The 57,312-nt window shown below is 34.8% G+C and overlaps 3 protein-coding genes across 3 annotated transcripts; 2 read left to right on the top strand and 1 right to left on the bottom strand.

The window, feature by feature from the left end:
• The first annotated feature begins 4,453 nt into the window (after positions 1-4,453).
• On the top strand, positions 4,454-8,995 carry LOC128200638 (SH2 domain-containing protein 4A-like). Its single transcript, XM_052894710.1, has 2 exons — positions 4,454-5,242; positions 8,745-8,995. Exons 1-2 carry the CDS (start codon positions 5,042-5,044, stop codon positions 8,931-8,933), a joined length of 390 nt encoding a protein of 129 aa, XP_052750670.1. The 5' UTR covers positions 4,454-5,041; the 3' UTR covers positions 8,934-8,995.
• Positions 8,996-16,947: 7,952 nt separating this feature from the next.
• Positions 16,948-30,854, top strand: LOC128200639 (uncharacterized). The gene is made up of 4 exons (XM_052894711.1): positions 16,948-16,984; positions 21,993-22,066; positions 23,081-23,312; positions 27,094-30,854. Exons 1-4 carry the CDS (start codon positions 16,948-16,950, stop codon positions 27,315-27,317), a joined length of 567 nt encoding a protein of 188 aa, XP_052750671.1. The 3' UTR covers positions 27,318-30,854.
• A 7,816-nt stretch (positions 30,855-38,670) lies between these two features.
• On the bottom strand, positions 38,671-45,925 carry LOC113509257 (arrestin homolog). The gene is given in 9 exon segments (XM_026892574.3): positions 38,671-38,968; positions 40,263-40,378; positions 40,381-40,391; positions 41,346-41,489; positions 42,468-42,625; positions 42,978-43,113; positions 43,531-43,709; positions 44,161-44,351; positions 45,744-45,925. Coding segments are annotated over 9 exon segments (1,143 nt in total). The 5' UTR covers positions 45,853-45,925; the 3' UTR covers positions 38,671-38,869.
• Positions 45,926-57,312: the final 11,387 nt, after the last annotated feature.

The raw sequence follows: 57,312 nt of genomic DNA, 5'->3' as shown, positions 1-57,312 counted from the left end.
GATAATAAATGGTAACCCCGCTTGCGCTAAAGGTATACGCTGGCGTGGCACCAGTGAGGGATGATAGGTGACAATGAAAAGGCAGGTCAGTTAACCTATCGTCGTGAATTCACTTGGAATAGAACACGACAGTTTCCAGGGGGAACCGCGAGGAGGTCGACCTGGTTGGGTATATTGCTAGTAATGGGATTCTGCACATACACGAGCATACATCCTTGTATTGCTAACAATGAGGCTACTAATCCCCATTTTTAACAATTCATCATGCCCCCCCCCTCCCTATAAGCTCATGAAAACCAGAAAAGAGTTTGAAATCGATTACATATGAAATACTGATTAGATTACGTAAAAACTTACTGTTTTATAATACTACTTTTGTTAAATAGAAATAAGTATGTATCGTGTAATGAATTTATCAGTAATAATATAATGGACAATAAGTGAAAGGTTCATAATCAATACATAGCTATTGCATCCGCTTCTGTTATAATTAAGAATATACCGTAGTACATAATGCTTATCGAACTGTTGGCATTCAACGAATGCTATCACTAGAATGTTGTCATTACATCAATAGATTTTCTATTCTTTTTATAAACAGTTTACATTAAGTAAGTTATTTACTTATTAGTAGGAAAGAATTAAAATCTTAGATCATATAAATAAGTAATGTTCTGATGTTTTAAAATATTGACAATGACACCAATACCATAGATATTTTTGATTGAAAAATATTCAGATTGGGCAAGAATATTGTATAAAGATCGTATCTTATTAATATAATAATAACGAATGTTTGTAACGATGGATGTATGTTGATTACTCTATCACACAAAAACTACTAAATGGATTTAAATGAAATTTGGTATACAAGTAGGTTAGATCCTAACTTAGTACATAGAATATTTTATGTATTGATTTACACGGGTCGAGCCGCTGGATACAGCTAATCTTAAATATATATCATGAATAAAAATAAATCTATTTCATAAATATATAGTAATATCTAGTAGCAGCTGTGTTTGCATGGCTGTGTTTCTGTTTGAAGGGTAGGATATGGCATGAATTTACATGGTACAGAGGAATAACACCTGAGTCCTCAGGAATGGCAACCTATGGGGGGTATCATGAGGAAACAGTATACTCTGTTATGACGGTTACCACTTTCTGTTAGGTGGGTCGTCAGCTTGTTTGCCATTCTAAGTTGTATAAAAAAATCTAGATAATGTGTCTATCTCTAAAAAACTGTAGCAAACAGTTCAACTATTTCATTAATCTGTGAAGTTCAGGGAGTGCATTTCGTTGATTTTAAAAAATTAATCTATGATTAAACTGGAACTAGAATGTGGATTTCTTACTGTATTTACTACGTTTGAATTGTTATATATTTTTTTATTGTAATTATCATTGTATTTTAATATAATATATATTGGTATTATAGTAAATATAAAGAATTAAGTTAAAAAGATTTAATAAAGTTATTTAGAGCAATTAGAAAATCATGCTGTAAGACAAACAATATAATAAATCCATAAGAATAAATACATTGGGCTTTATGGTGAATCTTTGTCTATTGTTGTGGATTTTTCTTTAGAAAAAATATCACTCCATTACTTTACTAAATTAATAATTTCTAAATAAAAAATGACCGCGTACGAAAGAAGTTAATTATGTTTACGGAACTAGGTATCCACTCAAGTGTGTCGGAACTTCTCAATGTGCTTACCACAGTGTTGCCACATAGCGAAGATTTTACGGTACTTTTTGTTTATTTAAGAATAAGTCTATCTAATTTGCCTTTCGATTACAGATGAAATGAGGCATGACTGTAAACATTGTATCATCTGTATATATATGATGTTCTTTTAGTGAGTTTAAAAAGTGTTATTGAAATTTTTTCAAAGTTCTCCCAAACATTTTTTTTGTTTTTTTTTTTATTTTATTTTATACGACTGAGAATGGCAAACAAGCGCGGCTCAACTGATGTAAAGAGGTAATCGTCGCCGGTAGACACGAACAGTACCATGGATATAACACAGTATACTATATTGTCCATGATATGTTATCTCGTATTATTTTCATTGGTTTTCAGTTTAGAATAATAGCTTCAATATCCCTTACATTCTGTATACATTTACTATGTGTTTTGTAAATATTAATTAATTAATCCATTCGTTTCGTGGTCGTGTGGTCCCGGCATAGAATAGGCCACCCCTTCCTTTCCCGTGAGAGGTGACTAAGGAAGAACGAGGGGAGGGCAGCAGCGTCCCTCTTAAAACAGCAGTGGACAGTTAAAGGTTGATGTGATGATACATTCCTTTATCATTATCATTCATTATTGTACCGTTTCCAGTATCCACAGTGTTGTACCTCACTGGTACTGTAATAAAACTGTAATAAAAAGTTGTTGTTAAATTAGACGAGATTTGCCTTGACAGACAGCAAGCGGAAACATATCCTGTTGACTAAACATATAATTGCGTGTTGGGGCAAAATATGGGTTATTCTGTACTCTGTAATACTGTTGATAACCGGTTAATAATATAAAGGAATTTTGTCCGGATCATATACAATACAATGTGAGGTCCCGTCATAGAATGGGCCACCCCTTCCTTTCCTGTGGGTGTCATTAGTGGCGACTAAGGGGAGGCGAGGGATGGGCAGCAGCGACCCTCTTAAAACATCTCCAAGACCTAATTGTGGTTGCCAATCCGCCTGCAAACCGTAGCAAATCCCCCAAGGGGAGGCTTTTGTTTAACTGCCCAACAGTTAAAGGCTGATATAATGATACAATGCAATATAAAATTATACGAGAGATAAACATTAACATTAACTGCTTCAAAATATTCCAAATTTAAATTTAATCCTATGGCCGTTATTAATCTTGCTAAAGAGAATCAAGTCACGACAAATGTAATATCATTAATTATTTTGACATCATAACAAGAATAATCCGTGCAGATCTTGTAACTGATTCATTGCGACGCAGTTTTAATGTGGGGTTGGTACTAAAATATTATCCAGTGACAAAACTGAAATATGTAATAGATATTTTTAAAATTCACTAAATTTATCCCCAAGGAATAAGATGTGCAAATTGGAAATAAAATGTTGACTTTCTTGAAACTCAACATTTTATTTCGTCCTAAATTGTTAATAGAACGCATTATGTCAGTATGGGAGGCTCAAAACGACTTGTGGTAAATGCTAATAATTTAGATTTATTACATTTCACTTATATAACCCCGTCTGAGACTTTTCGTGGGCAAACGTGGTTTTGATGACTTAGTAAATGAAACTGAAAACTGAATTCACTTTCTGATTTATTTCTTGTAAACACATTGACAACTATTTGATTTATTAATATCAAAATGCATTATATCTTTATAATTTACTAAATAACTGAAATATAATCGCAAAGACACGCTTGTGTGATCAAGCTCCAAAAGGGAAAGAGATAATCATAGACAATCTTAGTGACATTTTTTACTAGACCATAGACTACAAGAAATTAAGATCCTGTCCTTTAGGAATAAATTAGGATTAATAAATCTGATAATAAAAATGAGATTTAGACATGTGAAAGCATATAATATTGCATAAACAAATCCTATATTTTTATCACAATAAAATAATAATAATAACTTTATTTTATTTGCATAATCATGATTGTAACAAATTCAACACTGGAAATTACAGTAAAAGTAGATACGAATTCATTTGTACATTTGGATCAGTTTAAACATCTGTACCTGAACTAGGTTATAAAACCTGTATCTCAGACAACAGTGCTCAACCCTCATTTAATACTTTTTTTTTATACAACTTAGAATGGCAAACAAGCTGACAGCCCACCTGATGGAAAGTGGTAACCATCGCCTATAGACATGAGCAGTACCATGGACATAACAAAGTATATTGTTTCGCCCATGATACCCCCCATGCATTGCCATTCCTGAGGACTCAGATGTTATTCTTCTGTACCCAGTAAACTCACGCCATATCCCACCCTTTAAACTGAAACACAGCCATGCAAACACAACTGCTTCACGGTTGAAACACGAATGGGACAGAGGTACCCAAGCAATCGATTTTTATACAGAGTCTCTCTCTGGTATATAATATATAGGTCCCTATAATATTAGCTCAGTAAAATTTTTAGCGCCACATATAGAATGTTGACAATAAAATAACTAGACAGGCCGGCAGCACACCTGCAATGCCGTTGGTGTTGTGGGTGACAATGGGCGGCGGTAGTCACTTACCATCAGGTTAGCCGCATGCTCGTTTCCCCTCTGTATTGTAAAAAAATATTTACTTTATCAATTGAAACACAATGCGTATGTATATTGTTGCTTCAGAGCAGAAATAATTGAGCTAGTTGGTGAATCACACATAACTCTGTCATGCAGAGAATTAATGGGTACCCAAACTGCGTTTCATGTATACAATGTTTACGAGTTACCAATTACTTCCATTAGCCAATCCCACCCTGACGCATGCCTAGTGTACCAGTAAAAATTAGCATAGCACTGCATTCTTATTTTTCTATCATGTCACCTATAAAAATTTGTGACATTTTATGAATTGTTATGTGATCAATATGATCGCTAACCTGCAAACGATGTTCACTCTATCAAGAGTGTACGACTGAAGAAAGAGTGAGAGAGAGATATCCCTACAGTCATACTGACATCTAGTTGACGTTCCTGGAATAATGGAAATATAAACTCATGACTCACAACCGGTATAATGTCGCTTACAAGTAAAGGAAGCCAGGATTATAAAATGTAACACTGGCCAGTAATTTACATTGTTTTGTTACGTAAAAAAATTATTACAAAAGTAGCCGTACTTCATGAATTCCTATATAAAATATCGTATGTTCTAAGTTAGGATATAACCTATCATCATCATATCAGCCATTACCTGTGGCAGTCTATGGGGAGGCCTATCCCCATTGACTGCCACAAGAAACGGTCCTGAGCCACTATTTTGATATGGTATTTGTTTGTATGTATATTAGTACGTATGTACTCGTATGTTAGTCTATAAGGTATTTATATATGAGCCTATGTCTATATACTTGTTGCTAGAAATAAAGAAAATAAAAAATAATTTGCAGGTCCGCCGCTGGCAAGTGTGGGACCAGAAGGTGAGCAAAGACGACGAGCGGCCCAAATTCCAGAAGAACTCCAAGAAACAAGTGCAGTTTCTCAAGGGCGAAGATGGCGAGCCCTGGGTGAGTTAATTTTCCCTTACCGCTAAGATTTCCCTACGAGATTACAACATAGGATTCTTTAAAAAATTTAAGAGGTTTTAACAGAGATTCCAAATGTATGGGGCTCTAACAAACGTCATTTCAAGTAAATCTAGTTAATACAGCATAGATGTATTATTTTGGTATTAGGAGGAACTCGGGTTCCTGGGAAACTACAAAAATCGTTTCCTTGGCTACCTCTGTTCCATTCGTGTTTCAACCGCAAAAGCAGTTGTCTTTGCATGGCTGTGTTTTCGTTTGAAGGATGGGATATGGCAGTGAATTTACAAGGTACAGAAGCATAACACCTTAGTCCTCAGGAATGGCAACGCATGGGGGGTATCATAAGCGAAACAGTGCACTGCTCATGTCTATAGGCGATGGTTATCACTTTCCATCAGGTGGGCCGTCAGCTTATTTGTCATTATTATTATTTGCTTATTTATTTATCATTTATTTTGCTTATTCTAATTTGCATAAAAAAGGTTTATAACTTTGCAAGTTAATCTACACTTTAATTATTATTTAATTGATAGTTAAAGTATTTTTTGTCATATATCAGCCTTGTATTATTAACAAAGTCCCATATGACCTTTACGATCGGCATTCAGACAATCATCTTGTTGCAAAATAATGGTCGAAGCTTTCAATGTCAGTTGATGAACATCTCTTAACATTGTCTTGTTTGAATTTTCACATTAAATACTTTCACCATTACAATAAGGATAAGCCTTGCCCATAAGGGGAGTTTTGCCAGTACTTGGCAGAAAGGTTGGCAACAGCAGTAAAACATTAGATGTGTTTTAAGAGAGACTCTATCCATTCTACGCAAGAAAGAAAGGGGCGTATCCTATGCCGTGATCACACGGTTCCTTGTAAACAAAACTTGTAAATCTTCAAAAATCATAAAATTAAAATGGAAATAACACAGAACTATCTAAAAGAACTATGAAAATAGGTTTAATATTGGTAAGATAATCACGTAACATAAAAACCTAATGAGTTTCTTTTTTTATGGGTAAAAATGGAATTCATCAGTTTTGGAGAATTCAACGAGAATCAACCACAAAGGTTTTCAGGGGAACCACGTCAAATTCGACCTGTTGGGGTATATTGCATAGGGTCTGTTAGACCTCTTTCCTAACAACTTCTTTCGCCCCCTCAACAGAATTGCATCTGTCGTGAACTCTGAAAGTTTTCAACGTACCTCTTAATAATGTAATAATAAAACACCTCTTTTTTTCATTTAAAAGTTTCCTCTTGTCGGTGCAACTAATTCATGCATCTTCTTCCAGCCAACTCTATCCCAGGCCATATCCTTGACCTCCCTATACGACATGACACCTAGTGTTTCTTTTGTCTGTCCCATGTAATTATTCCTTGACCTTCCTCTTCTTCTTTTGCCCTATAAAACACGTAAGTCTACATATATTGATGGTCATCAAATCAAAAGTAGAACATACCGACTCAGCTGATTTAAAAGAGCATTGACAATGGAGCGAAGGTTTTGTTCTTTATATGGTCCATAACAACTTACATGGTAGGGTGACCATGTTTATTGGAATTATTAAATAGCCTCCGCAATTGGAACACATATGAATTGTTAAATTTATTATATGGGAATGTGAAATTTAATACTGACATAACGTAATTCTCTGAAAATCAGTGGTATTTAAACTAGTTCATATTATTTATTTTTGTTAGATAATCAATACGCGGCCTGTAAGATTGTACAATAAAATTCATATTTTATTGATCATAATATTGAATATTTATTATTATTTATTATAGCCCTCTTATCTGTTTTTATGTCAGTACTCTTAGCAATTAATTGTTGTTACAGTCGAAAGTTTAAAGATATTTAAAGACTTTTGTATTAAAATGTAGTTGAAATAATGAATAATAAAATTAATAGTAAAAATACTTTGGTGATTTCTAATTAACAACTATCTATCATTTTAGTATTAATTTATAAATGTTGACTTGTTACTTAGTAAGTAAATAGGGCCAATTTTGTGACGTAATTCCTCTAAACGTATGTCTTAACCTAATATTTTAATTTGATAATTTCGCTAAATTACTGTTTTAGGGGCCAAAGTATATAACAAATATTTAATTTTAGAGATAGGTTTAGAGAAATGGCGTTTTAAAATTGACTCCATTGTCGTGACAGTGTACAGAAAGTCTACCATAAAATGTTTTCCGAAATTTCGGGACCGAACGAAAAACAAAAATATTAAAAATACTTGATATATACCGTTTAACAATATTAAAATATCGTGCCTTTGGATTTTTATAGAAGGACTTATCCCTTTAATAGGGAAATGTTGGTAGGGGCAAGTGGAACTGACCGCATTTATTACGAACGAAATGGTAAGCTCCATTTACTGGACCAGTTTCAGTATGAACAAAAACACGAAATTGAGTCCGAAAGTTCGGAATGGTGTTCATTAATATGGAATTTCATGGTAGGCCCCTAGATTACATACAATTTAAATCGTCAAGAAAGTATTTTGTTTGGTCTTAAAGTTTGGCAACCCTACACAAGGGACCTTTGTGTCAGCACTCAGAATAGGTATTATCTGTTCTGGCGAGTTCAATGCCACGTCCGTAGTGCCGGTAATTAATAAAAGTCATTACAATTGTGAATGCCTCCTTTATTTAGTAGGTTTAAAACGGGATTGATAGCTGTCTTTTGTACTATTAGGGACAGCAAATAATGATTCACTTGGCAAATCATTCACAATGTAGTAATTTCAAATGATAATAGAATGGTAGCCACGACTGCACTGTCAATCTATTTTTTAATGGGTGAAAATGGAATGGTGGACACCGCCTGGGCTATCAGTATACGTATGCTGGCAGGGCACCATTGAGAGATTATAGGTTAGTATAAAAGCAGGTCAATTAGCCCACAAGAATTAACCATGATGGTTTCCAGCGGGATCCGCGTGGAGGTCGACCTGATAGTGTATATTGTTAACAATGGGCTTGCTAGTCTACATTACACACAATCTCTTTTCCCTGCCAGGGTACCAATGAGTAATGATAGGAAAGAATGAAAGGTCAATTGGCCCATCATGACTTATTCCAGCTGGAAGCGGATGTGAGTTCCATTTAACAGGCTATATTGCTAGCAAGGTGCTGCTAGTCCCCTTACTAATAATCTTTTTCCTCATGTCACCACAATTCTTCATTCTTATGAGGAAAGGAGAGGAAACGCGTGAACTATAATAATCAACATCAAAACTTGAAATAAAACATTATGTTAAACCCTATGGTTATGATATTAGGTCAATATTCCTCTCTTACGGAGATAAATTGGTGATATGACGAATCTTCCTCAATGAGGCATCAATATTTTTCTAATCACGAGTATACTTGTTTAAGAGAGAAAGTAAGAGAGAAAGTATATGCTTTATTGGCACCACATTTTTGATGGTAAGAGATAAAGTAGTCATAGATTTTTTATGTTTAATTCCAGGTGTGGGTGATGGGCGAACATCCTGACGACAAGTCGATAGACACCATACTGGCGGAAGAGGCGCGGCAGCGGGTGTTTGCGCAGGCGCGTGAGGAGGCGCACCAGCTCAGGAAGTCGGTGGAGAAGGAGCTCACCCAGCTTATAGACTACAAGCCGCTCGATAGCTTAGAACAGGTAAACAATATTTGATTTGTCATATGTCTATAGAACCTCACGTTAGCAGGTTTTTTAATTTGTGAAAACGAAATGGATTTCCCACCTGTGCTATGGTATATGGCTAGTGGGGCACCAGTGAAAAATTGTAGGCGAAGATGAAAGCAAGCCCAATAAGAATTAACCAGGATAATTTCCAGGGGAATCTGCATGTAGGTCGACTTGATAGGGTATATTGCTAGCAATGGAGTTCTTAGACTCCCATTACCAATAATCTCTTTTTAAATCACGTCAGGAGAATCGAGAAATTTAAGCCTCAATCGTGCGCTCTCTCTAAAATATTATATTTGATTCCTGATGAATACGTCACGATGGTCCGTCAACTGACCTGCTTCATCCTCATCTATCATTATTCACTGGTACCTTACCATCATGTGCCTATAAAGCAGGCGGTGTTACCATTACATCTTCATGTCATTATAAGAATCTCTTGTCAATGCGTACAATGTTCCTTTGATCTTCTGACATATCATCATCATATCAGCTTTTAATTGTCCACTGCCGAACTTATAATAATAACCCTCCTAAAAACTAACCTACACATGGAAACCTACAAAGCCTAAGAAAAGCCTACGAAGGCTTTACCTAATGAAATCCCATGAAAATCTAATGAAAACCTACCCTAAAGAATGACCTAACATCCTCAATATAATCCCATACCTATATTGCCTTATACACCCCAAACATCCTATGAATCATATAAACCCTTACAATAAACACTTAATATTGAACAGATCTTATAGTAGAACACTTGATCATCTGGCCAGATAAATAAATGTGTGATCGTCTAGTAATGTAGGACCCGTTGTGTGTGTAATAACCAAAAGGTTCTTTAATTGGTATATGATAGGAGTTAAATAATAAAGATGATTGATAAATCTTTAAGGATTAAGAATAATTAATGAATTATACTCATAATTCATGTAACTAGGAAGTTATGTTAATTTAATAGTAAATTACAGAATAACTGTAATAATAAAAAAATGGGGGAGCGGTCGGGCCCCTCACACGCCCGGACCAGTGGAAGACTTTCCAACTATCTATAACTCTTCCTCCAAAAAGGTAGGGAAGGGTATTACTATTTATTAATGCACTCTGATGGTAATAAGGGAATGAGTATTCTCAGTTCCAAACCAAACATAAGTACATTTACTTCAACATTACAGTGGCTCCACCAGCCCCACGATGCTTCCAGTATAAATTAGTGCTTGCCAGAGGCAAACGGATCGGAACTGAAATCCCAGGATCACTCCGACACGAGAGCTTACTCATGGGCGATGACCCTTTCAGTCCTATATGGCGACATAGAGATCACCCACTAACAGTACGAAACTGTTTCCCAGCGTCACCCTGTTACGAGCTTACTCAATGGGGGTTTCCCTTCGGCTCCACAAGAGATCAGACCAAGAAGCGAGATCACCCAGACACCAGAACTTACTTTGTTGGGACATAACCCTTCGGCCCTATAATGTGACATTAGAGATCACCTGTGAAGACAGTCCGATAGAGATGAAGATTTGTGTGATAGGGGATACCTTCCACACCCTGGAATTGGCCAAGCCATATAATGTTGATAATTGCTATATCATAACATAGCATTGTCAATTTAATATTATTTACTTAATACCAAGAATACTCAAGGTTCAAGTTAAATCTGTTGATTAGGCCGGAGCCTAAGAACGAGTAGTCCAACACATAGGTCGAGAGCTACTAAAAGTAATGAGTGCTATTGAATGAACTATAAGTCCAGTTAATTATATATAATATTATTGTTGATTAACCACATTGTGAATTAACCAATTATTTATTCAGAGAGATATATCTAAAGGAACTATAAGTCCTTTAAAAGACACTGATTAATCACAAGTTAACAACGTCTCGTGAAATAACCAGTTGGGTTTTCTATAAGTTTGAGGACACTAAGTCCAACAAGCTATTATTGTGTTGAGAGTAATAGAGATTTTTTTGTAATATTTGTAGAGGTTTGATTAATCACATTGTGAAATAATCAGATTAAATAATTATGTAGCTTTATAGAGAGGACTATAAGTCCTAATTGGTTGTTGTCATAAATACTGATAAATTACACATTAAAGTGCCAGGTCAATTATTATATATAGGTATATAGGAAGGACAATAAGTCCTATTTGTGTATGTTGTAGTAGTAGAGGCAATATATTGCATAATTATAATGTGAAAGATATAGATTAAATATATATTTGTATAGAAAGGACAGTAAGTCCCATACAATTATTGTAGCTGTACTATAGTTATACTATATCTACTTCCATTTAGTGTCTTAGTAAACCTATTTACTAAGAGGATTTCTCAGATAAACAAGTGTTTTAGTGTTTAAATCATCATGATTAAATCCCTAAGAAATTAGGTCTTTAAATAATTATCATATCATTTTAAGTGAAATTTCTCATATAAATAATTCCAATATTTCCCCTACAGGTATTATAAAATAACAGAAAATTATATAAATTTTCTATAGACTTAGATATAGAATCATAACGTGTATAATCTCCTTTTGTTTGACATCTGTCACATTAATGACGTATTGAATGACGTATTGATGTATTGAATTGAATTTTGATTATCTATCACAACTGTCAACGTAACAAATACTAGCAAGTTTGTTTATTTGTATTTGTTTAATATAACTAAATATAAAATCATCATATATCAACCGTAATATACAACTAAATTATCAGTGACATAAATAATCATGGTTTACACCAGAAATAATTAATAGTATCCAGTAATGCTACAGTTTTATATTCATATCAGTAGCCAAGCTTACTTTCAAATTCAAGAATGAACAGAAGATTAGAAGTTTAACATTCTTATTGCAATTGTACTTGCAATAATATATACATACAGTACTAATTATCAAGAACATTCCTCAAATACATGTGTGGTGAAGATTTTCCCAATATGCTATCTATTTGATTCCTAACCTCTAATGTAAATTTATTAAAGAAGTGAATAATCAGTGTTAGTGTTTGCTTTATTAATATTTAAAGTAATTGTCCTAACTTGATATCAATAGGATAATATCTCCTTGGATACAGTCCGACATAAACATATAACTCAATAATTAAATTTATAAAATACTAATATTATATTTTACTACTTGTATATCTCCATACTATTCCCATAAAATATTCCAAACATGTATATTAAATATAAATCCAGTAAATATTCACTAATATTAACCCTGTCTGAACTTGTCTAGTCTATATAACATGAACAAACAACACACATACAAACCTTATCGCCGGGACAACTTCCTTTCTAAATATGAGTAAAATACATAGCTTCACAAGTATCATACAGTACCAATTTTATACTGAACCTCATACCTAGTTAAGAGTAACTATAGTCAGAGAATCTTTTAGTACTTTTATTACCATTAGGAAATAAATCCACACCTATAATATCAGCATAATTAAATATTATTAGTAATCAGTAATACACACAGAATTGTTATTATCAGCTTGTTTACTACAACAAAATCAATATTAAAGTTTATAATAAATCAAGACAAAATATCTATTTAAACAATACAGGCTTGTTTACCATAAACATCCCACCGTTACATGAATTTATCTACTAACACATTAATGTATTAAAAGTAATACATTCACATAAAATCACCTGCAACAGCTAAGCTGTTTCTCTGTACATCTGGTGTAAAACAAATTCCCACATGTAATCATGGGTAATTAAAAGTATACAAAAGAATCATTAGTACAGTTGACCGAGCAATGGTATGAAAACACTTTACCATGAGACGTTAAGCATGAGCAGGTGTTCCAAATCAACACTGTAATAGTGTAATAAATACAACTATTCCATCATCATCATCGTCTCAACCATCACCAATCCACGACTGAACACAGGCAATTCCCCATAGACTGCCAATAGGAACGGCCCCAAACTCCTGCACCCACCGAGTCCCCATAATACACATAAAACAGTCACTCCAACCAATGGAGGCAGCCCTCACCACACTTGCATATACAGAGTCGCCACTCAATAACCCCTCTGTCTCATCAATGGTTGTTTCCCCAGCAATGAGACCAGACCACAGCCACCTCAGTCTATTTATCCTCAATAAATAAATAATTTATAGTAACTAGATATGAATTTAGTTAGTATTATAATAGTTTTATAGTTGATTCAATAAGTATTTGCCAAAACTGGACAATTAGAATATTGAGTCAAATCGATGAATTTCTATCAAACAGCCATATAATTGAATTTTGTATATGAGTAGAATAACGTAAGTATGTATTATTATTACGTAAATTATATTGATGTAGATCTTTGTTCAAATGTGATTGCATTTAACTATATACGCATTACCTAAAGGTATATGGACTCGATTAAATACGTATTTTAATAGTTGTTGGGAAAAATATTAAGTATAAACTTTGCCTGTGATCACAGTCAAAAATCTAACTACGTAGTAATAAATGGAACAAGCTCACCGGATTCTCCAGTCTTCCATTGACTCTTTTCACACACTTAATCGATAGTGATACACTAAGATCTTAAACCCCTTCATAGATCCAGTCACTCCTAGCTCTATCCCAGTTATCTTTTTTATTTTATTGCGCAGTTCCTAAAACACGACTCCCGCGCCATTTTCCCTTTTTTTTTTTTTTTTTTTTTTTTACTGCGCAATTCCTAAAAAGCGACTCCCGCGCGCCCGCCGATCTGCCGGCCCTTTTTTTTGTTTTTTTTTTTCTATCCTAGTAACGTCATAGATTATGTCACCGAAGGGTAGATATTTCAATAATCGGATTTAGCCTATTATTCGAACTGAACTTTTCTTTAAATTCAATTTAATTATATGTTAACGTATTTTGGTATTTTCTATTAAATTGATTATCGAATTTATAAAACTTTAAAGGCTCTCATAAACCTTATTAAACTGTGTTATATACATCCTTTTTACACCTGATGAGAAAAAGGTAAACTATAATTTGGTTAATATAAAATATAATATATTTTTGTTTAATTTATTTAATTTTCTTGTGACGTCCACTACACTCTGGAAACACATCAAAGGAGTTTCCCTTCTGTGTCAATATTTCATATATGGTAACGTCTTCTCTGTATACTACTGTGAACCTTGACTTTAAAGTTTGTTTATATTAAATAGCTCAGCTTTCGCAGCGGTCACCCATAGGAACCCCTGTTTCTTTTCTATGTACTTATGGTATTAAACCTATTGTACTATAGGCGAACCGTCACATCCGGCCCCCTAATTATCAAGGAGTTTACTGGATTGATAATTACAACAAGATAAGTTTATTGTTACAATTTTTTTTTCCAACCCTAAAAATGTACTTCACATATGTATATATAATTTAACTTTACAGAGCTTAAGATCATCATTTAAATTTTTCATTGATTCATCGATACTAGCCTAACACTCTTGACATTCTTAAAACTCAAAACAATAAAAGTATTAAAAGATCTTTAAACCCGAAGTTATGTGTTGTTGAATGTTATGTGTATGAATAGCCTTAAAATTTCTACTCAATATATTAATAATTAAGCATAATATTTATTTATGAATAGATTTGTAAATAATTATTTATAATTAATTTGCATACGCTGTAATGATAGAGTGAATCCATTAAATTTTATAATTAAAATTTTTATACTCGTTTATTTATATATAATAAATTCAATGCATGTAATTACAATGTCATAAACAGCATAAATGAATACAATCCTAAATGTGTGTAAAGGAGTCTATAAAACCTAAATGTATGAAAAGCCTAAGTATGTGAGGAGTCTAAATGTATAAAATCTAAATATGTGAAGAACTTCAAGTAAAGAACCTAATAGATACGTTATTTGTATCAGTAAATTTAGATAAAGTATCTATTTAAAAGATACGAGTTAAAACATCTAAATGGAAGCTCATAATAAAAGCCTAAATGTATGAGTATAACGAATCAACAAACGAGAGCCTAAGTAGAAACCTAAAGCGAAATGAAGTGAAATAATTTAAGCATTAAAATGTAATAAATGCAAAAAGGAATCCTAAAATAATTGTCTAAGTGTAAATAAATGATTAGATAAAATCCCAAGTTAATTAAATATTAAAATGAAGATGTTCAACTAAATTTGTTAAAATAAATTTAAACAATACGAATAAACTTTATGAAGCGTCTAAGTAACCACAAATACATATTTCATCTAAGAAATAACCTAGTGTTCATTGAATAAAAAAAATAATAGTCCCTAACAAAATTCAAATAAATTTAATTTTTATTTATTAATTTTAATCATAGAAGTAAAGCTTATATAAATAATAATTTATCACCACCGGCCCCCCTGTCTGACAAATTTTGCACGGCCCCCCAATTTTAAGACTCCTATAAATATGTTGCATAAAATAATACAAACGGCCCCATAGTTTAAAACTCTTATCTGTCTGACAAATTTTGCACGGCCCCCCAATTTTAAGACTCCTATAAATATGTTGCATAAAATAATACAAACGGCCCCATAGTTTAAAGCTCTTATTATAAGAAATTCCTTTAATATACTTAAATTACCAATGACTATTTCTTAATACTCTCAGAAATAACATGATCAATAAGTTTTATAATAAAATATTATGTAACCACATTAGATAGGTAGATAGACACCCCCCATCGCCTCCTCCAAAAGATCACAACAGCAAACCCAACATAAATACAACCAACTATATTAGATACATCAATTAATTTATTTTGTACAATAAATTATTATTTCAAAAGATACAGATGTCTTGTGTTATGTGCAACTACAAAGAACTAAATAACTAAGTGTGCGCAAAATCTAAGTATGTAAAATACTTAGGCATGTAAAGAGTGTACTTGAATAAATAACCTACAAAATCTCCCTCTGATATAAGTATAAGGGGTTTTTTTTTTTATATAATAAAGTGTCTAAGTCAAAATAAGTAAATAATCAAATAAAATCTGAACTATAATTGTAAAGTGAAATAAAGAAATTATGTGAAGAAAACTAAATAAAATATTTATAATAGCATCCTAATAAATTGTTGGAATTAAATTTAACAATATGAAAATACCTAATTAAATTTTCAAATTTAGGTAATCAAATAAAGTAACTAAAGGCCCTAACTAACCTTAATGATCTTTTATGAAACGTCTAACTTTCAATTTGAAACCCCTATAAAACATTGTATAAGCTATTTAAACATCCTAAATTAAAATCAAATCATAATTATATAATATTTGATTTTTTTTATATATATATAAAATCAATGTCACTGCATCATAAAAGTTTATGAAATAAAAATCAATTGGATATTTCCTCAGAAATAAATAATGTCATTAATTCATCTTAATTTATTTCTTTAATAATAAAATGAGATTAATAAATTTTATGTATAAGTCATTATAGCATAATTATTGTTTATAAAATTAATATAATGTTAAATTAATAGTTCAGTAACAATTGAGAATTAATGAAGCAAAAGAATAATAAATGTGTCCTATAGCATAAAATTAGATCAGTGTGAACTGAGTATAACGTAGCAAGCTATCTTTGCTGCTATTGTTATGTACCTATTAGTGTAGTTCTTAATATAATTTATTCAACTGATATAGAGTAAATGAGAAAAAAAAAACCAAATTATGTAATTTGTTGTACAATTGACTTCAATAGGTAACGATTGAATGAATTTGATAAATTAAATCCTAATAACATAAAATAACAGTAAAATAGGCTATTTACCTATAGACATAGAGATCATGAAATTAGGTCCAAATCCTAGATCTATGACGGTATAATTATTTAGTCATAATCATCAAAGTTGGTTTTGAGTTATACTATTAGCAGATATTACTGTTTAACTTTATACTCCTTCATTTTTTAATAACCAATCCCTGAAGTCACAAGCTCCAATTGTGACCAAGTGCTCTTATTGATCTGATATGTGTAAATAGCCATGAACCAATTAAATCCTGGTCACTACGGCACCAATTGTGATGGTCCCCCCTTTGTGCACCCCTTATAATAATAACCCTCTAAACTAACCTACACATGGAAAACCTACAAAGCCTAAGAAAAGCCTACGAAGGCTTTACCTAATGAAATCCCATGAAAATCTAATGAAAACCTACCCTAAAGAATGACCTAACATCCTCAATATAATCCCATACCTATATTGCCTTATACACCCCAAACATCCTATGAATCATATAAACCCTTACAATAAACACTTAATATTGAACAGATCTTATAGTAGAACACTTGATCATCTGGCCAGATAAATAAATGTGTGATCGTCTAGTAATGTAGGACCCGTTGTGTGTGTAATAACCAAAAGGTTCTTTAATTGGTATATGATAGGAGTTAAATAATAAAGATGATTGATAAATCTTTAAGGATTAAGAATAATTAATGAATTATACTCATAATTCATGTAACTAGGAAGTTATGTTAATTTAATAGTAAATTACAGAATAACTGTAATAATAAAAAAATGGGGGAGCGGTCGGGCCCCTCACACGCCCGGACCAGTGGAAGACTTTCCAACTATCTATAACTCTTCCTCCAAAAAGGTAGGGAAGGGTATTACTATTTATTAATGCACTCTGATGGTAATAAGGGAATGAGTATTCTCAGTTCCAAACCAAACATAAGTACATTTACTTCAACATTACAGTGGCTCCACCAGCCCCACGATGCTTCCAGTATAAATTAGTGCTTGCCAGAGGCAAACGGATCGGAACTGAAATCCCAGGATCACTCCGACACGAGAGCTTACTCATGGGCGATGACCCTTTCAGTCCTATATGGCGACATAGAGATCACCCACTAACAGTACGAAACTGTTTCCCAGCGTCACCCTGTTACGAGCTTACTCAATGGGGGTTTCCCTTCGGCTCCACAAGAGATCAGACCAAGAAGCGAGATCACCCAGACACCAGAACTTACTTTGTTGGGACATAACCCTTCGGCCCTATAATGTGACATTAGAGATCACCTGTGAAGACAGTCCGATAGAGATGAAGATTTGTGTGATAGGGGATACCTTCCACACCCTGGAATTGGCCAAGCCATATAATGTTGATAATTGCTATATCATAACATAGCATTGTCAATTTAATATTATTTACTTAATACCAAGAATACTCAAGGTTCAAGTTAAATCTGTTGATTAGGCCGGAGCCTAAGAACGAGTAGTCCAACACATAGGTCGAGAGCTACTAAAAGTAATGAGTGCTATTGAATGAACTATAAGTCCAGTTAATTATATATAATATTATTGTTGATTAACCACATTGTGAATTAACCAATTATTTATTCAGAGAGATATATCTAAAGGAACTATAAGTCCTTTAAAAGACACTGATTAATCACAAGTTAACAACGTCTCGTGAAATAACCAGTTGGGTTTTCTATAAGTTTGAGGACACTAAGTCCAACAAGCTATTATTGTGTTGAGAGTAATAGAGATTTTTTTGTAATATTTGTAGAGGTTTGATTAATCACATTGTGAAATAATCAGATTAAATAATTATGTAGCTTTATAGAGAGGACTATAAGTCCTAATTGGTTGTTGTCATAAATACTGATAAATTACACATTAAAGTGCCAGGTCAATTATTATATATAGGTATATAGGAAGGACAATAAGTCCTATTTGTGTATGTTGTAGTAGTAGAGGCAATATATTGCATAATTATAATGTGAAAGATATAGATTAAATATATATTTGTATAGAAAGGACAGTAAGTCCCATACAATTATTGTAGCTGTACTATAGTTATACTATATCTACTTCCATTTAGTGTCTTAGTAAACCTATTTACTAAGAGGATTTCTCAGATAAACAAGTGTTTTAGTGTTTAAATCATCATGATTAAATCCCTAAGAAATTAGGTCTTTAAATAATTATCATATCATTTTAAGTGAAATTTCTCATATAAATAATTCCAATATTTCCCCTACAGGTATTATAAAATAACAGAAAATTATATAAATTTTCTATAGACTTAGATATAGAATCATAACGTGTATAATCTCCTTTTGTTTGACATCTGTCACATTAATGACGTATTGAATGACGTATTGATGTATTGAATTGAATTTTGATTATCTATCACAACTGTCAACGTAACAAATACTAGCAAGTTTGTTTATTTGTATTTGTTTAATATAACTAAATATAAAATCATCATATATCAACCGTAATATACAACTAAATTATCAGTGACATAAATAATCATGGTTTACACCAGAAATAATTAATAGTATCCAGTAATGCTACAGTTTTATATTCATATCAGTAGCCAAGCTTACTTTCAAATTCAAGAATGAACAGAAGATTAGAAGTTTAACATTCTTATTGCAATTGTACTTGCAATAATATATACATACAGTACTAATTATCAAGAACATTCCTCAAATACATGTGTGGTGAAGATTTTCCCAATATGCTATCTATTTGATTCCTAACCTCTAATGTAAATTTATTAAAGAAGTGAATAATCAGTGTTAGTGTTTGCTTTATTAATATTTAAAGTAATTGTCCTAACTTGATATCAATAGGATAATATCTCCTTGGATACAGTCCGACATAAACATATAACTCAATAATTAAATTTATAAAATACTAATATTATATTTTACTACTTGTATATCTCCATACTATTCCCATAAAATATTCCAAACATGTATATTAAATATAAATCCAGTAAATATTCACTAATATTAACCCTGTCTGAACTTGTCTAGTCTATATAACATGAACAAACAACACACATACAAACCTTATCGCCGGGACAACTTCCTTTCTAAATATGAGTAAAATACATAGCTTCACAAGTATCATACAGTACCAATTTTATACTGAACCTCATACCTAGTTAAGAGTAACTATAGTCAGAGAATCTTTTAGTACTTTTATTACCATTAGGAAATAAATCCACACCTATAATATCAGCATAATTAAATATTATTAGTAATCAGTAATACACACAGAATTGTTATTATCAGCTTGTTTACTACAACAAAATCAATATTAAAGTTTATAATAAATCAAGACAAAATATCTATTTAAACAATACAGGCTTGTTTACCATAAACATCCCACCGTTACATGAATTTATCTACTAACACATTAATGTATTAAAAGTAATACATTCACATAAAATCACCTGCAACAGCTAAGCTGTTTCTCTGTACATCTGGTGTAAAACAAATTCCCACATGTAATCATGGGTAATTAAAAGTATACAAAAGAATCATTAGTACAGTTGACCGAGCAATGGTATGAAAACACTTTACCATGAGACGTTAAGCATGAGCAGGTGTTCCAAATCAACACTGTAATAGTGTAATAAATACAACTATTCCATCATCATCATCGTCTCAACCATCACCAATCCACGACTGAACACAGGCAATTCCCCATAGACTGCCAATAGGAACGGCCCCAAACTCCTGCACCCACCGAGTCCCCATAATACACATAAAACAGTCACTCCAACCAATGGAGGCAGCCCTCACCACACTTGCATATACAGAGTCGCCACTCAATAACCCCTCTGTCTCATCAATGGTTGTTTCCCCAGCAATGAGACCAGACCACAGCCACCTCAGTCTATTTATCCTCAATAAATAAATAATTTATAGTAACTAGATATGAATTTAGTTAGTATTATAATAGTTTTATAGTTGATTCAATAAGTATTTGCCAAAACTGGACAATTAGAATATTGAGTCAAATCGATGAATTTCTATCAAACAGCCATATAATTGAATTTTGTATATGAGTAGAATAACGTAAGTATGTATTATTATTACGTAAATTATATTGATGTAGATCTTTGTTCAAATGTGATTGCATTTAACTATATACGCATTACCTAAAGGTATATGGACTCGATTAAATACGTATTTTAATAGTTGTTGGGAAAAATATTAAGTATAAACTTTGCCTGTGATCACAGTCAAAAATCTAACTACGTAGTAATAAATGGAACAAGCTCACCGGATTCTCCAGTCTTCCATTGACTCTTTTCACACACTTAATCGATAGTGATACACTAAGATCTTAAACCCCTTCATAGATCCAGTCACTCCTAGCTCTATCCCAGTTATCTTTTTTATTTTATTGCGCAGTTCCTAAAACACGACTCCCGCGCCATTTTTTTTTTTTTTTTTTTTTTTTTTTTTTTGCGCATTTCCCAAAGCGACTCCCGCGCGCCCGCCGATCTGCCGGCCCTTTTTTTTTTTTTTTTTTTTTCTATCCTAGTAACGTCATAGATTATGTCACCGAAGGGTAGATATTTCAATAATCGGATTTAGCCTATTATTCGAACTGAACTTTTCTTTAAATTCAATTTAATTATATGTTAACGTATTTTGGTATTTTCTATTAAATTGATTATCGAATTTATAAAACTTTAAAGGCTCTCATAAACCTTATTAAACTGTGTTATATACATCCTTTTTACACCTGATGAGAAAAAGGTAAACTATAATTTGGTTAATATAAAATATAATATATTTTTGTTTAATTTATTTAATTTTCTTGTGACGTCCACTACACTCTGGAAACACATCAAAGGAGTTTCCCTTCTGTGTCAATATTTCATATATGGTAACGTCTTCTCTGTATACTACTGTGAACCTTGACTTTAAAGTTTGTTTATATTAAATAGCTCAGCTTTCGCAGCGGTCACCCATAGGAACCCCTGTTTCTTTTCTATGTACTTATGGTATTAAACCTATTGTACCTACTAGTGCCGGATATTTCAATAGCTAATCGAGGGTATCGGGGTCGTGGATGGGAAAACTGCTCTGTCATCGACACCGCGGTGTATAGAGCTTACACGGCGGGCGGCGGGCGGCGGGCGGCGGGCTGCACACGACGCGGCCACGCTGCTCCAATTACTTAAAATATTTCAAAGGACAACTAACTGTTGGGTCGGCGGCCAGATTTATGCTTAATTGATATTAATGACAATGTTTATTTTGCAGGTGAAGCGACGAGTGCACCTAGTTTAACAGTGTCCTCGCCGGGGCGGACCGCGCCCGCGCCTCTCACTACTCCGGTAGGCATTTTCTTTCTCTACTATTTTTTGAATTACTTAATGTGTAGTCAATATCAAATAAACAAACCCACATTTATAATTGAATGTATTCACACATAAATCGAAATTCTTTCTAATAATGAATAATGTCATGAGTAAATATTACAAGTACTAACGAAGGTCACGAGCTTGATTCTAGTCAACAATATTATTGATATTTTCAGAATATAATAATAATTTTATACCTAGTAGCGTTATACAATTGCACCACACAAATGTGCGATAAAAGGCCCAAGCTTTTCAATTACTTATTACGTATCACCAGTTTGCCGTGCAGCTTGCAGATTGCCGTGTGGTCCGAGCATAGAATAGGCCATCCTTTCCTATCCCGTGGGTGTCGTAAAAGCCGACTAAGGAAGGGCTTGAGATGGGCAGCAGCGTCCACGTTAAAACATCTCCAATCTGACTGCCAAGCGTGGCAACAATTAGCATAACTCCCCAAGGGGAGAGGCTTGTGTTCAGCAGTGGACAGTAAAAGATTGATATGATAATGACATATGACCAATATATTAACGCATATTAAGGTTAATACGCTTCAGATTCCTGCTCTGCTTTACAATAGAAACTACTCCACTATTAAATTTTAAATAAAAAGTGTTTTCTACGTGCTTTATAAAATACTGTAAAAAGGTCATTAAAGAATTCCAAAGATTTTTTTCTATAGTAGGTAGTTGAAGTTCTAACGTAACATTTGCAACGAGCGCATTACGTTGAGATACCAAACAAACGCATAATTTTTCTTCCACACTCCTCCAATTTATAACGTCGTCTAGCTGAATCTGTCTTCTAGATTTTGTCTGCTCGAACTCTTGTTGTGTACTCTTTGTGTCTAAAGACGGTCTCTATTAATACAATATTTGCTAAAATGTACAGGATATAGAAGTAGGTACGTTTCGAACACAATGTGTGCTTTTAGTCCTTTGTTACTATTTAATATAAATGTTGTTTGAACATTTAATTTTCGTCCATCATGAGAACGCAGCGTACTCGTATGATGCGATTCATGCGACGATAAGCGAATGGTGTCGGTCGCGGTTCCTGCGCGCAGCAGTCAATAAACAAAACGGCAATCCATTTGTGGCTCGATCGGCCATTACACACGACACACGCCCATCAATCGGATCGCATTCTCATCTCCTAAAAGCATCAGCGTGTAGTGAGCGCCCCGTCAAGCCCCAGCCCCGCCGTGTTGCCCCTAACTCAAATGGTATTTTAACTACATATATTATTATAACTTACCTAAGTTGTAAGCTGCGGCTATGCCCGCGTGATTTCGGATCATAATAATTCTATGCTTTTGTCTTCATGCCTAGCCTCTTGCGAGATAAGCACAAAGACACGAGCGCAAATGTCTACTTACATATATTTTTGGCTTAAACCACTTTTGAAACTCGTCGTTGAGTTCTAACCGATTTTCGAATAGTTATGAAATAAAATTATATATAATCCACGATACTGATTCCTCTCCGCCTACACTGTAAGGGGCCCGCTATAAAGATATCATATAAAGTACCTAACCGTTAACTGTACCGGATCACTAAACTATTTAATAGTCGTCTCAATATCGCTGTTTTCCGCCGATAAAGAATATACACCAAGGGCCGTCTATTACATTTTTGGATCTCAAAGACATGCCGATCATAAAAACTGCCTCGTGTCACATAAACTTCACAAGTGTCGGAGACGGACCGCGACTTAGCGCGATTTTATCTACTCAAAGTTGGCAGTCGTTTATTTTATGTGAACGATCGACGAGTCAGTGAGTTTTGTAATAAGTGGAGCGGGCGAGGGCGCGGTGGTCACTCGCGCTGCTATCTTTACGACGGTCGATCTCAATAACTGGCCGGTTTATGTGCCATCACAGATACAGGATCATATCTCTTTATGATTGTCGGCGGCGCTCCCGCGGGACACAGCCGCGCCGTCGCGCCGCCGCGCCGCGTACACTTGTCGTGCGACGCTTCGCATCTGCGATTGACGAACTGACAAGGTTTCTTCTATGCATTTATGTTATACACGATGAGCCCTCAAGTCTCAGGCTTTTTTATTTGTTATCTACTAAAGAAGAATTATATCGAAGCCAATTACAGAATTCAAAAAATTGGAGTCGTAATATGATCGACCAACATTGTAATGTCAAAACCAAATCTTAATGTAGAAGATGGACCAAACTTAATGTAATAAGGTTGAAAGGTTCAGGATTTACTTAATGTTTAATGTTGCAAAGCATTGGTACAACATTCAACATCTTAGTCCACAAAAATAAAAACGTATAAGGAATACCATGTGTATCACATTGTGTTCTATTACTGTTCATGTTTACAATGAACGGTTGCCACTGTTCATCAGGTGGTCGGTTCTTTGCCACTCTAAGTTGTAGAGATTAACCCCTGTAAAATGAAACAACTCCGTTTTAATACACCTAGTTGTTGCGTATTGCAGCCAATACAATTTGGACAACAACACTGCCAACTGTAAACAATAAATTATATTCGAGTTACAAGAAACAATATACCTACTATCGTAGAAGATAAAGAAAGTTTGTTTTGATTAATTTGCTGTCCTCAAACGCACGTGCACCAAACCATTCACCAGCCGTGTTACAGCACGCACACCAAGTTAGTCGGCGAGTTGCCACCGCGGCGCCACTAGGTGGCACCCCGAGCGCCGAATAAGTTGCGATATCGCGTGGCGCGGCTGATTTAAAGTATCTACCGCGGCGAACCGCTTCCTGTGAAGATTAAAATATTTCAACATCTTCTGACATCAAACTTTATCGTATTTGCATGAAAACTTCTCGACGGAATTACTTGGAGGACTCCTCATCAAATAGAAACACGAAAGTTCATTAAACTGAGTTACGGACCGATAAAGTAACGAATGAGTTGAATTTTAATGGCGACTCGTCAGCAAATCTAAACTGGTAACCGTTCATGTTAATCGCGTCGTTGTTCAAACGAAACATCATCGAGACGTTGCGTTCGGAGCTTGGGATTTTATAATTTACATATTGGCCACGCAATTTATTAATCGATGGTTACGTAAAAATAAAATTGTAATAATTATTAGAAAATGGAACAGACTTTTATTGCTAAAGTGACAAATTTTACAGATCGATTTCACTCATGTTGGTAATTTAAATTGATGATATTCTTAAAACAACCTTATAACCATATACGACTATATTTATGAGGTACTAATACCAGTCAATACGATTTGCATGCTGAATTATTTTAGGATATCCAATGGCCAAGCTGTGAACTGCAAATAAGACATCTACTTGATTTGTGCGTCCAATTTTCGAGTGAACACGAGCTGGTAAAAACCAATTTTTCACGCGAGGCGTATTTTATTGTTCGCTAGATCACGCATCGAGACTCTAAAATGCATCTGTTCCTCGAATATTTCTTTAGTTCTTTTAGATTCTGTCTCTATAATATGTTCCACTTCATTCCTATGTAAGATTTCTCTTGGATATTATACACACTTGTTAGTAGTATAAGCTTATTAATTTTACATATAATGAAATTCGAGGTGGGGAATAGGGTTACACTGAGTGACGTAATGACAGCGGCACGCACCGCCCCAGTTCGTTTGTCACGCATGACATGAGGATGGGCCTCGGTTGAAAAAACTAAGCTGATGTCCGCACATCACCACAATCTCCCCTGCCCTACTGTAAAATACGCTTTGCTATTTGTTGAATGGCCTATTATCCTTTATACTAAGTTCTTTACGCGGTAGACAAGAAACAATATATTATCAGATGCTTTTATTTCGTCTACTTAATCTCTTGTCTTATTACACCTTGGCTCTGGAGACTTTTGGCTCCTTCCTAGATCCCAATCTATCCATTCATTATGAATTAGGCTCTTGGAGTACCACTTTATAAAATGTCCGCATTTCGACCATATATTTAATTCACTTTTATTATCTTTCTTACATAATCCACATCCAGCTATCGGAACCATACAGTAATACGGGTACGACTGTGGAATTTGTTTAACGATGTTATTTATTAATACAGGTCGAGTCTATTCACCCCTAATCTGCAGCATCTAGTAGCTAATGAATAAGAAGAACAACGATTGTTAAATACGCCACCCCAGTACCGCGCAATAAATCCACTTTTCTTACCTGATTAGCTATATAACTGTAGCGGAGGTCCCATTGTGCGGAGGGCACGCCTCCGCCGGCTAATAAGGGGACGTTTTAATTAAGTCTCGCGATAGTTTTATCAGCCGATTCTTTTGTCGCATCACCTTTACTCCGCCGGCTGCGTCATTCGCACCCCTTTAGCGCGCGTCGCCGTTTTGAATTAGTTTTAATTTAGCGTTATCAGGGTGCGACAATGGCGCGGCTAATTCGACGGAGATGTGTCGAGCGATAGCCGTGATTACAGTGCGGCTAATGTAATATAATGCGCCGCAGAGGCGCTGCGCCCTAATTATGCTGCGTTGATTGGATGGACGCTCGCGCGCGCTATTCTCCATATACCTACGTTTCGCTGCCAGGAAGTCGTTAAAACAACGCACGGGCGAGCTTTGTCTATGTTGCTCGATTAACTCATTAATTTGCTCTCACGGCAGTCGGTCAACTGATATTCAGATTGTACGCAGACTCAGATGTACCTACCCGCAAGTTTGTTAAAGGTTTATAGGCCGAATATGTATCCCATTATAATTAAAACTCATTCGCTATTCAGAACCCCTGAAGCTTTGTTTAAAGACCGTGGGCCGTGTAAAAAAGGGTGGTCATATTTTGTCGGTGAATTGTGATGTTGTATTAAACTAATATTGTAGTAATTTTTTTAATAAATTCGATTTCTAATAACATTTAAAACATCTCACTACACACCAACTACACACCGAAGAAAGTATCGAATCTTCCCACAAATCGACCTGTCTCTACAACGAGCGACAAATCGCCACACTACTATTAGCTTTGGGAGTCATTGACAAATAGTAACAGTGACAGTGTGTTTTCAGGCGTGCAACGGCCCCGGGGCATCGTGGACGTGGAGCACGCGGCCGCGCGAGGCGGCGGCGGGTGCAGCGGGTGCGGCGGCGGGCACGACGGGCGCGCTCGGCCGCAGCGCGTCCGCCACGCTGCGCGCGCCCGCGCCCGCCGACCTCAACGTCGACGCCATCAAGGAGAAACTTCTAGACCATCGGATCCCGGAGTCATGCGTTTAGTTCCCTCTCTCTCGTAACTAGTCCTAAGCGCCGCCATTTTTGCCGCCCGGCTGACGTTTGCATCCGTATTCCCTGCGGCGAGAAGACAGTTCTAGAAGAACGTTGAATCATTTTTGTACAGCGGAAATCTAATCGAAACCTAAGGATTCGCTCTCGATTATCAAAGGTAATTCTTGTCTTTATCGATTATAAATTTAATCAGTTCGGGAACTGACTGTTGACTCCGTGAAAACCTTACGTTATGATTATAAATTCCGGGAGCGATGTGGCCACCGTAGGACTATAAGCGTCGCGCGCGACGTGTGAGGATGCAACGCGGCCGCGGCGGCATCATTTCGTTGTACATTTCTGGCGAAATTGTCCTATGTAAATGTTGTAGTTAGGTAGAATGTTTCCAGTGTAGTGTCCATCACACGGAACTATACTATTTCAACGATTATTACAAGCGCGCAAGGAATATCCAATTTCATTTATGTATGAATTATAAAGGATGCTTCGTTACTCGTAGAGGAAGCATGTACACACTTGCACACCCTACTTGTTTTGCTGTAGGAAATAATATTTTTAATTACAGTATTAATGCAGTGACCTACTTTAACATATACTCTACAATAGTCAAAAAGCCATGTGACAATAATTTGTGAACTAACATAGAATAATGTAATTCACTGTCCGTGTAACATTGGGCATTCTTTGCGCGCGTCTCTGAGGTCGGACTACTGTATCTTTCGTTTTGTTTTTAACAAATTCTGTGATGTACATAGTAGCGAGTAAGCGACTGACTCTTTGCCACTTTTTTACATGTCTACGAAGCTCTAGCTAACAATTTACCAGTTAATGATTAAATCAATAGTTAAATGGATTTATCGTTATCTGTATAAATCGGATAAATTTATGTAAATAATGTTTGTACTTGATTCTTAAGGTTTAAAATCGGCTTAAGGGATGATGGGTGAATGAAGTATTGGAACTAGCAGTCGAAGTCGAGATATGTTGATTCGATAAGAATCTTGTGTGTATATCGATAAGATCCAATTTCTCTTGTTACGATTTCAACAGAGCATACATAATGCTTGACTCCCGCCTGCGAATTTTACGAAGAATTTCGTATATTTATTCGCTAAAACCTTATCGTGCTAATGTGACACGTCACACGAGTGCAATAGCGGTTTTGTAGTTTGCTGCAAATGCGCCGTCGTTTAGGATTCTCTCACGTAATTTCTAGACATTTTAATTTGGCCGATTGCTGACACTTAGTGTTCTAAAACTTAATGCTACAAATAAATGCTTTTACATTAGTTTAATCAATTTTTATTGTTACAATTAAAAGAAAAAAAAAAACATTATTTATCGCAGAGCGAACTTGAGAAAAATTTGCATCCATTTAAAGGAGTTTTCAACTGAGGATAATGAATATTTTCCAAAACAAACTACCTCTAAAAAAAACTCCCATACCAACCAACACGTTCTAAGTTACTATAATAGGCTCAAAATTGTAAATATTTTTTCTTCCCATGATCCTTCAAGAAAAACTTTTGCCAGTCGAATATTTTCTCTAAATGATATTAATGGCATAAATTTCCACCTGAATAATATAATAATAATCTATAAAGGTTGGTTTCGTGGTGGCTATCAAGCCTGTGTGGACAAACGCAGCTGTAGCTCCAGCGTAAAACTTGAGACAATCAAAAGCGATTCGGTTACACGGCCGGAGCTAACAACAAGCGGCTAGTTTCCGGCAACACCTGTAACTTGCTAACTGGATCGAGTCGCTTCTGAGCGAGTGGCCGGCTAGAATTAATTGATACACACCCTCTCTACGTACTAGTAGTCTCTGTTTAATTGCGGTTTGTTGGAGTGTAGTTACTTGGCGCAGTTTGTTTAGTTTAACGCCCGTGTTCAACTGCAGGTTAGTATTAACTGTAACTAAACTTCGTGTTTTCCGTGTGGTCACACAGTGTGAATTAATGCAATGTGTCACCACTTGTTTTCATCGCAGGAGAACAAAGCGCGATACGTTATTAATACAGCCAGGTGGGGCTGGACACGAATATTTGTTACACGAGAATTGAAAATAAAGCTCGAAGTCGCCTCCCTGTGATAGAAAAGATACGTTAAATAATGCACTGGTATATGGAATGGTATAAATCACACAATTAGAACTATGAAAAATCCTAAAATACCAACCAATGACGTTTTTAGTCAAATGCGGCGAAATTTTCTTAAAAATGTAAAAGTGTGGTTTCATTCTGATCTACTCATGTTCTGTCCAAGAAAATTATATTTTATTCGAGATATGTTTTAATTAAACTATTGTATGAGACCCAAATCTATAGTTTTTATATATCTATTTATGTTTTCATACCATATAACATATAAACTCGACTTCGACTTCTGCTACATACAAAGACTAGTGACAAAGAGCGGCCATGATGTCCTTGTAAATAATCTGTGTATTTATGGTATGCGTGTGTTTAATTTCGAATGACATTCACTCTTAAAGTGTAATTATTTAATGTTTATTTTTGTATGGCCGCTCAGTTTTTATTTCTAGGCACGAGACGCGTGACAGAGCGCAACCTGAGCAATACAGTGATCTCTTGAAACGTCACATATCCTAAAGATATCAGTATTTGTATCATATCAATATGTGAGAGCAAACAACGATTGACGCTTTTACATATATACCGACTTGTTTTAAAACTAGCTACTTTCCAAGGCTTTATCACGGAAGTGCCCATTAGAAAACTTATGGGTCAGTTTTACCATGTATTTTATATCCATCCATTCTTCAAGATTGTACTATTTTTTTTCCAAGTTAAAATAGGAGTAATCTATTCAGTAGAGATGTCGACATTGTAAGCGACTTCTTATAAAGGATCTCTCGATTGTACGAATTTGTTTTATGATGGACTCGACCGATTCTGTTTACACCAACCAATCTTTCAATTGGACTAACACCTACTCAGTTATAAAATTACGCTGAAATCCATTCGCCCGTTTTATTATAATGACGTAAGTAACAAACATATAAAATAAAAATATAAATTATTTTTGGTTATTTTTAGCTAAAAATGAACACATTATTAAAAATGTATGGTATTTTTATCTCAATTAACGTGCAATATAGTAATTTACTCGATCACGCTTAACGGCTGAACGGATTTGAATGAAATTTCCACGAACAGATCTACCATAATTATTGTCAACCCATCACCGTAATTCATGCGTGCAAAGCCACGGGATTGTTTTGCTAAATTAAAACAAGTCGGTGTATATAGTCGGAGCGAGCATCGGACCTGCATATCACGGCGCGTGATGCAGTGAGGCGCCGCGCAGCCGAGCACGTCATCGCCGATTAATAAACGATTCGTTTCTCAGTTTGAGTTATGAACAGACTGAATTTGTGAACTTGTAGATATTTATTAAACTAGGTAATTTAATTTGTAAGTATAAGAGGTGATTTGTTATTATAAAGTTTAAAACAACTCAAAGAGTTCGCCCTACTGTTGACATAATTATTTTGGACGAGAATAAAGGTTGTCTTGGAAGTACATTGATTGTTTTACTAAGTCCCCCCGCGTTGCGGAGCGGCGCGGCGCGGAGCACTGAAGATACTATACACCAGGGGTTCCCAAACTTATTTTGTCTACTGCCCACTTTGAGAATAACTTATTTTTTAGCGCCCCCATTTTTTCACCCACTTAAAAACTACTATTACATCAAGGTCAACAAATCACCAAGCCTCTACACAACACCCCCATTTTTTTTCCGGGTCTCTTACCACCCTTTAGGCCTGCAGCGCCCACAAAAGGGCGTTATCGCCCACTTTGGGAAAGGCTGCTATACACAGTTCACGAGCTCCAAACAACTTCCAAATAACAGATGCTATGATCCAATTAAGAATAGAAATTTCTATTAGTGTACCATTGGAATTCTATCTACCTACTTGGTAATGTTCTAAGTGTGAAAGTTATGAGATTTGAATGTAGATATCTGGAACTTTGCTGAGAGATTTCAATAAATTTTTATATAGATTGTCTACAATAACATGGCACGCCCCTGCAACTTTTTTATTTCAATGTGTGCAACCATATACAGACGTGGCTCTCTGTTTGTGTTTGTGTTTATAAGGAAACATTTTCATTAACAATTCAGCCAGAGGAGTATATTGCTTGGTCGAAGCCTTTTCACTTACACATTTCTAACTCTTTGGTTTTTGGAGGGGCGTGCCATGTTATCGTAAACAATCTGCACACAAATAGATCACATCTTAGATCAACATAAAGGTAGAATATTCTTTATCCTAATTTACGCAGCCAAAGCTGGGGTACATAATTAGTGAAATATAAAGATAATTTTAAATTTCAAATGATATTCGACGTGTTCCATTCAGTCTAAAATTGGGACACACAAATTTGCTTACCTGTTAAAATGTAAGTAAAATGCAATACGTAACTATATATGTATATAAATATTTTCAAATACATATTCTGGTGGATATTATTGGCAAATATATAGAAATATTTTAATATTCGTTTGATAAGATTGTCTTCTATAAAAAAAAAACAAATCCAATTGATGCAATACAAGTTTTTTTTTTTTATACAACTTAGAATGGCAAACAAGCTGAAGGCCCACCTGATGGAAAGTGGTAACCGTTGCCTATAGACATGAGCAGTACCATGGACATAACAGAGTATACTGTTTCGCCCATGATACCCCCTATACATGGTTAATATTTTGTTATAAAAATTAAACTACTAAACCTTTGATATAATTTCTATGGTACCCACCAATCTGTAACTATATCGTTTCAGACAAAAGCAAATGTTCCAAATCGTTTATAACTGAAGATTTTTTTAATGGATGATAACTGAATAGTAACCCCGCCCGCGCTATCGGTATACGCTGGCGGGGCACCAGTGAGGGATAATTGGTGAGAATGTAAAGGCAGGTCAACTCATCGTGATGAATACACCTGGAATTCAGCACGATTGTTTTCAGGGGGCACCACCAGCAATAGGACCGATAGTCCGCATTACTAACAATCCCTTTCCCCTCTAACTAACGGAGTTGAGATAACAAATATTGAAAAAAAAACGTACAACTGAATTAAAAGCTAACTTCTTTTTGAAATCGGTTGAAAATCGATGTGAATTCAATAGCTATAAACATTAAATAGTTCATCTGGGAATTCAATTAAATATGTTCTATATTCAAATATTTTTAAATGCGCAAAACTACATTGAAACGTCTCGTCCACATCGTGTGTGTGAGTACGCGTCCGTGCATACGTGCGACACACACACACGCATGTAGTATGTGTGTGTTTACGATTGAACTCTCTTTTTTACCGAATAAAATGTATTTCATTTAAATAAATTTTTCACCCGCTAGAACCTAAATAGTCGAGTGCAGTGCGATTTCAGTTTTGTTCCACAAACGATCAACCTGTGGAATGAGCTCTCTGCCGAGGTTTTCCCTAGACACTACAGTATGGGGTTCGGATTTCTTTAAGGTCGGCAACACGCGCATGATACCTCTACTGTTGCAGACATCCACAGACTACAGTAACTTTATCATCAGACGGGCTGTATGCTTGTTTGTTACCTTCGAGATAAAACGAAACATAAAACTTAAAAAATTTGATACATATTACTGGAAAATCATTTTTAAGAAATTTACTGTTGATATAATAAGACAGAGATCAGATGTAAGACAATAGAAAAGTTAAGCGGGAGTTGTCGGGCCCTCGAGTGCAGCATCAGAGGCACGCGGCGCGCCGCACTCGAGGCCGGGCGGCGCGGTGCGCAAGTTTCGAACGACTCAAGTGAGGCTGAGAGCGACTGCCCGCGACACGAGGCGCCACGAGGGCCGTCGCCTAACAACAGACGCGTCCAAATATGTATTTCGTACAATGCAACTTCATTTTATTATTTTTTTTTATACAACTTAGAATGGCAAACAAGCTGACGGCCCACCTGATGGAAAGTGGTAACCGTGGCCTATAAACATGAGCACTACCATGGACATAACAGAGTATACTGTTTCGCCCATGATACCCCTATGCGTTGCCGTTTCTGAGGGCTCAGATGTTATTCCTCTGTACCCAGTAAATTCACGCCATATCCAACGCCCTTCCAACTGAAACACAGCCATGCAAACACTGCTTTACGGTTGAAACACGAATTGGACAGAGGTACCCAAGCAAACGACTTTTGTACAAAGTTTCCCTCTGGTACAATAATTCAATTTATTATACAACTTTACAGTCACATTCAAATCATATACCAAATTCATTCATTCATTCAAATATCTGGAGTTTCCACCACTGTAGGTGAAGCCCAATTCGGTGGAGAAACAATCTCAAACGTGTTACAAGTAATTTTGCCTTTTACCTTAAAACCTTTTAAACGAATGAAATTGGAATGGTGAGTCCGCCCACGCTACCAATATACGTAGGTGGGCAGTGAGGGATGACAGATAAGGATAAAAGCATGTCAGTTGACCCATCGTAACGAATTCATTAAGTATTAATCACGAGATTAGATATAGCAAGGTAGACAGAGTCTGTGCCTGTGTATATATGTAGATACTCCTTATTGTTTCCTCCAAAAGATTACAATAGTAAACTTATTATAAATATAAACAATTACAAGAAATAATCACAATGAGAAAACAATGGGCGACCTTATCGCTAAGAGCGATCTCTTCCAGGCAACCTTTGGATGGAGAGGAGTAATTATAAACAATTTGATCGGAGGCACGATGAAAATTCTATTATATCTAAATATGGAGATGTGACACATGTAATAATATAAAAAGTATATACTCGTATATTTATAGGAGACGATAAATGGCTAAGATATTTCTATCATTTTAGTTATTAATTGTATATAAATCATAATATCCCATGTGATCCCGGCATAGAATAGGCCACCTCTTTCTTTCCGTGGGTGTCGTAAGAGGCGACTAAGGGAGGGCGAAGGATGGACAGCAGCATCTCCAAAGCCTAACTGCGGTTGCCAATCCGCCTGCTAAGCGTGGCAACTACTGGCAAAACCCCCCAAGGGGAAGGCTTATGTTCGGCAGTGGGCAGTTAAAAGCTGATATGATGATGATGATGAAATGATGAAATCATAATTTAATTCAACTTCGAAATACATCTTATATTTTATCGTTAAAACTTTTGTAAGTACACAGAAAATTAAGCTCGCGTTAAATGGGCTGAAGCGCGCAGTCAAGCTCGGGCTCGGGTCCTAGCCACTCAAGATTAAAGGTCCCTAATGATCCCGAAACTAGTCAAGCATTCTCGACCAAATTACACGAAAGATAAACCAGTAGTTATTATATTAAAACACCATATATTATTACTAAAAATAACGTAATCATATATATATATATATATATATATATATATATATATATATATATATATATATATATTTCACCTCGTAAAATAAAATGTAAATACAAATAAAAACATAAGAACATTCTAGTTGTTTTAAGCTAAAACATCAAAAAGCCGTCTCTTGTACGTCGACTGTTCGCACAGTCGTAAAGTTTGATGGTCGCGCGTTTGAATCCGGTCTAATCATCGCGGAATTAGTGCAGAGCCGCGGAACACGCGCGGAAATGTACAATTTCTTTCTGTAAGTAATGCGACTCCAAAACCCCGTGCAAAAACCAACCTCGCCTTAATGCTCGGTATTAGCAAAATAATATAGCTCAGGTCAGCTTGATACGCGACGCGGTTATGAAAATTTAAAGATTGAGTGAATATTGTGTTATATTTTATAGCACGAAGATCATTCATATTCCATTTTTATGTTCTGTCTAAACAGACAAATGAAAATAATTATGTTTAATTAAATCACTCATGTCGGTCAATATTTAATGCAAACATATACCGCAGACATGTCTATATTTAACCATTAGCAAGTTGATTTTTATATTTACGTATCTATGTGATATTATAATATACATATATTGAAACCTTTTAAAAATTTGGATGAGAGAGCCCTACACCAGCTGTCATGAAAATCAGGAACACCTTGAATAATTACCAAAAATTATAAACTAAAGACGTTAAACTATCACTACCTGCTAAAAGACACTCCCCTGGTGTGGTAGAAGAAGCAGCTCGAGAAAGACCCGCAGGAATCGTTCTAGGGATTGAGGGTGACGTGACCGGTAAATAAAAGATATCTGTCTTCAGGCAGATGCTAGTGCTTTCTTTTGACTCAATTAAAAGAGAACTCCTGCCCCTGAGCTTCTATTATCAAAAAGAAGTTAGGGTATTCTCTATGCCCACAATTTCGTAAGTCTTCTTAAGAAAACAGAGGATTCCTGTCCTTGTTCAGCGGAAAGTATTAAAACAATGGCTTTAGTACGGGATAGAGGGGGGGAAAAGGATTGTTAGTAATGGAGACTGAGAATCCCATTGCTAGCAATACACCCAACCAGGTCGACCTCCACGCGGTTCTCCCTGGAAACTATCATGATTAATTCCTGATGAATTCATCATGATGGGCTAACTGGCCTCTTTTCATTCTCATCGATCACCCTTCACTGGTGCTCCGCCAGCGTATCCCATTAGCGCAGGCGGGGTGGGGTTACCATGACATTTTCACCCATAAAAAAAAAAGTACGGGATAGACACTTGCCAGTTTCCGAGCATCAATACGCAAATAAAGAGAAAGGTTTTCAGTAAATATTGTGGTTGCTGATCGGATTCAGACAGAATTACAATAGAACATTCATTAGAAAAAAAAATAATAAGCAAAAATCTCAAACATAATTGTGGGTCAACTGCGGGTAATTTCCCATTGGGTGCAAGGAGTCTCCCCGCGGCGCAACTAGAAATAGCTGGACATACCTATTTCGGAAGCAAACTTAAATTATTTATAATTCTATAAATAAATAAAAAATACATATAAAGAGTACAATTACGTATGTCTGTCTTACGTTCTTGTTTGTCGTTGCTCTTAAATTTAGAATGCCACTCTGCGACTCGCGCCTCCTACTCGATAAAAGATGGCGTAGTTGTGCACTCATCTGTCAAAAGCGTAATATTATACGTGTGTATTACAATATTAATATTTCATTTATCTGTATATTTGTATCTTCTATACTAGTTGTTATTACATTCGTGCGCTTTAGCTGGCCGCTCACTACATCTTTTGTCAGTGTATTAGGTTGGCTGGAAGAGATCTCTTTCAGAGATAAGCCCACCCTTGCTCACAATATTTATAACTGCCTTATCTTTGTAATTTACAACTGCAATAAAGAATATATTATTTAATATTGCTCCGCAATAAAAAAAAAAAAAACATAAATCATAACAAAATAATTGATGTTAAATTACTAATAATCTCGCAATATCTTACTTTAAAACTAATAAAATCCAGCGATGTATCTATCATGATCATTTGATTTGAAATATTTGAATTTAGAATATTAAATTGTGTGTATAGACGCATTAAGGTTCACTTTGACAAACTGCAAATTTAATCATGACAAAATTAATACATTTATGACAATCAACTTTGAGTTGGTAAATACATAAAAAAGAATAGGTACGGGAAAATAAAATTTAAAATCTTCTTCCCCTTCGAAATCTCTTAAATATACACAAACAACATGACATTATATTAATATGTACTCATTATATTAATACATGAAGCAAAAATTTTGTACCCCTTTTTACAAAAATTGCGTAAATAGTTTCCAGAGAGAACCGCACGGAGGTCGACCTGGTTGGGTATATTGCTAGCATTGGGGTTCTCAGTCTCCATTACTAACAAACCCTTTCCCCCCTAGAGTATACTGTTTCGCCCATGATACCCCCCATGCGTTGCTATTCCTGCGGACTCAGGTGTTATTCCTCTGTACCCTGTAAATTCACTGCCATATCCCACCCTTCAAACTAAAACACAGCCATGCAAACACAACTGCTTCACAATAGAAACACGAATAAAACAGAGGTGCCCAAATAAACGACTTTTGCACAAAGTCTCCCTCTAGTGAATCTTCAAGAAAAGAGCCCACTCCTTCTTAAAAGGCCGATCAATACACCTGCAATATCTCTGATGTTGCGAGTGCCTATGGGCGGTGCGTAGTAGTAATAAAGAGTATAATATATAGCATTTTACTCTTTTTGAAAAACCCCATAAAAATCCCGTAAAATAGAAATGTGGTCTTCCAAATTCCTAAACACAAAACCGATTTAGAGTTGGAATAAAGCATCTATATTGAATAGAATAGAATAGAAATCATTTATTCAAATAAACTTACATTGAAGCACTTTTGAAAAGTCATTGATATTCATTAATACATACATACATGTGATCTTTTGGAGGAAACAATAAAGAGTACCTATCTATCTATATATTCAATGTCTGGAACAAGCTCATAACTCTTAATATTTGTTATTATTATCAATAATAATAATTTCATATACTTTAATTTTATTATATCTATTTGTTTATATTTTTTTAATGTGAAACTAATGTCTTACGTACCCCTAAAAGGTTATGTATATATGTAATTAGTGTAAATGCAATGTTGATGTACCTTATACATCTAATATATAAAATTCTCGTGTCGCGGTGTTTGTTACCAAACTCCTCCGAGACGGCTTTACCGATTTTTATGAAATTTTGTGTGCATATCGGTTAGTTCTGAGAATCGGCCAACATCTATTTTTCATAACCCTCAATGATAAGGGTGACCCACCCCAAATTTTTTTTTTTTGGAATTTTTTTTTATTTTTTTTATTATGATTTAAAATAGAAAAATACATACAGATTCAAACGCTTTTACGATCTACTCCTGTTTTTTAATCGCGCAAATTTTTATATGCCGCAATATGGTTGCAAGATGGCAATCGAATATAATAATTGTAGTAGGATAAATTTTCATGTATAGTTCTAGAAATAATGTATATGGTAAAACAACGTTTGCCGAGGCAGCTAGTAAAATATATAATGAAAAGAGACCTACTGTCAGACATTACAAATACCATAAACTATATATGTATACAGATAATGTAACATACATAATCTATTATAGTAAATAAACAGATGTTATTATTAATTATATATCGGTATTATCGATATTTAGATATCCGTTTTTGCATCAGTATACGTGTTTGTACGTAAACATTTACATAACAAATGCATCAGATATTAATTACTCAGTTATTCATACAAGTTGATTGTATGATAAGCAAATAAACATACATTACAATAGTACAATCACCAGTTGATTTGAAATTGAGAAATGTTATACTATTTACTTACTGCGCCCTTATACGTCATAAATACTTAGATTGTTTCTTACTTGGGGTTTAAAAATAAATTAATATATCATAAAATTGTAGAATTTATTTATATAGTCATATGTTACATTGGTACACTTGCATTAGTTTAAAAATTATACATATTGTTATCATATTACACATTACATATATAATGAAGACAAGCATTATATAATTCTTCAAACTTTCACTCGTATTATATATAAGTTTAATGTAAATACTAGTGGTGTAGAGGCAAGCTCGCAACTAGTAGACCTCGACGCTCTCCTGATGGTGTACCGTGTCCTGCCGGAACATCTCCACGTCCGCCTGGCTGTCGGCGTGGATCATCTTCACGCGGCCCTCCTAGCACAGAAGGCGAGCTCGATTACTCTCTCACATCTACTACCTTAACATTATATCTCAAATTTTATATAAACTATCATATTATATATAGGTGTATCGATTATGTACTTTATTGAATCGCTACTATGTATTCGCTTTCATAATTATATTTCTATACATTTGGTTCGATACATGATACGCCTTGCACTAAAGTTGACATATTAATTGATTCAATCATTTTGATATTATTATTTAAAAAGCAGGGGATTGTTAGTAATGGAGACTAAAAATCCCATTGCTAGCAATATACCCAACCAGGTCGACCTCCACGCGGTTCCACCTGGAAACTATCATAGTTAATTCCTAATGAATTCATCATGATGGGCTAAGTGGCCTGTTTTCATTCTCATCTATCACTCTTCACTGGTGCTCCGCCAGCGTATCCCGTTAGCGCAGGCGGGGTTATCACACCATTTTGACCCATCAAAAAAAAAGTGCCAATCAATATATATCCAATATTGAGCCAAATCAGTTATTAATATATAGCAGGATTAGAGATTATTAGTGCAGTCAATCGTTATGGTATATACCAGAAGGAGACTTTGTACAAAAGTCGATTGCTTGGATACCTCTGTCCCATTTGTGTTTCAACCGTAAAGCAATTGTGTTTCGGTTTGAAGGGTGGGATATGGCGTGAATTTACAGAGTACAGAGGAATAACACCTGAGTCCTCAGGAATGGCAACGCATGGGAGGTATCATGGGCGAAACAGTATATTATGTCCATACTGCTCATGTGTATAGGCGACGGTTACCACTATCCATCAGGTGGGCCGTCAGCTTGTTTACCATTCTAAGTTGTATAAAAAAAAAATCGTGGGAAGGCAAAAAATATAATAATTTGCTAATCTATCGGAAGATGATATAGATGCAATGCTCACATTAATATAAATAAGTAATTACTAAAACTCATTTCCAGTTTTATGTTTTCCCTCTTAATAAAATAACAACAATATTACGTAATTATGTAAACTATGTTGTTTCATTTGAGATTTTAAGAAGTATGTAATTGGTAGATCTCATAGGGTTTTGTCAATAAACAGTAGATCTTGGGTTTACTAAAGTCGGCCACCCCTTCTATATATAGTAACTACATATAAAATACATAGAATTTTACTATGCATTAAAGTTTAAATAAATAAATATAAAATGTATCGCCCATACTTATGGCATCGAACGGAACAAGAATCCTGATACATTCTAGTGTACTCTATCACCACATGAAGAATTTCAAGTACAGTAATATGTAAAAGCACCTTAGGGTGCATGAGTATGAAGGGCAACTCGGCGACCAGCTCGCCGTTCAGCGCCCCCAGGTACAGCTTCACCTTGGCGCTGTAGCTCACCACGATGCCGAACGCGTCGCGCTGCTCGGGTCCAACAGCCTGGTACATCGTTCACATACATTGATTTGTACTTCGAATTACATTTTAGCTAGACAGGTAGTTAATTAGTATTATTATAATGCAATATACATCAATTTATAAAGGATAAGCAAGCTGAAGTGGCTATAGTCTCATCTGGCTGTGGAGAGGGCTATGCTTGGAGTTTACTTGCGTGATAAAATCCGAAACGATGATATCCGCAAAAGAACCAAAATAACCAAGCTGATAAGCGAGCTGAAGTGGCAATGGGCTGGTCACATAGCTCAAAGAACTGACAACCGCTGAGGAAGAAAGGTTCTTGAGTGGCGACCCCGTACGGGCAACTGCAGTATAAGACGACCTCCCACTGAATGGAGCGATGACCTCAAATGCATTGCAGGGATGCAGTGGATGCCGGTGGCTTAAGACCGTTCCTTATGGCAGTCTATGGGGAACGCCTATGTCCAGCAGTGGACGAATAATGGCTGAACTGATACATCAATTCTATCCCACAAAAAGAAAACTCCACAAATAAAAGTTTAAATTTTTCTACAATAAATATAAAATTAAATTTAAATGGAGAATAATATACAATACGGGAAAGTTGTCTGTTCATATTATCACCAGTTTCAATCTGCCTGTTGGTGAGTAACTACTACATCTCGTGTACACTTGCAATACTGGAAGCGTCACTTGCGCTTCGGGTGAAGATTGACTCCCAGTACCAATAAAGAGGGGGAGGGAAATACAATTATTGAATCTCATTGGCTAATATTACAAACGTGAAAGTTTGTTTACTGAAGTAATAAACAATTCTTGTTATTTAAGGACTCAGTCAATCTTTACGAACGTTTGACTTCGATATAATAACTATTGGCGAAAAAAATATATTCCGTTTACGTGAAGTTATAGATAGAGACTAGTAATAAAAAGAAATAAAAATTAAAGAAGATAAGAAAGTGATATGGGTATTACAATGTGGTAGAGGCGAGTGTGGTTTCACCGCGCTTGAGCTGTCCATCGAGAGCGATGCCGCGCTTGTCGCGGTTAGACTGCAGCGACGGAGTCAGGTACAGAATCTTCTGCAGATTGGAGCCCGGCTGCAGCGGACACCCGTCCCTGTGACAAATGATTCGATTGAAAATCCTTCTTATCATCATCGTTCATACCTCCTTTTTGAGGAGTTTTGCCAGTAGTAGCCACGCTTAGCAGGCGGATTGACAACCGCAGTTAAGCTTTAGGGATGTCTTAAGAGAGACGCTGCTGGGTATCTCTCGCTCTCCCTTAGTCGCCTTTTACGACACCCACGGGAAAAGTAAGGGGTGACTTATTCCATGCCAGGATCACACACACACACATACTTCTTATACTATCATACTCAATGATGTTTTGAGCCGGTATCCGCAATTAGACGGCTTTGCCTACGTGATGACCACAGAATGTTTGTGTTCAAATATTTAAGATATAGATGTTATTTCTATTATTGTTATGAGATTGTATGGGATTTTAATCTTATTAATATTATTCTTTTTAATTATAATTGTAGAATACGTGTTATTGTACTGATGCTGTACTAGATGAGCGTACTAGGAGGCAATAAAACTCGCCCAGTTGATCAAATAAATAAGTCTCTAAATTTTAAAGTTCACTATTTAAATTAAGTGGTCCCTGTACCAGTGATATGTTTAAAACATGACGTTAATATTGTGCGACCCGGAGTCACGTGTGCAAATATTACACTAATTACACTTCAGTTTGAAACTCGAAATATTTATGTGGAAATTTCTAAAATTAAAGCCTCGAGTTTGTCACCGTTAATGATATGCATCATTATTGCCTACAAGATATGTGCTGGGTCGGACGCCTGTTTCAACTTATATAAGTAAACTATGTAAGTTCATTTCTGTTTTATCCTACACTATTTATAAATTCAAATGATATAATAAACTAGTATGTATTTATTAATAAATTGCAAAGTATCTGATCATAAATAAACATGTATAGTATTTCTTTTTTAAATTTTAATAGCTTTGTCGCATTATCTCTTCTATATCGAATTTCAGTAAACTTTACGAAATTAATATGATAAATACTTACTGAGTCTCGACACATGCAACCACATTCCGGTACTGTCCGCTCTGGAAGAGCATAACGTCGACGCCCTGCTGGATGCTCGCTTTTATCTTCTTCACCACCTTGTTGCTATTATTCCGAACGCTCATATTCACAGCTATTGTTTCTCCGTGCATGTATAACTGTGAATAAAAAATATCTCTATATCATATGAAACGGATCCAATTTGATATAAAGAAATAATGACATTTATAAAAGCTTGTGTAAATATCAGGATAGTAGCATACTGTGCTGTGGCTTCTCATACAACTTCGCCAGTTTTTACAGAGAACTTAGTTCCATAATATTAAAGTGATCTAGTGATTTGCATGAAAGGTCCAAAATAATCTAATATTTAAAGATCATGTTCTTTGAAAAAAGTTGTTCAGTTGTATCTATATACTATCTCTGATTTTCAGATTTTTATCACTCTATGCTGTACATGCAGTGGAGACTGTCCTATCTGAGATTAAAGAGATGAAATAATTCCAATACCTGCTTGTCGAGAGTGAGCTCGAGCTCCAATTGGCCGGGCGACAACACGAAGTCCTTGCGCACCACGGTGCAAGGCTGGGCACCCTTCTTCTCGGGCGCATACTGAACCTTCCGTATTCCAAGCGCTACTGTGCTCCTATATACCAAAATCTATATTAAACAGAATATACTTTTAAACCAATACAAAAAATGATTGGAATAATATTGTTAATATGTTCAACATACTCTTCTGAAAAACCAACATAATTACTTAGAAATTGATTATATAAATGGATTAATGTTCAAATTCATGATAGTTTTTTTCAAAAATGCTTATGCGGCATGTTAATAACGATATATTATATCGTTTCCATAGTATTAAAAAAGATTTAGAGCCACAGACGAAATGTAAAGACACAATAGAGAAAGTAGCGGGAGAGCTACATGTATGTAATTCAATCATCAAATTCCAACAGGTTGGAATAAAGGAGCAAGTCTGAACCAAAAATAAAATAATGGTAAAGGTTTAGGTTTCTTAAGAATGTGGGTGACGATAATGTTCCTAACATCGCACCTGCGATGTGAGCGATCTATTTCGGAATCCCCAACAAACAACTTGACATAGTAATGCACGCCGCAGGGTTCGCCTTCGTCCTCAAGGCCCGGCTGCAGCGTGACAGAGCCGGGTGCACCCGCCGGTACGCTCAGCCGGAACGGATACGCCATCGAACCCAGCTTTTTAATCAACCTCTCCTAAAAATTCAAAAAGAAAATATTTAAAGAAATAATAATGATATCTCTTCATACAGTCATGAACTTTAAACTTCAAAACTTTGCACCAAATTTCAAAACATTCTCTTATCTGATCTGTGCCTATAACTTGAGTTAAAGTACATCTGAAATCACTATCCGTAGAAACTTGAGCACAGAAATTCCGCAGATCACATAAATAACTAAACTAATATATCTTAAAGTCCCAATAATGCTGGTAGGAATCAACTACTTGACGTCATAATTATTTTGACCTATCATCATTCGCTGCTAGACAACAATGCTTCATATTATACCATTATCTGATAATGTTAAATGTTTTTAATAATACCACGTTCACAGAATATTACCACACTTTCATTAACACCAGCATTTTTTGGACAAGGAATACTATTTTATAAAAAAAAAAGGAAAATATTCAAGTTCTTCTCACCTGTGTCCGGGTGGGCTCAAAAGGCCTCTTCTCCGGCGGCGGGTATATCTGTTCGGAGGCGAGGAACAGTTCCTTGTAAAAGTTGAGGCCCATGACCTCGTCCTCCTCGCGACCGTACCGGAACGTGCACACCACCTGCCCGAACACCTTTCGTCCGCGTACGTACTCCTCATCCAACAGCACCACGCCATCTGGAATATTTTGTATGCAACCTAGAATAGCAAACGAGCAGACGGCTCACCTAATGGAATGAGATAACCGTCGATAATGAACATCACAGAATACATTTTGTTGATTACAATCAGACGAGGACTTTTAAAATGGCCTAAATTTTTCTTTTTTACAACACAGGAGGCAAACGAGCTTGCGGTTTACCTGATGGTAAGTGACTACAGCTGCTCACCAATGGCATTGCAGGTGCTGCTGGCCTTTTAAAAAGGAATATGCTCTTTTCTTGAAGGTTAATAAATATATAAATATAAACGATACTAAGTATTACGTAATGATTTCCGTGTGATCCAAAATATCTCCAAAGTCTAACTGCGATTGCTAATCCGCCTGCCAAGCGTGGCAACTATGGGTCTCCCTAAAGGGAGACTTATGTCCAACAATGGACGGTTAAAAACTGATATGCTAATGATAATATAAATTTAGATTTGGATTTTTGTAATTTTATGTAAGACAGACTGCAATTGCATTTGCAGCACGTAACGCAAACAAATCTTGCAGTAGCAAACAACTATTAAAAACGGATCTATTCTAGTTCGAAGACGAGGCAGCATAATGGCGCCAAGTTGGCTCATCGTTCTTGCAGACGGCAGCCGCTTGATGGATGGCGCTGACTGCTACCTGCACGCCTCGCTACTACATTGTTTCTACCATCAACTTCTGTTAGTTCACGAACGTTATTAGTTTTCAACACCTTTTAGATTTTATTTCCGAGATTTTTTACACAAACAATTCTGTGTTTTTAGATTTCTATTTAGTGTATGTACCTACATACAAAGTTAATATCTCCAATATAAGTTATGTACCAAGATCATAAATAATATAATAATCTATATAGATCTAGTTACAAATACGTGCGGTTTGCACGTATTGCACGTAAACCGAGGAGGAGCATTAACGTAACAAATTGAAGAAGGGGCGTGCGTAGCGTATCACCTCCCTTTCCCTAATTTTGTCAGGTTCACGCCATTCTTTGAGGTTGAATGGCATGTATTTCGTGAGACCTTTTTGCCACAATTGACAAATATAGGTAAATTGTATACTGGATTAACTGCCTAAAAATCCATGATTGGGTAAGGTTACAATATGCAACACCATTTAATCTCCAGAAGAAACAATAAGAAGGAATTAGAGTAACAAAGAACAATTTAATCCAATAACAGAATAAAAACACTAGTCAAGGTGTGGTAAGGTAATAAAGTAGCTTGATCCCCTATTACGGAGCCTCGTTAATAAAACATTACTGAGGTTATTATAACAATGATAATGAAATAACTGTCATTATAAATCGGTTATAAAATCATATTCGCAACAGCACTTTCATTACGACACTTAATCCGCACTGTATTACAGACCTATAGGTTCCACGAAAGAAATATGGTCGACAAAATCACGTTTTCCCATATATAACGTTATTTTTCCATTTGGTGCGCACTTCTTGAACACTTTAAAATTATACACCATTTTAACGGATTAAAATATACTCGGAGACTGCTTGAGAACGGTAGTCAGGAATATCCTGCTGAATGCGCATCTGACGTGTTCTCCTGTTTTATATACAGGATTATTTGCTAGTGGGGCTTCCGAGGCACGCTAATCTCATTTGGTTCATTAGTTGTTCACGTAAGTGCCTTGTGTAGGGTTTGTCTGAAGGCAAACAACGGTCACGATTTCTGTAATCATGTTTTTCGTGACTTTGAAGGTCATGTGGCAGTAAACCTGTCTTCTAATTACGTCTTCACAACTTCACTAGTTTTCTCTACGTTGTTAATTTGATTTTTTATCAAATTATTAAAATGTTTATTACTATAATATGTTTCCTTCGTCCTATAACTTTGGATTTTTCTAACGTAGCGTGAAAAACCACTTAGTGAGTGGGCATAGTGCGGCCAACCGTTGAGACTGGAACATTATCTGTTAGGTTGATCGTATTCATGGACCATGTGGTCTCTATGTTCGCTCAGAATGATCTGGTCACAAGTCATGCTATAATAAAAAAAATCGTCAACACTACTACCAAAAACATAGTAATAACCTTCTGGTAACAAATTACTAATCCAGAAAATTCCCCTTGCTATAACTAAGAAATACCTACATACTTATAACATGTCACTACTCCTTCACATTTCGGCTATGTTGTTATATTTCGGTTATATAGAATGACTAAGGGTAAATAGCACAATACGCCAGTACAAGCGAAACTCGAAATAAAATCCTGTTACAGTACACTGAAATCCTCCTTCCATGATAAGAGATCTGTGCCCAGCAGTGACATATATCTATTAATATAAATTAAAGTTTCTGATGTGTGTATGTTTTTTTAATGGGCGATAATGGAACGGTAACCCCGCCCGCGCTATCGGTATACACCGGGGGGGCACCAGTGAAGGATGATAGGTGAGAATGAAGCAGGTCAGTTAGCTCATCTTGATGAATTCAACAAGAATTGTTCACAATAGCTTCCAGGGGGAACCACGTGGAGATCGACCTGATAGGGTGTACTCGTATTGCTAGCAATGGTCGCAAAGGAGCAATTCATTAGTCCCCATTATAACAATCTCTTCCCCCCTCTGATGTATTTTTTAGCCATCATTGATTGTATTGTACCCATAATATTGTATCATAAGGCGATACGATCTACATAATCATGACGATGGTCTCTAGTACCTACACCTAGACAGCCCTGTCTAGATATTCTCCATATTGCAGCTGATGCATTCATCCACTGTAGTATTTTATTCTTTTCCAAAAATAGCTTTCATAAATTTAATTGCCGATGAAAATAAAATTACTCCGTAATTTAAATAGGGCCCAACGTAATGTACCTAAACACAAACATGCCCACGGTTTACTGTAAATTGAAAAAGTCATGAATTGGTGAGAGCGACGCGAGAGGGCGCGGGTGAGGTCTCGTAAAAAGCCGCATATTCAATAAACGTCCGATTCCGAATAAATAAAGTCATCTCAGCCAGGTCGTAAACCCCTCAAATCGGTCACCAGCGCCCCCGCGCCGCGCCGTGGACTGTTTGCTTTTTTTGTTTATTTGAATTCAATGCAAAGAGAGAGACGTGAATCCATACTCGTCTGTAGATAAAGGAAGGAACATATTTGTTCAGTATTATTCCATTTTTATTTCTTACTGAACCCGTTTCGTACCTAGGTACCTACGAATCCAATAAATTTCATTCCAGTGACGATTTACCTATAAAAACAATTCGTTTCACAAAAACTACAGTTTCTAAATCGAATGGCTTTTGTTGTGTACTGATAGATTAGTGAGAATATTTAATTTTGTCTGTGTTGTAAAGAAAAGATGATTATTCGTATATATGTACCTAATTATTACATGTGGTATGCTTATTGTTACTCATAGATAGGTATCAATTTTACTTGTTTTATTAGTATTAAAATTAACTTGTTTAAAAACACGTGAAATTTCACGTTTTAATAAACAATTAATAAATCTGATGAATTTTTTTATGCCACTGAAGTGGCAAACAAGCATACGGCACATCTGATGCTAAGCGGTTACCGTAGCCTATGAGCGCCTGCAATGGGTATAAAATGTTAATTTTTAAACGGCATTTATTATATAACTTATTATTCAAAGTCTTAATTGTAATTTTTAAATGGCACACGACAGTATTGATTCTTTAACCTTTCAGCTCGCTAATAAAATTTCCGCTTTTAAACGGAATCTTCGACTTGAATTTGAGTTAAATAATATAATTATCAACTTCTTGAAAAAAAATCCGTAAACTACAAAATGTCACCTTTAAATAACTCTATTATAAACTAGCTGTGACCCACGGCATTGCTCAGGTAAATTGGTATGGTTCAATCAAACAAAACCATTCGGACATTTAATGTGAATGAGTAACAAACATCCTAACATTTTCACAAACGTTTGCTTTTAGACTTTCGCGCCGCATGTTTGATTTTATAACAAAGGGGAATTAATGTGATTTTTTATGCAACTTAGAATGGCAAACAATAATAGAACAAGCTGACGGCTCGCCTGATGTAAAGTGGTAACCGTCACCTATAAACATGAACAATACAGTATCGTTGAATTATTAACAATAATTTCAGGTAAATTATCGTAGTTTATGTAAACATTCTTTGCAAATATCCACAAACGCAAAACACAAACGGTATGTCTGTTAGTATAGTTTAACCACTGTATTATTACTATTTAATTAGAATTTGTATTTCAAATTAACTAAAAAGAAAATGCAGCGATCCAAGAATACGAAAGTGGGCAAGACGCGCGCGGTGACGTCACCGGCCGCCTCGCCGGACACCGCGGCGCCGGCGCACGTCTCACCGGCTCGCCCCGCGCCCCGCGCCCCGCGCCCCGCCACTCCCGCCGCGCCCGCTCGTCTTTCGCCTCCAACAACAGTTATAGTCACGATATTCAAGCGGTACACTTGCCGTGTCTTCTGTTTTGTGATACAATATACAGTCAGTTTTATAAAACAACTTGTGATATTAATGTGGACACAACTACTTGACGATTCAAACAACATCGCTGTCTCTACGTAGAGGCGAACGTTGACATTCGTAAGTATGTATTCAAATATTGCCCTCTTGTTGTGATACTTTTCTGTTATGTTGCATTCAGTACTGCTTACACAGCACATTGTCTTACTATCAGATTTCTAATGCAATTACATACTTTCGTGGTAGTTACTTTGAGAATATATTACAATCGTGTAATCACCTAAAAAAATGTGTAATTCCCAAAAAAGAATATCAACAGGAAACTTACAGTGTCAGTTCCAGCTTCCAACTAGAAGACTAACAAAAGGCCCAAAAGCAGCTTAGACTGCTATAGTGAAGGGACCCAGGCGATCCTTTCTACATTGGCATTCCGTCTACAAATGAAATAGTCTTGGTATATCTCCATCTGCTTCTGTACATACTCTGCACAGTAAAATTTTTAACAGTTAGTTGCACCTAATGAACTTATTTCCACATAGAATTTACATCGCAGCCCACTCTTGACAGCCACAGTCGTTGGAGCGATCTGTCTGATGAACACGACTAGTCAAAACTTATCTATCGAGTTTTTTTGGAGGCTAATGAAACATCCACATTAGTCTATCTACGCCCTGCAGTTTTCCGTAATATTTTTCAAATATTTTAATTCCTATAAATCTATTCCTGACAATTACAAATACAACAGAAAAAGTACTCGTATTTACTACATAATTGCGGATTGCCTGAAGTGATATTTTTACATACATTTTGCATTTGATTTTTGAATATATAGATGTAGCACTTCACTCAAAATTGATTTGTGTTATGCAAAACATGGTAAAAAAGGGTTTTATAATAGCTTCGAGTTTTGCAGTATTTTTTTATACTTCTTAGAATGACAAACAAGCTGACGACCCACCTGATGGAAAGAGTTAACCGTCGCCTATAGACATGAGCAGTACCATGGACATAACAGAGTATACTGTATCACCCATGATAATCCGCATGCGTTGCCATTCCTGAGGACTCAGGTGTTATTCCTCTGTACCCTGTAAATTCACTGCTATATCTCACCCTTCAAACTGAAACACAGCCATGCAAATACAACTGCTTCACGGTAGAAACAAAAATGGGACACAGATGCCCAAGCAAACGACTTTTGTACTAAGTCTTTCTCTGGTAATGTACTGGCACCTTTCCTAACAAGTTCATCTATCAAATTGTTATCTCTTGCAATTCTCTTCAACACTCTGATATGAGAACGGATGTTTTCTTAGAGTTCAGAATTGATACATATATGTTTATAGGTTTGATAAAAGGTCTTGTGACGGTTCGCCTATAGTACAATAGGTTTAATACCATAAGTACATAGAAAAGAAACAGGGGTTCCTATGGGTGACCGCTGCGAAAGCTGAGCTATTTGATATAAACAAACTTTAAAGTCAAGGTTCACAATAGTATACAGAGAAGACGTTACCATATATGAAATATTGACACAGAAGGGAAACTCCTTTGATGTGTTTCCAGAGTGTAGTGGACGTCACAAGAAAATTAAATAAATTAAACAAAAATATATTATATTTTATATTAACCAAATTATAGTTTACCTTTTTCTCATCAGGTGTAAAAAGGATGTATATAACATAGTTTAATAAGGTTTATGAGAGCCTTTAAAGTTTTATAAATTCGATAATCAATTTAATAGAAAATACCAAAATACGTTAACATATAATTAAATTGAATTTAAAGAAAAGTTCAGTTCGAATAATAGGCTAAATCCGATTATTGAAATATCTACCCTTCGGTGACATAATCTATGACGTTACTAGGATAGAAAAAAAAAAGAAAAAAAAGGGCCGGCAGATCGGCGGGCGCGCGGGAGTCGCTTTTTAGGAATTGCGCAGTAAAAAAAAAAAAGAAAAAGGGAAAATGGCGCGGGAGTCGTGTTTTAGGAACTGCGCAATAAAATAAAAAAGATAACTGGGATAGAGCTAGGAGTGACTGGATCTATGAAGGGGTTTAAGATCTTAGTGTATCACTATCGATTAAGTGTGTGAAAAGAGTCAATGGAAGACTGGAGAATCCGGTGAGCTTGTTCCATTTATTACTACGTAGTTAGATTTTTGACTGTGATCACAGGCAAAGTTTATACTTAATATTTTTCCCAACAACTATTAAAATACGTATTTAATCGAGTCCATATACCTTTAGGTAATGCGTATATAGTTAAATGCAATCACATTTGAACAAAGATCTACATCAATATAATTTACGTAATAATAATACATACTTACGTTATTCTACTCATATACAAAATTCAATTATATGGCTGTTTGATAGAAATTCATCGATTTGACTCAATATTCTAATTGTCCAGTTTTGGCAAATACTTATTGAATCAACTATAAAACTATTATAATACTAACTAAATTCATATCTAGTTACTATAAATTATTTATTTATTGAGGATAAATAGACTGAGGTGGCTGTGGTCTGGTCTCATTGCTGGGGAAACAACCATTGATGAGACAGAGGGGTTATTGAGTGGCGACTCTGTATATGCAAGTGTGGTGAGGGCTGCCTCCATTGGTTGGAGTGACTGTTTTATGTGTATTATGGGGACTCGGTGGGTGCAGGAGTTTGGGGCCGTTCCTATTGGCAGTCTATGGGGAATTGCCTGTGTTCAGTCGTGGATTGGTGATGGTTGAGACGATGATGATGATGGAATAGTTGTATTTATTACACTATTACAGTGTTGATTTGGAACACCTGCTCATGCTTAACGTCTCATGGTAAAGTGTTTTCATACCATTGCTCGGTCAACTGTACTAATGATTCTTTTGTATACTTTTAATTACCCATGATTACATGTGGGAATTTGTTTTACACCAGATGTACAAAGAGACAGCTTAACTGTTGCAAGTGATTTTATGTGAATGTATTACTTTTAATACATTAATGTGTTAGTAGATAAATTCATGTAACGGTGGGATGTTTATGGTAAACAAGCCTGTATTGTTTAAATAGATATTTTGTCTTGATTTATTATAAACTTTAATATTGATTTTGTTGTAGTAAACAAGCTGATAATAACAATTCTGTGTGTATTACTGATTACTAATAATATTTAATTATGCTGATATTATAGGTGTGGATTTATTTCCTAATGGTAATAAAAGTACTAAAAGATTCTCTGACTATAGTTACTCTTAACTAGGTATGAGGTTCAGTATAAAATTGGTACTGTATGATACTTGTGAAGCTATGTATTTTACTCATATTTAGAAAGGAAATTGTCCCGGCGATAAGGTTTGTATGTGTGTTGTTTGTTCATGTTATATAGACTAGACAAGTTCAGACAGGGTTAATATTAGTGAATATTTACTGGATTTATATTTAATATACATGTTTGGAATATTTTATGGGAATAGTATGGAGATATACAAGTAGTAAAATATAATATTAGTATTTTATAAATTTAATTATTGAGTTATATGTTTATGTCGGACTGTATCCAAGGAGATATTATCCTATTGATATCAAGTTAGGACAATTACTTTAAATATTAATAAAGCAAACACTAACACTGATTATTCACTTCTTTAATAAATTTACATTAGAGGTTAGGAATCAAATAGATAGCATATTGGGAAAATCTTCACCACACATGTATTTGAGGAATGTTCTTGATAATTAGTACTGTATGTATATATTATTGCAAGTACAATTGCAATAAGAATGTTAAACTTCTAATCTTCTGTTCATTCTTGAATTTGAAAGTAAGCTTGGCTACTGATATGAATATAAAACTGTAGCATTACTGGATACTATTAATTATTTCTGGTGTAAACCATGATTATTTATGTCACTGATAATTTAGTTGTATATTACGGTTGATATATGATGATTTTATATTTAGTTATATTAAACAAATACAAATAAACAAACTTGCTAGTATTTGTTACGTTGACAGTTGTGATAGATAATCAAAATTCAATTCAATACATCAATACGTCATTCAATACGTCATTAATGTGACAGATGTCAAACAAAAGGAGATTATACACGTTATGATTCTATATCTAAGTCTATAGAAAATTTATATAATTTTCTGTTATTTTATAATACCTGTAGGGGAAATATTGGAATTATTTATATGAGAAATTTCACTTAAAATGATATGATAATTATTTAAAGACCTAATTTCTTAGGGATTTAATCATGATGATTTAAACACTAAAACACTTGTTTATCTGAGAAATCCTCTTAGTAAATAGGTTTACTAAGACACTAAATGGAAGTAGATATAGTATAACTATAGTACAGCTACAATAATTGTATGGGACTTACTGTCCTTTCTATACAAATATATATTTAATCTATATCTTTCACATTATAATTATGCAATATATTGCCTCTACTACTACAACATACACAAATAGGACTTATTGTCCTTCCTATATACCTATATATAATAATTGACCTGGCACTTTAATGTGTAATTTATCAGTATTTATGACAACAACCAATTAGGACTTATAGTCCTCTCTATAAAGCTACATAATTATTTAATCTGATTATTTCACAATGTGATTAATCAAACCTCTACAAATATTACAAAAAAATCTCTATTACTCTCAACACAATAATAGCTTGTTGGACTTAGTGTCCTCAAACTTATAGAAAACCCAACTGGTTATTTCACGAGACGTTGTTAACTTGTGATTAATCAGTGTCTTTTAAAGGACTTATAGTTCCTTTAGATATATCTCTCTGAATAAATAATTGGTTAATTCACAATGTGGTTAATCAACAATAATATTATATATAATTAACTGGACTTATAGTTCATTCAATAGCACTCATTACTTTTAGTAGCTCTCGACCTATGTGTTGGACTACTCGTTCTTAGGCTCCGGCCTAATCAACAGATTTAACTTGAACCTTGAGTATTCTTGGTATTAAGTAAATAATATTAAATTGACAATGCTATGTTATGATATAGCAATTATCAACATTATATGGCTTGGCCAATTCCAGGGTGTGGAAGGTATCCCCTATCACACAAATCTTCATCTCTATCGGACTGTCTTCACAGGTGATCTCTAATGTCACATTATAGGGCCGAAGGGTTATGTCCCAACAAAGTAAGTTCTGGTGTCTGGGTGATCTCGCTTCTTGGTCTGATCTCTTGTGGAGCCGAAGGGAAACCCCCGTTGAGTAAGCTCGTAACAGGGTGACGCTGGGAAACAGTTTCGTACTGTTAGTGGGTGATCTCTATGTCGCCATATAGGACTGAAAGGGTCATCGCCCATGAGTAAGCTCTCGTGTCGGAGTGATCCTGGGATTTCAGTTCCGATCCGTTTGCCTCTGGCAAGCACTAATTTATACTGGAAGCATCGTGGGGCTGGTGGAGCCACTGTAATGTTGAAGTAAATGTACTTATGTTTGGTTTGGAACTGAGAATACTCATTCCCTTATTACCATCAGAGTGCATTAATAAATAGTAATACCCTTCCCTACCTTTTTGGAGGAAGAGTTATAGATAGTTGGAAAGTCTTCCACTGGTCCGGGCGTGTGAGGGGCCCGACCGCTCCCCCATTTTTTTTATTATTACAGTTATTCTGTAATTTACTATTAAATTAACATAACTTCCTAGTTACATGAATTATGAGTATAATTCATTAATTATTCTTAATCCTTAAAGATTTATCAATCATCTTTATTATTTAACTCCTATCATATACCAATTAAAGAACCTTTTGGTTATTACACACACAACGGGTCCTACATTACTAGACGATCACACATTTATTTATCTGGCCAGATGATCAAGTGTTCTACTATAAGATCTGTTCAATATTAAGTGTTTATTGTAAGGGTTTATATGATTCATAGGATGTATGGGGTGTATAAGGCAATATAGGTATGGGATTATATTGAGGATGTTAGGTCATTCTTTAGGGTAGGTTTTCATTAGATTTTCATGGGATTTCATTAGGTAAAGCCTTCGTAGGCTTTTCTTAGGCTTTGTAGGTTTTCCATGTGTAGGTTAGTTTAGAGGGTTATTATTATAAGGGGTGCACAAAGGGGGGGACCATCACAATTGGTGCCGTGACCAGGATATAATTGGTTCATGGCTATTTACATATCAGATCATTAAGAACACTTGGTCACAATTGGAGCTTGTGACTTCAGGGATTGGTTATTAAAATATGAAGGAGTATAAAGTTAAACAGTAATATCTGCTAATAGTATAACTCAAAACCAACTTTGATGATTATGACTAAATAATTATACCGTCATAGATCTAGGATTTGGACCTAATTTCATGATTTCTATGTCTATAGGTAAATAGCCTATTTTACTGATATCTCATGTTATTAGGATTTAATTTATCAAATTCATTCAGTGGTTACCTATTGGAGTCAATTATACAACAAATTTACATGATTTGGTTTATATTTTATTTTACTCTATATCAATTGAGTAAATAATATTAAGTATTACACTAATAGGTACATAACAATAGTAGTGAGGATAGCTTACTAGGTTATATTCAGTTCACATTGATCTAATTTTATGCTATAGGACACATTTATTATTCTTTTGCTTCATTAATTCTCAATACTTATTGAACTATTAATTTAACATTATATAAATTTTATAAACAATAATTATGGTATAATGACTTATACATAAAATTTATTAAACTCTTTTTATTGTGAAAGAAATGATTTAAGATGAATTAATGACATTATTTATTTCTGAGGAAATTATTGACTTTTATTTCATAAACTTTTATGATGCAGTGACATTGATTATATATATATATAAAAAAAAAATATTAAATAATTATGATTTGATTTTGATCATCCTAAGATGTTTAAATAGCTTATATAATGTTTTATAGGGGGTTTCAAATTGTAAGTTAGACATTTCATAAAATATCATTAAGGTTAGTTAGGGCCTTTAGTTACTTTATTTGATTACCTAAATTTGAAAATTTAATTAGGTGTTTTCATATTGTTAAATTTAATTCCAACAATTTATTAGGATGCTATTATAAATATTTTATTTAGTTCTCTTCACATAATTTCTTTATTTCACTTTACAATTATAGTTCAGATTTTATTTGATTATTTACTTATTTTGACTTAGACACTTTATTATAAAAAAAAAAAAAAACCCTTATACTTATATCAGAGCGAGATTTTGTAGGTTATTTATACATGTACACTCTTTACATGCCTAAGCATTTTGCATACTTAGATGTTGCGCACACTTAGTTTATTTTGCTCTTTGTAATTGCACATAACACAAGACATTTGTATCTTTTTAAATGATAATTTATTGTACAAAATAAATTAATTGATGTATCTAATATAGTTGGTTGTATTTATGTTGGGTTTGCTGTTGTGATCTTTTGGAGGAGGCGATGGGGGGTGTCTATCTACCTATCTAATGGGGTTACATAATATTTTATTATAAAACTTATTGATCATGTTATTTCTGAGAGTATTAAGAAATAGTCATTGGTAATTTAAGTATATTAAAGGAATTTCTTATAATAAGAGTTTTAAACTATGGGGGCCGTTTGTATTATTTTATGCAACATATTTATAGGAGTCTTAAAATTGGGGGGCCGTGCAAAATTTGTCAGACAGGGGGGCCGGTGGTGATAAATTATTATTTATATAAGCTTTACTTCTATGATTAAAATTAATAAATTAAAATTAAATTTATTTGAATTTTCTTAGGGACTGTTGTTTTTTATTATTCAATGAATACTAGGTTTATTTCTTAGATAAAATATGTATTTGTGGTTAACTTAGACGTTTCATAAAGTTTTATTCATATTGTTTAAATTTATTTTGACAAATTTATTTGAACATCTCCATTTTAATATTTAATTATATGTTATTAAATAATTAAAATATTTTCAACTATTGGGAGATTCTAGATATGCTTTTAGTTACATAGCAATTATTTTTCAACTGAATATATGTACTTCGGATTTTATCTAATCATTTATTTACACTTAGGCAATTATTTTAGGATTCTTTCTTTTTGCATTTATTACATTTTAATGCTTAGATTTTTCACTTCATTTCGCTTTAGGTTTTCTATTTAGGCTCTTTCGCTTGTTGATACATTACACTCATACATTTAGGCTTTTATTCTGAACTTCCACTTAGATGTTTAACTTGTATCTTTAAATAGATACTTTATCTAAATTTACTGATACAAATAGAGTATCTATTAGGTTCTTTACTTGAAGCTCTTCACATATTCAGGTTTTATACATTTAGACTCATCACAAACTTAGGCTTTTCAAACATTTAGGTTTTATAGATTCCTTTACACACATTTAGGATTGTATTCATTTATGCTGTTTATGACATTGTAATTACATGCATTGAATTTATTACATATAAAACT

The sequence above is a fragment of the Galleria mellonella genome, unplaced genomic scaffold, assembly GCF_026898425.1.
Source record: "Galleria mellonella isolate WM207_F2 unplaced genomic scaffold, CSIRO_AGI_GalMel_v1 utg22776, whole genome shotgun sequence".
NCBI classification, from domain to species: domain Eukaryota; kingdom Metazoa; phylum Arthropoda; class Insecta; order Lepidoptera; family Pyralidae; genus Galleria; species Galleria mellonella.
The sequence above is the reverse complement of the archived record's forward strand: the minus strand, read 5'-3'. Positions and strand labels throughout refer to the sequence as shown.

Coding starts and splice junctions, on each gene's coding strand:
- LOC128200638 (XM_052894710.1), top strand. CDS start 5,042: ATGTTAGTCTATAAGGTATTTATATATGAGCCTATGTCTATATACTTG. Junction 5,243..8,744: donor GCGAAGATGGCGAGCCCTGG/GTGAGTTAATTT, acceptor GTTTAATTCCAG/GTGTGGGTGATGGGCGAACA.
- LOC128200639 (XM_052894711.1), top strand. CDS start 16,948: ATGAACCAATTAAATCCTGGTCACTACGGCACCAATT. Junction 16,985..21,992: donor TGGTCACTACGGCACCAATT/GTGATGGTCCCC, acceptor TTTATTTTGCAG/GTGAAGCGACGAGTGCACCT. Junction 22,067..23,080: donor CCGCGCCTCTCACTACTCCG/GTAGGCATTTTC, acceptor GTCCATCATGAG/AACGCAGCGTACTCGTATGA.